This window comes from Solanum dulcamara, chromosome 5, assembly GCF_947179165.1.
Source record: "Solanum dulcamara chromosome 5, daSolDulc1.2, whole genome shotgun sequence".
Lineage (NCBI taxonomy): Eukaryota > Viridiplantae > Streptophyta > Magnoliopsida > Solanales > Solanaceae > Solanum > Solanum dulcamara.
Genome location: NC_077241.1, coordinates 8,052,974 through 8,125,062, shown reverse-complemented (window position 1 = coordinate 8,125,062; position 72,089 = coordinate 8,052,974). Strand labels below are relative to the sequence as shown.

At 32.4% G+C, this 72,089-nt stretch overlaps 2 protein-coding genes, 1 non-coding gene and 1 pseudogene across 3 annotated transcripts; 3 read left to right on the top strand and 1 right to left on the bottom strand.

Annotated features, from left to right (window-relative positions):
* Positions 1-16,579: 16,579 nt before the first annotated feature.
* On the top strand, positions 16,580-18,047 carry LOC129888977 (shewanella-like protein phosphatase 2). The gene has a single exon (XM_055964055.1). It carries the CDS (start codon positions 16,682-16,684, stop codon positions 17,867-17,869), a length of 1,188 nt encoding a protein of 395 aa, XP_055820030.1. The 5' UTR covers positions 16,580-16,681; the 3' UTR covers positions 17,870-18,047.
* A 3,956-nt stretch (positions 18,048-22,003) lies between these two features.
* LOC129890902 (small nucleolar RNA snoR86) lies at positions 22,004-22,128 on the top strand. Its single transcript, XR_008767088.1, has one exon. It is a non-coding gene; the product is annotated as a small nucleolar RNA snoR86 (small nucleolar RNA).
* Positions 22,129-34,927: 12,799 nt separating this feature from the next.
* LOC129888976 (protein IQ-DOMAIN 14-like) lies at positions 34,928-39,976 on the bottom strand. The gene is made up of 6 exons (XM_055964054.1): positions 39,683-39,976; positions 37,760-37,857; positions 36,706-37,161; positions 36,311-36,544; positions 36,018-36,149; positions 34,928-35,787 (listed from the first exon to the last, which is right to left on the bottom strand). The coding sequence occupies exons 2-6, from the start codon at positions 37,832-37,834 to the stop codon at positions 35,068-35,070; spliced, it is 1,617 nt and encodes a 538-aa protein (XP_055820029.1). The 5' UTR covers positions 37,835-37,857; positions 39,683-39,976; the 3' UTR covers positions 34,928-35,067.
* Positions 39,977-68,043: 28,067 nt separating this feature from the next.
* The window catches only part of LOC129890442 (2-isopropylmalate synthase A-like), a 55,178-nt pseudogene continuing 51,132 nt past the window's right edge, over positions 68,044-72,089 (top strand).

Genomic DNA, 72,089 nt, shown 5'->3' with positions numbered 1-72,089 from the left:
CCTGTACTTGTAGCTGGTTGGTACTAATTGCATCTTTTTCCTTCCAAGTTAATTCAATTGGTCATATGAAAAAGTTTGTAGGTTCACTAACATCGGATTTTTCACCTCTTAAAACTTATTGATCTAGTCTCAATTGATTCTATTGGTTCTCCCTCTTTCTCAGTCTTGCTAAATAAGCTTCTTTAGAAACTGTTCTTGACCTTAGATGAGGGTCTTCATCATCTTCCTCAGCTTTTGAAATATAGCTGCTAGAAGCATACTCAAATTCATGTTGATTTTCTTGTATTGATTAGGAGGTTGTTAAATTGATGTCTTCCTCAAAATGTTCCTCTTCATCAATCTGTTCTCTCCTAGGTTATCTATTTTTTTCCTAGCATTGTCCTTAGCAACTTGTTTTTCTACTTAGTAGTTTGTTTTCCTTGCTTAGTAGCTTGTTTTTCATCCTTTGCATTCTTTATTCGTAACACAAATTAAGATGTAAATAAATAGAAGTGGATTATGATTAAGAAGTAATAAATAGATGAAATATAAATATTATATTTTGACAACCTCTTGATATGATTTTGTTCTGCAGAAGTACTACATGTCATTACTTTACCTTTTCTTGATTGCTTCCATTCACCTTGCCTCTTAACTGCTTCATTCTTTTCTCTATTCCTGATAATGAGGGGTGGAAAAATCAAACCCAACTCGCCCAATCTATTTAAGTTTGGTTTGGTTATTGATCCGTCCATTCATTAATTCAGCCTATTTCAATCCAACTCATTTTAACCTATTAAAAATTGGATTGATATGTAACCCAAATTGGCTCATGAGAAATTTAATTAAAATATTTTTAAAAAACTTTTTTTTTTCAATTTGGTATGTTATATATAGCCATAATAAAGAAAAAAATAATTTTATTAGATACCAAAATAGCTTAAAAGAATAAATAAAATAATTAAGTTTAGTAAAAATTGAGTTGGGTTGGATCTTGACCCGTTATATAACTCATTACCTAATTTATTTTGACCCAAATAAATTTGGGTTGGGTTGTGCCTTGATCCAATTATTGTCTTAACCCATTATGACCCGTCCAAACTAGACTCAACCCGCCCAATTTCCACCCCTACTGATAGCCTTAGGTCTGCCAACAAACTTGATCATTTTTGGCGGTACAATGGCTTGTGAAGGGTCAACTTTCCAGAATGGTTCTCCACAATGCCTCCTTACTGTAATACAAAGAAATTTCAATCTTAGATTTCATTTTCTTGTACTCCATGGTCTTGATTACATGTGGACATATAATTCTCGTTAGATCATATGTCCTGCATGTGCAGTTTTTCTCTTAGATTGACAATGTGTCTATCTACAGCTTCAGTGACTTCATAGCCATTGTCTTCATTGTCACTCACCTTACAAACTTTGGATATCTTTAAATGCTCATGATTATACAATAATTCATTTTTGGGACTAAACCCATCATTCTTTCACTTCATCACATAATCATCTTTTTGTGCCAATCTTTTCATTATTTTGACTGTAATGTCTTTCAACATTCCAATAATTGACTTGTATCTTGCTTCAAATATCCAAGCATCGAAGAACTCTATAAAAGTTTTGTCCACAACTTGATTTTTGCATATCGTATCAAAATAAGCTCTGCACATGCTTTGGGAGGATACATGTTCAATATATCCTGTCCAACCTCTTCATCAACTTTCTTAATCTCTTTAGATTGGTCTTCAAACTCCTCTGAAAATGAGGATCATGCAACCCACCACAACAACTTCTTCAGCTCACCTTTACCCTATCTTTTGCATCAATTTGCCTTAGAATGTCTTGCACAATATATTTAATGTGCTTCAGGTAAAACTATCCTTACAACATCAAGCAGACCCTAAATATCAAATGAAAATAACAAAAAACAAATGCAGGAATCAGTTCATTTGTCCACCAGTAGCATTAAATGAATTGCAACTCAGTAGTATAAGTATTTAATAATACCTTTTGCATATCTAATATGTATGTCACTCCTTCACCATTTTGAAGATCAAGCGAATGTTGCAACTGTTGTATGAACTAAGTCCAAGTCATTTTAGTTTTTTTGTCTACCACAGGCCAAGTTAAAGGGTAGAAATAGTTCATATTGTCTTAACCAACAACAATCAATACTTGTCCCTTAGCTTTTCCTTTAAGAAATGCACCATCTAACCCAATAAATGGTCTTAACCCTATCTTGAAATTCAGTTTCAATGCCTTGAAGCAGATATACATCGTAAGAAATTCTCTAACCATTAGATAGTGCCTCCTCAAACAAGATAATCACAATATCAGATCCTGAATTGCACTCCTCAATTCTGTTGCATAAGCCTCTAATTTATTATAAGAGTCTGTAAAACTACCATCTAGAGTCTCTAGTATCTCCCTTTTAACTTTCTTGTACTTGGCTTCACTTATATTTAACTCAAACGCTCTATGTAAATCGGCCTTCATCTCTTTGACCTTGTGCATAGGGTCACTTTGCAATTTCACCTTAAAATATCGAGCTATTGTTGTATAATTAATTAGTTGTCATATGTTGTTCCACATTCTGTATGATCTACTAGTGTTTTGACACTAAATTCAGGAGTGGCTGATCCCTAGAAATCGGACATAGAAATGGACAACCTTCAGGACATTATAAACTATTATGTATTAGAAAATGTTAAGTGTTAAAGATAAGTCAAAAAAAAAGAGTTCACAAGTCACATTATTTAAGTTAAGGGAACACTACTACATAACATATAAGCTAAGTAAAATAGTTAGTTAGTTAGTACTCACATTAGGAAAAAAAATAAGAAATGGACAGTGATATTAAATTAAAAGTATTCACATTACTAACTTAAAGTTAGTCAACAGCATACTAGATAAACACTGTTAAGTATTTAAGTTAAGGAAACACTACTTCATAACAGATAACCTAAGTGAAATAGTTAAGTATTATAACATAAAGCTAATTAGTTAATTAATTAGTACTCACATTAGGAAAAAAAATAAAAAATGAATAGTGGCAGTGATATTAAAGTTAAGTATTAACATTACTAAGTGTTAAGCATTAAAGTTAAGTCAGCAGTCTACAATATTAACTATTAAATATTGAAAAATATTAAGTGTTAAAGATAAGTCAAACAGAGAAAATTTAACAAAGCAGATTATTTAAGTTAGTATAGTTAGTTAGTACTCACATTAGAAAAAAAAAAGTACTTAAGTTAATGAAACACTACTACATAGCAAATAAGCTAAATGAAATAGTTAAGTATTAAAGTATAAGTTAGTTATTACTCATTAGGAAAAATAAATAAAAAATAGATAGTGGCAGTGGTATTAAGGTTAAGTATTAACATTACTAAGATAAGCATTAAAGTTAAGCCAACAGCTTACTTGATTAACTATTAAGTATTTAAAAATGTTAAGTGTTAAAGATAAGTCAAACACAGAAGAGTTAACAAGTCATATTATTTAAGTTAAGAGAACACTACTACAACAGTCTACTAGATTAACTATTAAGTATTAAAAAATATTAAGTGTTAACGATAAGTGGCAGAATGACCTAGAAGACTCTTGTACTTGGCTTCATTTGTCATCTTAACTCTTCTACTCACGACTTTGTCAACTGAACATTTAAAGTTATTAAAACACATTATTTTAAACCCCTTTGACCATTGACTAAATTTATGTGATTTTTTTTATTGAATCAGGTAAAAAGCATGAGTACACGTGTTTAAAAGCAAGTGAAGACAAGTTGGTCGAAGCATCTTCATCTTTAGAAAAAACCCTAGCCGTCACATATTCTCTCCCCCCTCTTAAACAATACTACAAAATAGCCACTGGCCGGAATGGCCGAACCAACCGGAGGACCACCTCCTCCGGTAACCCAAAATACAATCAACAAACTAAGCACACAACCTACAGTATTACATACTGAAAATTTCAAGACCAATACACAAAACCAAACATATGCCAATCTTTTCAAACCCACAAATCTGGATACAGAAACACTCACAATCCCATCAAAGCAAATCTCATACATCAACGGGGAACCATTTATTGCTTGGAAATCCAATGAGATACAACAGATGATAGAAAAGGAGAAACTACAATATGCAGTAGTTGGTAAGTTTTCATATGACAACATTGATATAAAAGAACTAAGAAAGGTAATTCCAATGCAGTGTGGAATTAAAGGAGTACCAATCATAGGACAGCTTGATGAAAGACACATTCTGATCCGTCTAAATTTTCTGGAAGACTATGTCAAAATGATGTCTACCCCTGTGTACTACATAAAAGTACATGACAGATATTGCCAAATGAGATCCTTCATATGGAATCCATGGTTTAATCCAAAGGAAGAAACTTCAAGGGCTGTAGCATGGATAAGCTTTCCTGAACTGCCTCCAAATTTCTTTGTTAAAGAGGTAGTGTTTTCCATAGCAACTGCAGTCGGAAAACCACTAACGGTAGATCTGGCAACAGCAAACAAAACAAGGCCAAGCTGCGCAAAAATCAAAGTCGAAGTTGATTTAGTAGCAACTCTACCAAAAAGGATAAACATTGCTGAAGAAGATGAATCAGGAATAGTAAAATCAAAATGGGTAAGGATAAATTATGATTACTTACCAAAATATTGCAAACACTGCAAACTCCAAGGACATGAGGAAAAGGAATGTAGAATCCTTAATCCTGAATTGGCAAAACAGTCTAGAGAAGCTGCCACAGAAACACAAAACAAAGAAGTCAATCAAGAGAAAAGGGGATGGCAAAATACTGGTAAGCAAGAATGGATGCAAAGGAGGAGCAAATACAAAAAGGATAAATCAGGGATTATAATTGGGGAAGTGAGTCCAGTACAAAAGAGCAAGGAGGTAGCAAATACCAATGCATTTGCAGTACTGGAAGATACTGCAGACAACCATGATAATACAAATAAAGAACAAATGACACAAGAAGAGACTAGAACATGGATAGAAAAGAGCTTCTATACTAATAAAAGCCCAACAAAGGACATAGAAAATAACACAAATGTCACAGAACAACCACAAGAAGACAACAGCAAATCTGGAGAAGAGATCTACAGCAGTCACACAAGAACAAGGATGGAGGATAGCTTACCTGAGGAAATACACAGTCAGTCACCAAACAAGAAAATCCACACAGCATCTACAGCTTCAAAGCTCCAACAACAGGAGGATGAACAAAAGAGTCAAAGCAGAAACCAATATAGTGCAAACAGCAGCAAGACAACAGCCACAAGCAGAGGGGAACAAATAATATCAGATGCACAAGATAACATGGTGAAATTTCAAACTCCAGATTTAAACCAAATAGAGCAAGGAAGGGAACACAATAGCCATAACAAAGAAGTGACTTCACAAGAAAATCACAGCTGGTGGGAAATGGAGAGACATATAGAAGAGCAGCAAGAAGAAAATGATAAAGCAAACAGGGAAAATGAAGAAACAACAACAAAAAAAAGAACAGAACAGGAGAGGGAAAATCAAGAGCTCAGTAAGGGGCAACATGAGCAGGGCATATTAACAATATCAAAAATGATTATGGAAAGAGGTAGCAGAGACCTAGATGAACATACCTTAGAGCACAATTTTGAAGCAGCTGTTAGAGCAGGAGATATCTCACCAAAGTATCTCCAAAAAGGAGGAGGAAAAGAAAAAAGAAAGATATCAAGAGAGACAAGTATCCCACCTGGAGGTGGAGTTCATACTAGAAGGCAGATTAATAAACTTAATAAACCATGATGAATGCTCTTATATGGAATATTAGGTCAGTCAATACCAAGAAAGCTTTTACAAGGTTGATAAAAATGAATCAAAAACATCATTTTGGATTTATTGGTTTAATGGAACCTTTTCAAGAATCAGACAGGATAGAGGAATATAGAAGAAGGCTGGATATGGAGCATGCAGTGGCTAATATATCAGGTAAGATTTGGGCTTTTGTGGATAATATTTTTGACTATCATGTAATGATGGACCATCAGCAACATTTAACCATCAAATTGAGAATTAGAGGAAGTCAAGAGGAGATGCTAATATCACTAGTGTATGCAAAGTGTACTCAAAATGAAAGACTGCAGCTATGGGACTCAATGGAAGATTTATCTTCCTCAGTAAATATTCCATGGATGATTGGGGGTGATTTCAATACAATAACCTCAGAAGATGAGAAACTGGGAGGTCTTCCAGTAACCATCAATGAAATTCTGGATTTCAGAGGGTGCATTCAGAGATGTGAAATAGCAGACTTGGGGTTTAGTGGCAGCAAATTTACCTGGTGGAATGGTCAAAATGGTGAGGATTGCATCTTCAAGAGATTGGATAGATGCTTGGGTAATCAAATGTTACAAACAAAATATGCTAGTATTGATATCAACCATCTGACCAGGAGTGGGTCAGACCATGCTCCTATGTTAATTTCTTATACAGGAGACAATAGAAGAATCAAAAAACCATTTAAGTTTTTGAACTGGTGGGTAAAGCAGGAAGGTTTTATGGAAATAATTAGACAAAACTGGACAGCTGAGTTTATGGCAAACCCTTTCATTCTTTTTCACCATAAATTGAAAAAAGTGAAAGTAGCTTTGACACAATGGAGTAAAACAACTTTCGGGAACATATTTCAGGAAATTGAAACTCTTGAAGAGATTATTAGAGTAAAGGAAAATCAATTTCAAAATTGTCCAACAGCTACTAATAGACAAGAATTGCATAAAGTCCAAGCTGATTTAAACAAATATCTACACTTAGAGGAAGAATTTTGGAAACAAAAAGCTGGAATGCAGTGGTTCCATGATGGGGATAGAAATACAAAATTTTTCCATGCACATGTACAGGGAAGAAGAAAAAAAATGCAAATCAAAAGAATTCAAGGAGAAGATGGGATTTGGATAGAAGAAGAAGGAGGAATAAGTGCTGAAGCCATCAAATACTACACTGCTCAGTTCACAAAAGAAGAAGATCCGAAGGACTATGAAATTCTGAATCACTTACCCAGAATGATCTTTGAGGAGGACAATGTGATGTTTGAAGCAGAGCCAACTGATGAAGAAGTGAAGGCAGTGGTTTTCCAACTAAATAGTGACAGTGCAGGAGGACCAGATGGTTTTACTGGGGTGTTTTATCAAACCTGTTGGGATATCATTAGACAGGATGTCACCAATATGATAAAGGCTTTCTTCAGTGGTGCAGAATTACCCAGGTTTGTCACTCATACTAATTTGGTCTTAATACCAAAGAAAGATATGGTTAATACCTTCTCTGATATGAGACCAATCAGTTTGAGCAATTTTGTGAATAAAATTTTTTCGAGGCTGTTACATGAGAGATTGGCTGCCAAAGTACCTAATATTATATCTCCCAATCAAGCTGGTTTTGTCAAAAATAGAAGTATTGTGGAGAACATACTATTGACTCAAGAAATAGTATCTGATATAAGGCTAAGAACAAAAGAAGCAAATGTTATTATAAAGCTGGATATGGAAAAAGCATATGACAGGGTATCTTGGTTGTTCTTAACTAAGGTACTCAGACACATGGGTTTCTCAGAAAAGAGCATAAACTTGGTCTATAGAATTGTCAGCAATAACTGGTACTCTGTCTTGGTTAATGGGCAACAACAAGGATTCTTCCAATCTACTAGAGGAGTAAAGCAAGGGGACCCTCTATCCCCTACTTTATTCATACTAGCAGCAGAGGTCTTAACAAGGAGCTTAAATGCACTTCATCATGATATGCAGGTTAAAGGTTTTGGCATGCCTAAATGGAGTCCAAAAATAAATCATCTTGCATATGCTGATGACATGATCATCTTTACTTCAGCAGATATGGTCTCTTTGCAAAGAATAATGAGGATTTTGAGAAAATATGAGCAGACTTCTGGCCAAAAGATTAATATGAACAAAAGTGCTGTTTATATGCATAATAAAGTGGCAGGAGACATCAGTATAATAGTGGAGATTGTCACTGGCATGAATAGAAAAGAATTTCCTTTTATGTATTTGGGATGCCCTATCTATCATTGTAGGAGAAAGAAGGAATTCTTTAATACTTTGACTCTTAAGATCATGAATAGATTACAAGGATGGAAGGGTAAAATGTTATCTTTTGGAGGAAGGGCAATACTTATTAAGCATGTACTTCAAAGCATGCCAATGCACATGCTATCAGCTGTTAATCCCCCTATTGGAATCATTAGACAAATTCACAAAATGTTTGCTCAGTTCTTCTGGAGCAACACAATTGGGGGCAGAAGTAGAAACTGGGTAGCTTGGAATAAGATGTGTGTTCCTACTACAGAAGGAGGCCTAGGTGTTAGATCATTACATGATGTGGCAGTAGCACTGTTTTGTAAGCTATGGTGGAACTTTAGGACAAAACCTTCCCTGTGGAGAGACTTTATGACCAACAAATATTGTAAGAAAGAGCATGCTATAGTGGTGCAATGGAAACAAGGGTCACAGACTTGGAAAAGAATGCTAGAAGCCAGGGACCTAATAGAACACCAAATCTGGTGGCAAGTGAGGAAAGGAGATTCACTTTTCTGGCTTGACAATTGGACTGGATTGGGAGCTTTATACTATGTAAATCCAGGAAATACTTATGATGCAAGTATTCAAAATGTTAAAGAAATGATAGTGCAGGGGAGGTGGAATAGAGAAAAACTTAGAGAAGTACTTGCTAAAGATATTGTTGATCATATAATAGACAATATAACCATACCCAAGGAAGAAAGAGACTTTGATAGACCATGGTGGATTCTAGACACAAGTGGAGAATTTACAATTAAATCAACTTGGGAGTTTATTAGGCAAAGGGGACCAAAACTGGACATTTACAGGTTCATGTGGATAAAGGGTTTACCTTTTAAAATTTCCTTCTTCATGTGGAGATGCTGGAAATACAAAATTCCTACAGATGATGTTTTAAAAAAGATGAACACTAGTCTGGTTTCAAAGTGTTGGTGTTGTATAAATCCTAGAGAAGAGACTATACATCATATTTTCTTAACTTCTGAGACAGCTAAAAGGACTTGGTCCTTTTTCTGTAAGGCTGCAGGAATAAGGATGGAGGGGGTACAACTGCAACAGCTAATTGTGAAATGGTGGATGGCACCAGTTACTAACAGACTGAAACAGGTTTATGCTGCAGTGCCATCAATTATAATGTGGGAACTTTGGAAGAGAAGGAATGGTATCAAGCATGGACATAGAAAGATTAATAGTTCAGTTATATATCTAGTCACAGTTTCTATCCAAAGACTAGTGCAATATAGAAATCCCTCAATTAGAACTATCCCCCCTGGATGGAAAAATCTGATCCAAATGCTAGAGGGAGGCAAGGCAAGAGTGAAGGTAACAAAAGTTAGATGGAATCTACCTCCACATGGGTGGTATGCTTGCAACACAGATGGTGCATCCAGAGGCAACCCAGGGAGGAGTGCATATGGCTACTGTGTGAGAGATGCAGAAGGGAACTTAATATATGCTAAGAGTGAGGAAATTGGCTATGCCACCAGTATAGAAGCAGAAATTGTGGCTCTTTTGGAAGCATTGAAGTACTGTAAAGAGCAGGGACTAAATAAAATCATTTTCCAGACAGATTCCCAAGCTATTCAAAAAATTTTGAATGGAGAATGGAAACCTCCATGGAATATTGCAGGTTGGGTAGATGAAGTGGAGGAATACAAGAGAAATTTGGATGTCATTTTCAAACATACCCTAAGGGAAGCAAATAAACTGGCAGATGCTTTAGCAAATTATGCCATAGATGAGGGTCCCCTGCGGGCTTATTTGTTTGAGGAGTTGAATGCACAGATGAGAAGAATCCTAAATAGTGACAAGAGTCAAATTCCGTATCTAAGAATTAAGAAATGTTGAAGGAAAGGGAGGAAAAAGGAAATGGGAAAGTGGAGACACAGAAAAGGAGAATGAGTTGATGTCTTTACTAATCGTTTGTTCATTTTGCAGGTCTACAAACTACACGTAGTTGAATCAAAGGCAAAGAAGGCATCTCACAACTTTCAGAAAACACACAAAAGCAACAAGATCAACAGAGGAGTACAATACACACCAAAAACAAACAACAACAAATGAGAATCAGAGAAAACCACACTGAGTTTCTTCATCATCTTCAACAATAAGGGGAGAAGAGCACAAAGACGGAATAAGAAGGAAGACAAGGAAAGGTCCACCTTTAAAATAAAAATCGAGGCAACAAACACACATGCAGAGCAATCGGATGTGAATCAGAAAGAATCCATCAAATCTAATGGTCTCCTCATCATCGTCAACACTAAGAGGAGAAGAGCACAAATTATTCAAGGCAACAAACACACATACAGAGCAAACAAGCGGGTGTGAATCAGAAGGAAACCATCATAGCAAATTTTTGGCCTCTTCATCATCTTCACAAGAACAGCAGAAATGGCAAGGAACGTCGAAGAAGAAGACGAAAATGGCCATCTCCTGACTATTCAAGGCAACAAACACACATACAGAGCAAACAAGATGGTGTGAATCAGAAGGAAACCATCATAGCAACATATTTTGGCCTCTTCATCATCTTCACAAGAACAGCAAGAATGGCAAAAAGGAGCGAAGAAGCAGATGAAAATGTTCATCTACTGACTATTCAAGGCAACAAACACACATACAGAGCAAACAAACGGGTGAGAATCAGAAGGAAACCAATTTTGGCCTCTTCATCATCTTCAATGGCAAAGAAGATCGAAGAAGAAGAGTAATTAGGGCTCAAAAGGGAAAGTGTGTGTAGGGTAAATGGTACCCAAAATTTATCTTTTACCTCTTTTACAAATGAATAAAAGAAAACAATATTTACCAAAAAAAAAAAAAAAATATTGCCTCTTCTAATTTAAAAAAAAAAAAAAAAAAAAAAGCAAGTGAAGACAATTATTTTAATTTAAAAAAATATTGAAGTTAAAAGAAAAAATATAGCAATTAAAAAAAATTCTCATCGCCAATCTACTGTACGCTTCTTCTTCTTCCTCATAATTTCTGCCCAACCCCCACCACCAACACACACAGTTCTTATATCTCTTCCCATACTCTTACACACAATTCTTCTTCTATCTCTTTCCATATTTTTCCGATCATTCGAAAGTTCTAGTATAATTGGGAAAAATGATATTTATTTAGATTTGAATAAATGAAGAAGGACAAAAAAGGGAGATTCTTGATTGTGAAATAGAGGCAGATTTTAGATAGGTTTTGAAAAACATATGTTTATACTTTCAAAATTCAACGTAATTTTATATAGAGCATTTTGGATGAGTTTTGCTATAATGACCCATCTTTTGATCTTCTGCTTTTTTTGTTTCATCCTCCATTTTAGTCATTTTCTTACCATCATTAAATCACAAAAGTTATAATAAAATACCATAACAAAGCTTTACTTGTCTCTAATTCCTTTACAATACAAAAAAATACAAGGAAAGAAAAATAATAAAGAAGATAAGATAAGATCTAAATAACAAAATAGATGAAAGATCTGGAAAGAGAAGAAAAATTAGAAAGAAATCAAAAAAGAAAGGGCCTTGGAGATGAGTTTGAGATTTCTTTAAAAAATATATATATTGTTTGTAAAAACGAAAAAAGATGTGACAATTTATATCTGATGTGGATAGTGATATGTCATTCACATCAGCGCGATTGAGAGACACACATGATCAGAGAGGTTTAAAATAATGTGTTTTAATAACTTTAAGTATTTAGTTGGCAAAGTCGTGAGAAGAAGGATTCAGGTGACAAACGGAGCGAAGTACAGGAGTCTCCCAGGTTATTCCGCCAACATAAGTCAAACAAAGAAGAGTTAGCAAGTCATATTATTTAAATTAAGGGAACACTGCTACATAACAGATAAGCTAAGTAAAATAGCTAAATATTACAGAATAAATTTAGTTAGTTAGTCATATTAGAAAAAAGAAGAAAAAATGGAAATGGAAATCATGAGTTATGGACCTACCTAGGAAGAGTGACTGGTTTTTAAAAATTTAAGGCAACTTGACAGATTTTTAAGTGGGAATTATAAATTATGGACGTATCTAACTTTAAAGGATGACAATTAGACAAACATGACACAAATAGACAAAACAAGAAGATAAAGAAATTAATAAATCTTTGAAAACGACAATAAACGAGCAATAAATATGAAATATTGAATAAAGAACATTTCTTTAACACAAAGGTGCACAATCTCTAACAAACTCTTTGAAAATGACATAAAGTAAAACCCTGAATATCTGTGAACGAACCCCTAAAAATCACTATAAAATATAAATTCTAGACAAATATTATACATATTTGTGAAAATCGAAACTCAACACCATCGACCTTACACACTACAAATGACAAATATAAATAAAAAATCAACCATAAACAAGACAAAGAAAATGTGAGTTGACTGAGAAACCGTGGTACATATGATCAGAGGTTGAATTTGTTTGACCGGGAGAGATTGAATGAAGAAGAACACCGACAAACGAAGAAAAACACCGACGACCTAGAATTTTGGAGTTCTTTGTATATCAAGAGTGAGTAGAGAGAATTTGAGGGTGATTTGGTTTGGGTATATTATTTAGGGTGTTAGTTAGTGGGTGGGATGGTTATTTGGGTGGGTCTTTTTTTAATTCAATTTTTTTTGGGTTAAATTTACGTCAAAAATCGGGTAGATGTACAAGATGAGGACATGTGTCCACACGTGTCCGTCCGTTAGTGTGAACCATACAAAAGCTCCACTTTTTGGATATTATTGGCTTTGATGTATCAATAATATAACGAAGGATATATGAATATCATTTTTAAAAGTTCGGGGGGTATATTTGTCCTTTTACCCAATTAACTTTATCCTCCATTATGTTTTTATCCTCAAATTATTCAACAATGACATATCTAGTGTAGTCCATAAAGTCGGCTCTAATGAGGGTAAAGTAGTCTCTACATTCACATTTGAGATAGAGAGACTATTTTCGATACATCATCGACTTAAAATAAAAATAGTCTAGAAAATGATATAGTGAAAGTATAAGAGACAATAAATAGTGACAAAAACAATAGATAGTATCAAAATAAGGGAAAATTATGCGGATAAGTAAATATATATTAGTTAATTATTTAAGAGAAAATTACGCGGATAAGCAAACATATATTAGTTAATTTGTTAACATAACTACATTTTAATTGAATTACCACTCGCCACTAACTTACAATCATAATTATGTGGCCCACGTCCAGAATTTGTATAATTCGGTTCCCAATTGTATATATCGAAATTTGCATAATTCAGTTCCTAATTGTATAAATGCAAAATTTTCCTAATTGTATAATTCATAATTTGTATATGATTACCCTAGCTTGTATATAATTATCATGTTGATATATTTGATTTGTACAAGTTCTAAAAAAATTCTAAATATATAAATACAAATTTCGTATATATTTACTCTGTTTGTATATTAACAAGTGAATTATACAAATAAAAATATTCATAGCAAACGAAACTATAGTTATGAAGCGTAATTAGGCAAAATATAGCTAAGAAGTATAATTAAGATACTTATAATAGAGTTCGGAGCTGAAAGAGCAATTTTTTTTGCAAAAATTCCAAAAAGGTGATTAATTTTAGGATGAAACTAAAAGGGCAAAAACGCACCCTGGGTGTGACTTTGCCTTTGTCAGTTGACCTCTGTCAGACAAACGTTAAAGGAAGTCGCATTGCAGGATGCGACTTACAAGTCGCACCACAGCCTGACTTACAAGTCGCATCTTGCCATGCGACTTCCTTTAAATCGTGGGCCCACATGACTCTTCCTACCCTCACCCCCTACACCATCCCCAACCCCCACCCCATTGTCCTTTTAGTTTTATCCTAAAATTAATCACCGTTTAAAATTTTTGCAAAAACAAATTGTCCTTTCGGCTCCAAATTCCCAATATATATATAACATAGTGCCATTTTTATCTGATCACCAATCAATAAATTGATATTAGTGTAAAAATTTGTGAATTAATACAATTTTAATTTGTAATAGCATATTAGTTACCATTTTTATCTAATCACTAATTAATGATAATTGATATTAGTGTAAAGATTTTTACTTTAATGCAATTTTAATCAATAATAGAATATTAGTTACCATATTTATCAGATCACTAATTAATGATATACTTAATAACAAGTGACCAAATTATGTAAATATTTTTTTAAAAGGTGGAGAATATTTAAGGTAGTATAAATTGGTAAAAATGAGTATTTGTTAAAATTTTAAAATGTAATCCCTAAATTATAAAAAGAGTTTTTGGGTTGGGGGCTGGGGTGGGGGTTGGGGATGGTGGGGGTGGGATGAGGGTAGGAAGAGGTGCGTGGGCCCACGATTTAAAGAAAGCCGCATGGCAAGATGCGACTTGTAAGTTGCAGGTTATAGTCACCTCCTGTCATGCGATTTCCTTTAACGTTTGAATGACGGACGTCAACTGACAAAGAAAAAATCGTACCCTAAGGTGCGTTTTTACCCTTTTAGTTTCATCCTAAAATTAATCACCATTTTAGAATTTTTACAAAAAAATTGCCCTTTCGACTCCAGACTCACTTATAATAGCTATTTGTAAAATTTCTCTCAAAATAATACTATAACAAAAATAATACTACAATCAAACTACAACTTGCTATTTAGGTCAACCAAAAGTCAAGTCACCTCACAAACAACAACATATCTAGTGAAATTCTACAGGTGGGGTATGGGGAGGGTAGGATGTACGCAGACCTTATCACTACCTCATAAAAATATAGAGATTGTTTTAAAAAGACCATCGGCTCAAAATTCATAGTCCCAAGTAAGAGAGAAAAATAATATATATAGCATACTGACAAAAAAAAAAGCGATGCAAATTTTACAAGACAAGAACCATAATGATAGCAAAGTAATGTGATAATAAAAGGCAATAACAACACAACTAAAAAGGCACGCCTAGACCTACAACAACCCTAAACCTGACACACGGCAAGAGACCATTCTATCCCAGCCTTCTACCCTAATCCGCGACCTCTACTCCTTTCTATCTAAGGCCATGTCCTCGGTAATATAGAGTAGTGCCATATCTTGTATAATCACCTTTCCCTAATACTTTTTTGGTCTACCCCTATCCATCCGCATAACCCCCAAATCCAACCGCTCACACCTCTTAACTAGGGCATCGACACCCCTCCTTTGCACATGCTCAAACTATCTCAGTCTCGCTTCTCTCATCTTGTCTTCCACAGAAGCCACTCCACCTTCTCCCGAATAACCTCATTCCTAATCTTATGACTCCTAGTGTGTCCACACATCTATCTCGGCATCCTCATCTCTGCAACACGCATCTTCTGGACATAAGAGTTCTTTACTGGCCAACACTCCACTCCATATAACAGCGCCAGTGTAACCATCTTTTTGTAGAATTTGCCTTTAAGTTTAGGTGATACTTTCTTATCACACAAGATTCTACAGGCGAGCCTCCATTTCATCCACGCTGCCCCAATGAGATGTGTGATATCATCGTCGATATCCCCACTACTCTAGATGATGGATCCAAGATATTTAAAGCTTTCTGTCTTGGGATAGGTTGAGTGAAAAGCCTCACTTTCATGCCTTCTTCATCCATCGCAATACTAAATTTGCACTCCAAGTATTCTGTTTTGGTCCTGATCAATCTGAACTCTTTAGACTTCAGCGTTTGTCTCCAAACCTCCAACCTATCATTAACTTTGTCCCAAGTCTCATTAATCAAAACTATATCGTCCACAAATAGCATACATCATGGAACCTCCTCTTGAATAGACCATGTCAACTTATCCATCACCAAGGCAAAAAGAAAAGGACTCAGCATAGATCCATGATGTAGTCCTATCTCAATAGGAAAATGCTCTAAGTCACCTCTCACCATTCTAACCCGAGTCTTGGCTCCAACATACATATCTTTTATCGCCCTAATATACACCATCGGGAAACTTTAGCCTCCAGACACCTCTGGAGAACATCCCTCAGAACTTTGTCATAAGCCTTTTCAAGGTCAATGAACACCATATGAAGATCTCCTTTTCTTTCTCTAAATTTCTCCACTAGTTTCCGCATAAGATGGATTGCTTTAGTAGCCGACCGCCCCGGCATGAATCCGAACTGATTCTTTGAGATTGGCACTCCTCTCTTCACCCTCATCTCCACCACTCTATCCCAAATCTTCATAGTATGGCTTAGCAATTTGATATCCCTATAATTATTACAATTTTGAATATTACCATTGTTCTTGTACAATAAAACAATAGTACTTCACCTCCATTCATCGGGCATCTTAGCATACTTCAAAATAATATTAAACGGCTTAGTCAACCACTCCAAACTTGTCTTATCGGTGCTCTTCCAAAAATCTATTGGAATCTCATCAGGCCCGATCGCTTTCCCTCTCCCCATTTTGCTAATAATACGTCTAACCTCCACAGTCCTAAAACATTTGCAGTACCCAAAGTGTCGAAAACTACCAGACTATGCCAAATCACCCAGCCAAGTCACCTCACCAAACTAGTATTTCTAAAACAAAGCAAAAAAAAGCCTTTCATATTTCCTCCATTACAATTTCTTCACATCAAAAATACAAATGGAGTCACAAGCCAATCTAACATGTCAAAATCTCCCTACCATCTTCTCCTCTTTCGTCGATACATTCGTCGATTTCTCTGTCAGTGGTGGCCTTTTCTTACCGCCGCCAATAACCCCAAAACCCCAAAATCCATTACAAACAATCTTCCCTTCTCCTACCCGTTTAATTGCTATAGGTGATCTCCATGGTGATTTTCAAAAATCGAAAGAATCCTTCAAACTTGCTGGATTAATTGATGACCATGATAAATGGTGTGGTGGGTTCACTACAGTTGTACAAATAGGTGATGTGTTAGACCGTGGTGGAGAAGAGTTGAAGATTCTTTATTTTCTTGAAAAATTGAAAAGGGAAGCTGCAAAGGTAAATGGCAATTTAATTACTATGAATGGTAATCATGAAATTATGAATGTTGATGGTGATTTTAGGTATGTTACTAAAGAGGGTCTTAAAGAATTTCAAGATTGGGCTATGTGGTACTGTGTAGGGAATGATATGAAAAAGTTATGTAATGGGTTGGGAGAAAAAGGGTGTGTTAAAGATCTATTCGAGGGAATACCCTTTGAATTTCGCGGTGTTAAACCGGAGTATTTTGATGGGATTAGAATCCGTATTGCAGCATTAAGGCCAAAGGGGCCTATTTCGGAAAGGTTTTTATCGAGGAATCAAACGGTTGTTGTGGTTGGTGATTCAGTGTTTGTACATGGTGGGCTTTTGCCTAAACATGTGGATTATGGATTCGAGAATGTGAATGAGGAAGTGAGGGATTGGATTTGTGGGTTGAAGGGAAGAGTTTCAAGGGATTTGGTGAGGGGAAAGGATTCTATTGTTTGGTTGAGGAAGTTTTCGAATGAGTTAGCGAAGGATTGTGATTGTTCTACTCTTGAACATGTGCTTGCTACTATTCCTGGAGCGAAGAGAATGATAATGGGACATACAATTCAAGAAAGTGGGATAAATGGAGTTTGTAATAACCAAGCCATAAGGATTGATGTAGGAATGTCAAAGGGATGTACTAATGGATTGCCGGAGGTTTTGGAGATTGATAGGGATAAAGGGTTGAGAATTTTGACATCGAATCCTTTGTATCAAAATGGAAAGGAAGCTTCTTTGGATGCTAAACCTAAGGATGGTCTTGGTTTCCTGCTCCCTGAACTAGGACCAAAGCAAGTCGAGGTGAAGGCATAATTGGATGATTGAACTCACGACGATCTAATCTTTCTTTTGGAATTCTTGGGGATCGTATTTCTCCATTGTTGGTATGATTCTTCTATCACTCGTAGACTAGACCATTGTGGGGTGATAAGAAAAGTATTGTTTTAAACTAGTGTATGGTTCAGTTATTGTGAATTAGATATTAGCTCAATTGAAAAATTGGTCTACGAAATATGTGATTACTCAATTTACTCATTTTTTTCAAATTTGTTCTGTGTTTCTGTATTATCACCGTTTCATTACCATAGATATGGCTATTTGCGACATAGGACCCCATGTGCGCCTGTGAAGTCCTTCTAACCACTCATAAGGCTTAAATGCATTGTTTTTATTACAATCCTTGAGGGCCCAAATTGCCTAATGACAATTTTCATTCTTTTGCTGAGTTGTTGAATCCAAAGTAGAGGACTGTTACCATTAATGACACTCTTTTTTTACTAAAAGGTGGAAGAGTTGACTGATTACTGGCAGGGGTTTAGATATACACACAGAAAAGTCGGCTTCATCTATCTCGAAAAGTCGAGATGGTGCATTGACTCCAACTCTGAAGCAATTGACGTCATTTTGGGGTTGATCAGAATTGGGATCAAACACTCTTTTAAAAGAAGATGAATACAACAACCTTTGAGCCCCAGAATGATATCTTCATGTGCAAAGTTTATTATCTTCTAACTGTGACTTTCTGAGTCTGAACTAAAATTTGTAGCAGGCTCTCAATTATTCACTGTTGGTACTTTATTGAGAATAGCAAAGTAATCCATCTATGTTGAAAACTAGCTGAAACCATTTGCCTAATTTCTCCACCATTATAAAGATGAGAAATTTATATGTAGATTAACATTGTTACTGCTCTTTAAAGAGCTAGCTTGTATGAAATTAATAAGGAAAAAAAGTACATGAAGTCCACATGACAAAAGAAAGGTTCCGTTAGAAAGGGAAGGGAAAGTTAACGGAGGGGTGATATTGGTTACGTTTGGGAAACTTAAAAGGATGTTGCCAGTTAAGTGGGATAGTATAAGTATGTAATGGAATTAGGGTGAAACAATAGGGATGATTGTGGTCAAAAACTCGAAAAGAAGTCTTAAATAACTTAAGATCTCTTTTTATTCTAACACTTTTGTATTTCTCCCGAACCAAATGGATCAAGAATTAGAGACGGACTTCCTCCATCTTTCTCCTTCCCTGCCATTTTGAAGTTAGCTGGAGCTGATCCTGACTGATCAAGATATGTGGAAAAAACTCTCCTTTTTAACAGGTTTTAAACAAGTTCCTCTGTACATTCACCACTGAAGTTAGGAAATTAGGGGAAATTATAAAGTGTAAGAATGATGTTACCTTTCTCAAAAAAAACCAAGAGGTGTAAAAATTTATTCCTAGTGACATTCTTGAACTCACCTTCTGAATATAGTTTGCCAAGTCCATCTTGACTTTTATTTAGAGCTGCACTCTTGTAACACTGCATGGGAGCTTTCTCCATGAGAGCTTCACAGCACCAATAATCTTGCCAAAATCTGCCACTTCACCTTGAAATACTTGTCCTAAGTAATGCTGATGAATATATAAATATGCCATTGACTCGAAGTATCAAATCTACAGCTTGTTATTTGATTTAGCCTTAAGGGTAGTTTATTAATTATTGGTTTTGCTAATTATTTTGATTTGTTTAAATATGATGGTGAAACTATCTATGATAAAAAAATTATAGTAGTAAAACTAATGTTAGTCGTTAGATTGAATAAATTTTTAATATAGTCTAAGGATAGTATTGATGACAAATCTTGTCCAATTTGAACCAAACGTGTTTAAATTGTATTGTCTATCTGGATTTTGATACAAATTAGATAGAAAATACGATAATTCAGTGATTAATCAATGTATTGCTATTCCTGCATTATATCCAAGTATAACTTCAACCTGAAGATCCCATGTTCAATTCCAAGTTACACATTTGGTGTGAGTTGATCTGCTCAAGGCTTAGTAGGCACAATTATCTTGGCAACTTGTGCCTATGAGTCAAGGTGCGCGCATATGTTGACGATGACACTATTGCTATCCAAAAAAAATAATTCAAGAATAACTTGTCCACTAACCAAATGACTCCTAAGAACAAAAATATATCTGGCCTTTGCTGTGCAAGTTACAGATGACTGCTGCGGTTTCCAGTCTATTTCAGGCATGATTATGTGTCGGGTCTTAGATGACATATGTAACTAGGCATATGTGAGCATAGTTAGTGTCAAACACTTGTGTTTGTAGTTATCCCATCCAGAAAGTATCTATTACCAAGTGACATGAAGGATGTTTTTGTAGGATCAAGAATCTTCTGAGTCACAATATTGTAATACTCCTGCTCTTTAAACTGAGTACAACTTAAAATGACAACAATCAAATTAGTCGTTGCCATGAAATTTTAGAAAAATATGATGTAATGGATTACTAGAGTTTTAAAACTATACATTACTTATTTGTCCCAGGATTAGTGAGGTTTATGCTTTACGCAAATGTCCCTTTTTAGGATGTAATTTAGATTTTATCTCTATTTAAAAAAGTTATGCGAATATAGCATTTTTTCGGACTATGAGCTCGTTTGGATGGGCTTTAAGTTGGTCAAAACCAACTTAAAGCCCCTTTTTAGCTTTTGGACGTGTTTGCCTAATGTTAACTTTAAGCCATAAAGTTCTTAAAGTCAGTCAAAAATGAAAAGTTAGGATTTCTAACTTTTTTTTTCTAAGTGCTTAAAGTCATTTTCTTTGACCATGGAAATTACTTTTATATCCCTTATATTTTAACTAAATTCCCAAACTACCCTTTTTATTCTTTTAACCCTAAAATTCACATCATTTTCCTCATTTAAGCACTTTTATCCAAACACTCAACTGCTTATTTATAAAATAACTTTCAGCACTTCAAAGTTCTAAAAGCACTTCATACATAAAAGTTATTTTTTTTAAGCTCATTCAAACGAGCTCTATGTTAGATTCAGTTCTAGTGTTATTAGACTATCGTATAGGGTTTGCAATAATTTATCAATTTTTAGATTGTGGTATGATGTTTTTTAATAAAAATTTTAATTTGTTAGAAAGAGATTTTTAGACCATAATTTAAATATCCATAAATTACAAGAGAAATGAAAAGAGGGTCATTTACAAAACAGTTCCCAGAAAGTGACACTCACGATGGAATTTATTTACGCAGAGAGGCCTAAGATGCCCCTCAACTATTTTAATTGGTATAAAACTACTTTTTGTCACCTTTCGTCCCTCAAATATCCCTAACTTCAATATTTTGGCTCAAAAAATACCTTTATTTCTAATGGGCAACACTCAAAAGGTGGATGGAGGGAATATTGTAGTAGATCTCATAATTTAAGGGCATTTTAGGCCCTTCTCCGTTAAAATGATTTGATATTACTTACACCTTGTTTGGATGGTCATTATCCGTCATATTTTATTGTATTGTTAGTTTAAATACAATGTTTGTTTTGATTTTTACTTTAATTTTATCGTATCGTATCGTTTAAATCCATTGCTAGGTAATAACGAAAAGTCTCATTTTGTATAAAGACCAATTTGATTTGATCGCGTTGTTACCTTCATATTTTTATTCTCATTTTTTCCTTTATATTATTTTAAAATTTTATTTTATCCTTTACCCTACTTTTTTCATAGTAGCTCTATCCCCTTACACTGTTTGTCATATAAGTTTATCATTTCAAATTGTTAATATGCGACATTATGTAAGGACGGAGAACGATATAATCTATCTTCATTAAAACAATACAATATAACACAATACAATACGATACGATACATTATGAAACAATACGCAAGAACCATCCAAACAAAGTGTTAATATATGGGCTCATATATGATCCACATTCCAGTGGGCTCAAAAACTTCCAATTCAGAACTGTAGGCCCATTTTGAACTAGGTTAGGGTTAGTCTTTCAATTCTTCCTGCCTATAAATTCGAGCGTCTTTATCATCTTCTCCAATCATCAACTCTCAGAGCTACATTACTTCTAATTTATCTTCCTGCATTTTATTTTTTTTGAATTTGTTTTGTGTTATACTATTTATTATTATGAAGTGAAAAAGCCAATTAGCAGAGCAAGTGCGTCAAACAAATAATGACGAACACTTGCATTGAAGGTTGGCAATATCAATAAGCGATTCTCCGTGCCTGTCAAATAATCTTCATTTTGATTACGGCCTCGAACAAATCGCTAAATCATCTAAAATTATTGAATTTCTTTTTTGTGTGTTTGTTTCGATAATCAATCTCTTTTCCAGAAAGAAACAATTTTTTTATTTTTGATCTTTTTTTCATACCTACTGACGATTTTATACGGGATTATATTTTTTTGTGTTATAATATCAGAATTATGGATATTGAATTGAGGTTAATGCCCCCAAAAAAAAAAATTGGAAATAAACCTCCATATTTTATTACTATAATATGGAGAGCAATAATCTTCTTAAACAGAATTTGGTATATTTTTTGTGATTGTCATTAATTTAGTAAGAACACAGCCAAATTTTGAGCTAAAAGCAATAAATTGAGCTTAACATGCATAAAAGAATTAAGATTTCTGGCCCTCTTATGAAAGGAATTATGAGCATATGAAACAATAAGCAATACTGCAATAGCATAGTTGAGACATGGTACTTAGTTGAGACATGGTACTTAGAATCACGTGTGGTCAGAAGTACTCTTGGCATAATACATCAAAGCATATCATAAGAAAATTATGCGGAAGTTGGAACATATGCATAAAAAAGGTCTTATTAGAAAGATAACATATTTATTATAACATATTTATTAAGACTAAAATTAATGTCTGAAACAAGCTTTTAACATCTGAACTAAGAGAAATAAGTTTGTCTGGATATAGCCTTCGATTACCGTTGTTTAGTAAAAGAACTAACTAAAACTACTCCATGAAGTCCCAGATTAAGGAAGATTCACCAACTGTTGACTGAGAACTATGCAACCTCATTAGTCATGAGTTTGAGAATGAGTGTCGAAATCTACATCATAAAAGAATGCAGCGCAGAGAAATTATGCGTTAGTACGTGGAATGTGTTAATGTAAGGAAATACTATCATATTCATATAAATAACATTGGACAAATAGTGAAATAGGATTTCTAAAATCATAATCATAATAAAGAAACTAAAAGAAATAGTTGGAGTTCATACATAAAAATCAATTTAAAAGGATATTCTTTCAAAAACATATACATCAAGGTGAGTCTAAATCAGTAGTCCTGCATAATCATATTCATAATATAACATACTTAAAATGAACCATATAAGGTTAACAACATATAGTAAAAAGATGCATAAACTGGAGAGCTTTTTATAATTGACATACACCATGTGAGCTCATGACGTCCAACAGCTAACCTAGTTGGGCGGACTGCCCTATACCTTGCTAGGATATAAAACCATATCATATCTATGTGGATCCACTAGTTTGTGCCTCTTAAGGCCATATGTAGTTGTCAGACAAAGCGGCGTACTCAAGTCCTACGGTGGCACGTAGTTATGAGACTTAGGGATTGCTACTAAAGGTCCACGGATGCTAACGAAAACCTTCATCCTTAAAGTCCACTTGGTGCTAAATAGTCCTCCCAAAATTACATAAATACGTATTAATGCTCATAAAAAACTGTCCATAAATCTGGATCATATGTGAGACTAAGATCAGAAGACATATCATAAATCATAAGTGAGATCAAGCACAAAAATCATATCTTGAATCATAAGTGTTGTGAGACAGTGCTCAAATATCTTTTTCATAAACATATCTTTACTTCTGTGTATATGACTTTAAACATGAGACAATTTACTCGAAATCATGCATAACCTGTATATACTCAAAAATAGCTTTCATAACTTCATAACTAATCTTGACACATGCTTGAAGAATCATAACCATATAATAAAACATATAGTTCATAGTAATTCAGTGAGATGCATGATAAATCTTTCATAATAATTCTAACTTTGCTTAAAAATCGTAGCTTGAAGAAGATTGGGTAAAATTATAGATTTAAACATAATTTATCATATAATCAAAATACTTTAAGCATGAGAGTGGAATGAATACTCTCATTGAAGCCTTACATACCTTAGTGAAAAAGTTTGATGGAGAATCTTGGGAGATGAACCCTAGTCTTGGTGTTTTTTTGAAATTCTTGAGCGTAGAAATTTTGAAGTGAATAAGAGGGTCAAATGATAAAAACTGATTTTCTATGTGTTTAAGACCTTTTGGATAACTCCCCAAGGGTTTTAGGACTAAAATACCCTCTTCAAAACTCAAAATCGGCCAAAATCACCGTTCTGTTGTCATTTGAGTGACGGACCATTGCTTGGGTGACGGGCCGTCACCCAGACCGTCATATCTGGCCCAAAAATCGACTATTCTTCCTAAGCATGACGGCTAATTCTGATGGACCGTCACAGGTCTGACGGCCGTCACTTTTTCCATCAGACACTGACAGCTTTCAGCATCTCTGGTAAAATGGTCATAACTTTTTATTCCGAACTCGGATTGATGCAAACTTGGTGTCTTTGGAAAGAAGACTCAAATAATTTTAATTGAATAGGTCATAGTCCACCTAAATCTTTATATCCTAAGAGATATGATCATTTTAAGTTGATCCTTATATAAACTTATGCAAAAACATAGTCGGTAGGAAAGCTTTGAACTTAATTTAGTGCTAGAGATTCCTTATGACCCTAACTCACATCTAATACACTTCAATTACTTAGTAATGAACCTTAACATACATATACAACTTAGAAATCTTCAGGTTCGGACCTATACACATATGGAGAATAGTTTGAATCTTTGCTTAGAAATTGCGGGGCGTTACAATATCTCCCCCTTGGGATCATTCGTCCTCGAGTGAAGATCAAAGCTAGAATAGACATATGAATAGAGTAAACCAAGATTTATTTGGATACTTGAGTTGTATATAATAGCATAAACTAATTTATACAAACAATGAAGGTCTACCAATCAACAATAAGAAATGTAGAAGCATGAGCTAAGAGCGTATGAAACAACTAGGCGTGAAGGACATAAACAAGGTCGTGAACTTGGCTTCTATTAGTCTCTATAATACTTGGAAAGGTAACTCTTTTATCATTCAAGGGGAAGGAATCATAGGCATAATTTATGTGAGTCACCGAAATAGTTTCATAAAGTATGAACGATATAGATTTGAAAATGGACGACCACACGCCATCTGAAGCATTTTGACATAAGATACGAGTACAATAGGCATGAGGTATGAATAGGTCTACTGTGCCTTAAGCAATATCGTTGACTTTTAAGCTTAGAAACACTTCCCAACCACGCTTATTCTCTTGAATACTACCCTTCATCAGCTGCAATTTATAACCCTTGAGGGTACATGTGACTACTTCTACTCAATTTTGAGTCTAACTACATGTTCAAACCTAAATCAGAGTCACAAGGTGCCACACGTAAGATGAATGTACTAATCTTATGTTTCTATAGGAAATTCCATCTCAAGAATACTACTTCTTACCACTTTATTCAACTAACCTCAAGTTCAAATCAAGAAGCTTCAAGTGCATAATGTATTCATCCGTATGTTTTCAACATACTATTCAAGCCTATCACTATAACCACTTCATGGACTTCAAGGTAAATAACTCATCTAACAGTATTTTTCTTTCCTAATGTCTTTACAAGCGAAAATTTTCAAGGACTACACCAAAAGACATACCAAGACCTTTCTTCTAATTGATACAATAGATCGTTGACCTCCCTCCACTTTTATAACCTTAGGTAGAATAGCCATACCCCATTGTTCCCAGTAAAGGACAACTATCTTCTCACCTAAAATCATCATTCATCTTCTATTAAAACACTATCATAACATAGGAAGAATCACTGAAAGATTAGAATATGAGAATCTGAAATAAGAGAGAGATTATAAAATCATAGCTTATACTTATCATGATTTTGACACTCATAAATGGGGGTCTGAAGAGAAAAATATAGTAGGCATGAGTACGTCATGTACTTGAAGCATAACATACATAGAGAGTCATTCTAAGCATAGAACATGTCATAACCGTCCGTCACTACCATGGCTGAACGTAAGTAAGGTTTAGAATAAAAAAATCATAAGCAGGAGTTATTCAAGAAATTGATCTGAAAATATAGATAGCATATTGTGATTTCACTTATCACAAAAAATGTATCATGAGTTCACAAGACTAAGCATGCTGAGAAATCATGGGTTCATAAATCGTGAGTTGCATATCATAGAGCAAGAAGTCATAAATTTGTGGAGTAATATGGAGGTCGTTGTTTTGAAGCTATTTCTTTTTATTCTAGAATCTGAGAATGAATGTGAACTTGTATGAGGTGCATGAGTATGAGTCATGGGCACGATGTTAACACACAAAAGATAAGTAGAGTGTCTTAATGACTAAGATCTGAGGAATACTCTAGAGTAGAAATGAATTGTTATCTCACCATAACTCTTTTTAAAATGCATCACACTTTGATTCGCAAGACTTGATTTGGTCCTCCTCCCTATCATCTCCCCCTTAGACCAAGAACGACATTCCAAGTCCATGGGCCTATTTCATATTCTCTAAACTCAGCGATAATATATACATGAACACTTAACTTACCCGGACAAACTATAATTGGAAGATACTAGCCCCATTATAGGATATTCTTTTAAGAGCTACCACTCTTAACTTCTTTTAACTTCTATAATCATCATCACATAACATAAACTCTTATTCTAGCAAACATAACCATTTCCCATAGCACCTCATAATCTAATCTTTCTTGTTATTCTACTAACATCACACCTCTAAGTTCATATCCCTCTAAATCAATAGAGAATAAAGCTTCACTAAAAGACACAACACCGTATATCTCTAAATCCTCGATTCAACTTGTAAGAAAACCTAATAAGACATACTATACTTAGATTTCTCCACACCTAGATACTCATATATACTAACTAGGAACACATAACACTTAATAATCTTAGAATATCATGCAACCACATATTACTTTGGTTTATTTCTATCTTCCTAATGCTTAAGGATCTCATTTATCCAATGACTTAGTCACCACTCATTGTATCACCTACGGATCATATATATATATCATGTTTGCACCATGACACTTATTGAAAGTTAATAAACTTAAATTCTTACATACGCTATTTCAAGCCTACTAGATCAATTTCATAAAACTAGCATCACTAACCTAAAACTATTATTTATTTTCCATCCTAGTGATCATTCACATTTCAAACTTAACGTCTAGCACCAAGCATGCATAACAACCCAACTTTACATACTACTCTAGCTTAGCAGCTACTAGATAAAATTTGAGGAACATTAGTCCACTTAAATCTCATACGAATGATAGTCGATCTTAATCTTACCATTTATCTAATTACAATATATTAGCATATCCTTCTTTCCCTCATCACTACTACTTATCCATCCATACGTCTAAATTATATTCATAGCTCTATAAGAATGGTTCCTTTTCAAAATCACAAAGCAACACCTAGATCTATCAATCCCTAACCACTGACTTCTTCTCTACCTTCTACCACGCAAACTACTTTAACATACTACCCCTTAGTGGTTACCACCAGAAGACTTAACACCTCAATTCGAACATAATGGATACATTGCTTTTCTCTCTATGTATAAATATGCTACATTTTGATATTTCATTATCCCCACCTTCTAGCTACTACAATTCTAGATTTACACTCTTAATCTTGGATCATTCTACTACTTATAAATTATGAAATCTCAAAATCACATTATTTTTCGGGTGTTAATACTATTCAAAAATCTAGACACATGCTTTCTCCTTTCATGGATGTTCTATTTAATAAAAGATTACAGAGGAATTTGAATGCATATCATATTTTGGTTCAATAATACAATTCACATAAATAAAAATATAAGATTTTGAATTAAAGGGTTAAAGCACATTAATGGGCTCATCTCGAGCCCTTTGTGAGATATTTGAAATGCTAACGATTCTGTTTGAGAACATTTTATCGATAAGAACTGAGCTTTACTACTTCTATTACCTCGAAGATGAGAAATAGTTAGAGGTTTTAGAGAACCGCACGAATCTGCATATATTTCTTAGAAGATGGCTCTGTTGCACAATCTAGAGTATGAAAGAAGTTAAAGTATTTCCTAAATATCCCGTAGCCTCCTCCCTATAAGTGTGGCGCGCTTCGCACCCATAAAAAAGACTTTACTAGATGCATCTTTTTAGACATCCTAGGACACTTGAACCAAGTGCACTGATACCAAGTTTGTCATGATCCGAAACTATACCCTAGCCAAGACACATTACTTAGAACCACGTGTGGTCCCAAGCTGATCCTTAGCATAATACATTAAAGCATATCATAAGAAAACTATGCAGAAGCTGGAACATATGCATAAACAAGGTCTTATTAGAAAGATAACATATCCATAAAGACTGAAAACTAATGTCTGAAACAAGTCTCTAACATCTGAACTAAAAGAAATAAGTTTGTCGGGACATGACCCCGACTACCATTGCTTATTAAAAGAACTAACTAAAACTATTTCATGAAGTTCCCGAATAAGAAAGACTCACCAACTACTGACTGGGAATTGATGCAACCTCATTAGCCATGTGTTATACCCCGTACTTTTGTATCTTGAAAGACTTTTATACCTTGAGAGGTTTTTGAGTTCCTTGAAAGATTTTTAAGCTTCTTAAGCTTCTTGAAAGGTTCTTAAGCTTCTTAGAAGTTACCATGTGAGACGGATAATCTATAACGCTATCAAATAACTCTAAGGAAAGGAGAATGCAATACCCCATAGTAGAGAAGATTGGAAATAGAGTTATAAGAATTCGGAAGAAGTTGGAGACCGAATAATGAGTCGTAGGACTCGACTTATTTACGTAAGCTACCAACTTGGAAATATTACATACTTAAGCTACTTGAGTACATACCAAGCTTACGTAGTAAGGATTACATAGGTTCGTAAAGTAAGACGAGATTACGAATCCACGAGGGGGAAAAGAGAGTGCCAAGTGGCAGCATGAGAGAGTGACACGTGGCAACAGCTGGAGCAAGGGTGGTGGACCCCCCACACACATACCACGTGGCAGCCCGTGATTGGAGGAAGGGATGTGTTGGCCCAATGAGGGCTTAACACGTGTCACCACTTAGGGCTTGACATGTGTCACCACTTAAGAGATGACATGTGTCCCCTCCTAAAGTGGCCTATATATATATATATATATATATATATATATAATTTATGACTTTAAGTTCATCTTTATCATATAAGTCATCTTATCTCCAAGAAAGTTCTAGACAAAAAGAAGAGAAGAGAAACTTAAGCTAGAGAGAAGAAAGAGCTACGGTTTTGGGAGGAGAAAAAAGTAAGTTCTCCGTTTCCGTTCCATGAATTAATTATATGGGATATACCACAAAGGTATGAAGGTTTTATTAATATAAATGTATGGTTTGGATCAGCCCCAAAACGTTAATAAATAGCCCTGAAGTTTCAGCTACGCTAAAGGAAATTCCGAGGCGAGTTCCGGCAAGTTTTGGCGAGTTTCGGGTAAGGTAAAAAATTTTCTTTCGAACTGGAGTTTATGATGATGTTATGAGGTATATTAAATATATTGAATGAGGTTGTAAGTGGGAAAATTTCATAAGGACGCTTGACGTTAGAAACAAACTAAATTGAAGTCGTTATACTAGATCGAAGTCGAGTAGTGTGTTGTGATTGTGATGCTACTTTTGTAGCTGGTTTGATGGTGTGTTGCAGGGCTAGAAAGTGTTCTAAAAAGGGTGTGGTTGCTTCTGGTTTCAGTCACACGACCCCCCACCCTTTGGTATGGTTAAAGATTTTACAAAATAAAGATTAAAAACTCTATTTTGATATCGTAGTTTTAAGCTAGTGGTTTGGAGTTGTATTGAGTAATGTTGAAGTGATTTACTTGTATATATGCTGCTGGTTTTTATTGTTGGTATGGTTGTTGACATGGTGGCCTATTTGAAATCTCGGGGATGTTGAAGTTATAGGGGAGATGCTGCCCGATTTTCGGTAACTTAGGAACTAGTAATGAACTAGTCGAGGGAAATGGATAAGGAAATGACCTCTATGGAGACTTGGTTGTAGAGTTGGAATTGGAAAGTGAAAGCTCATTAGCCATAGTATTACTTACATGTTAAATAGGTTCAAGAGACGACGAGGCGAACGTATTAGGAGTAATCCGTAAGAGGTATGTAAAGCTAACCGTTCCTTCTTTTGGCATGTCTTTGGCATAAGTATGTAAAGCTAACCGTTCTTTCTCTTGACATGTTTTGATATAAGTATATAAAGCTAATCTTTCTTTTTGGCATGGTTTTTATGAAATAAGTATATGACTTTTATATGATTCCAATGAAGTTCCTATTCGTAGAGTCGCTAGGATGGCCAACTTCTTGGTTTTCCAAAAGATAGTTTATTGTGCCTAGATACGTGCATATGATTCCAAAAGTTTTATTTGGATATAACTCATAGTGATATTCAAAAGGTACTTGATACGACTCTTGTCTTGATTTTGAATAATAGCTTATTTTGTTAACTCTATCGAGTCTCAAAAATAATTTAAAGTGCATTTAGTTTCTCACTACTCCACTCGTGGATGCCTCAATGCTTCTTTCACCGAGCCCGAGTCAGGTTTTGTTATCGTGCGTACTTCTCTACATTGTTCATCGTGCCCCAACGTGAGGAGGAAGGTACGACCTATACATAGGTTTTGTGGAGTTATGATGTACCATGTACACATATGATATGATATGATCTGATATGACTATCTGATATGATATGATCTGTTACGGAGATATTTCCTACTCTAGAGTTATGATGTGTTGTGGAGCTAGTGACGGGGCGGCGACCACGATTTGTTCACCGAGTCCTATAATGGGGCCGGATATGGCATATGTTTTTCTACATACATTATCTGTGGTTATGAAAAACATTTTGATATTCTGGATATTTTGCTCATTTTTGCACCTTTTGTTCTGGTAATGGCTTTACCTAGTACAGTCCATGTTTTACATACTCGGTACATTTTCTGTACTGACCGCCTTTCTTTGGGGGCTGCGTTACATGCCTGCGGGTACATACGCTCAGTTTGCTGATCCGCTCGCTTAGGACATCCACCCTATTGGTTGGCAGTGCTCCTTTGTCCGGAGCCTTATTTTGGTACTAACTTTTCTGTTGTACATTTGTACATGTTGGTTAAGGGTACGAAAGGGCCCTGTCCCGTCATATGACTAGGCTATCGTCCTGTAGAGGTTTGTACACTTGTGATGTGGGTTATGTATATATGTTTTGGGCTTTGTGTTCCGTGATAGCCTTAACGGCCCTCTTGTGCTATATCTATTCTCATGCGCTCTCTAGCGATCCTTTTTTGATTTCTACTTTTGTTTATTCTTCTAACACGCTAAGTGGGGATAAGGGTACGTATGGGTGACCAACTCGGGCACCAGTCATGGCCTACGGAGTTGGATCATGACACCATGAGTCTTAGAATGAGTGTCAAAATCTACATCATCAAAGGATACATCGCAGAGAAAGTATGCGTCAGTACGTAAAATATACTGAGTATGAAAGGAAACACTATCATAATCATATAAATAACATATGGAGAAATAATGAAATAGGATTTCTAAAATCATAATCATAATAAGGAAACTGAAAGAAATAGTTGGAGTCCATGCATAAAAATCAGTTTAAAAGGATATTCTTTCAAAAGCATATACATCAAGGTGAGTCTAAATTGGTAGTCTTATATAATCATATTTATAATATAACATACTTAAAATGAACCATATAAGGTTAACAACATATAGTAAAAAGATGCATAAATTGGAGAGCTTTTTATAACCGACATACACCATGTGAGCTCATGACGTCCAACAGCTAACCTAGTTGGGCGGACTACCCTATACCTTGTCAGGGTATAAAACCATATCATATCTATGTGGATCCACTAGTTTGTGCTTCTCAAGGCCATATATTGTTGTCAGACAAAGCGGCGTACTCAAGTCCTACGGTGGCACGTAGTTATGAGACTTAGGGATTGCTACTAAAGGTCCACGGATGCTAACGAAAACCTTCATCCTTAAAGTCCACTTGGTGCTAAATAGTCCTCCCAAAATTACATAAATACGTATTAATGCTCATAAAAAACTGTCCATAAATCTGGATCATATGTGAGACTAAGATCAGAAGACATATCATAAATCATAAGTGAGATCAAGCACAAAAATCATATCTTGAATCATAAGTGTTGTGAGACAGTGCTCAAATATCTTTTTCATAAACATATCTTTACTTCTATGTATATGACTTTAAACATGAGACAATTTACTCGAAATCATGCATAACCTGTATATACTCAAAAATAGCTTTCATAACTTCATAACTAATCTTGACACATGCTTGAAGAATCATAACCATATAATAAAACATATAGTTCATAGTAATTCAGTGAGATGCATGATAAATCTTTCATAAAAATTCTAACTTCGCTTAAAAATCACAGTTTGAAGAAGATTAGGTAAAATTATAGATTTAAACATAATTCATCATATAATCAAAATACTTTAAGCATGAGAGTGGAATGAATACTCTCATTGAAGCCTTACATACCTTAGTGAAAAAGCTTGATGGAGAATCTTGGAAGATGAACCCTAGCCTTGGTGTTTTCTTGAAATTCTTGAGCATAGAAATTTTGAAGTGAATAAGAGGGTCAAATGATAAAAATTGATTTTCTATGTGTTTAAGACCTTTTGGATAACTCCCCAAGGGTTTTAGGACTAAAATACCCTCTTCAAAACTCAAATTCGGCCAAAATCACTATTCTATTGTCATCTGAGTGACGGACCATTGCTTGGGTGACGGGCCATCACCCAGACCGTCATATCTGGACCAAAAATCGACTATTCTTCCTAAGCATGATGGCTAAGTTTGACGGACCATCACGGGTCTGACGGTCGTCACTTTTTCCATCAGCCACTGACAGCTTTCAGCGTCTCTGGTAAAATGGTCATAACTTTTTATTCCGAACTCGAATTGATGCAAACTTGGTGGCGTTGGAAAGAAGACTCAAATAATTTTAATTGAATAGGTCATGGTCCACCTAAATCTTTATATCCTAAGAGATATGATCATTTTAAGTTGATCCTTATATAAACTTATGCGAAAACATAGTCGGTAGGAAAGCTTTGAACTTGATTTAGTGCTAGAGATTCCTTATGACCCTAACTCACATCTAATACACCTCAATTACTTAGGAATGAACCTTAACATGCATATACAACTTAGAAATCTTCAGGTTCGGGTCTATACTCATACGGAGGATGGTTTGAATCTTTGCTTAGAAATTGCGGGGCGTTACAATTACACACCTATTCTTGTTCAAAGTGTAATTAATACCACATTCGAAAGTAAAAACCAGTCACACAATCTAGAGTGGTGCACACACGCCTGCCAGATCTGTAAAAGCTTACACGTGTAATTTATTTATTTATTCCACTTTTTTCCCAACTATTTTTGCCTCTGTCTTCCCTTTTCTTCCTCCCCAGAATGGTGCCATTTTGTCTTTATGTTCTCTCTTCTTTCTCATCTGAATGACTCCATTTTCGACCATTTCTTTTTATTATAAAGAATACCAAACAATCAAGAATACAAAATCTCACAAAAGATCCACTTTTAGCAAATCAAACCAAAAAGGGCTAGTGAGTGTGTGAATATGCAAATCTATATGAATACCCAAATAGAAAAAAAAATCAATTTCTAGAATCTAATAGGTTGTGAAATTTGGGTTAAAGAAATCCTTTTTTTAGTAAATCACCTTGATATGATTAAGAGCCGGTTTGGATGGACTTATTTTAAGTAACTTATAAATTGAAAACTGCTTATAAGTTAAAAAAATAAGTAGGTGTAGCCCAACTTATTTTTTTTTTGTTTTATAAGTTGCTTTCAACTTATAAACCACTTAACATAAGTTCATCCAAACAAATCTAATTATTTATTAGGGTTTATTTTAAGTATAAAATGACTTTAAGTTGGTCAGTCAAATGCTCAAAAAAGCTAAAAACAGCTCATAAGTAACTTATAAGCCAATCCAAACGGGATCTAATTTTGTTGTGTAAAGTATGAGTCAAAGTAGTGAAAAATCTCTTGATAATGGTGAAATTGAGTGACAAATCATTGATTGTGATAAGAAAAAAAATGAAGAAGAAAAGGTCTGAAGGAGAATAAGAAAAGAAAAGCATGAAGAAGGAGAATAGAGGGGTTGGGGGTTAAAAAAAATTGACTTTATTTTTTATTCAAACGCGCCTATTTTATTTTTATATTTAATTTTATCTCCACGTCAGTTTTGGGGTGGTGTTAATTACAATTTGAACAAAAATAGGTGTGTAATAGATCACTACGATAGTTTAAACATGTAACTGATTTTTTCAGACAAATTCAGGGGTGAATTTATGTCTTTTCCCTTTGTATTTATATTATCATGTTCATATTGCGTGAATATTTCATCACTTGTTTGGTATTCCCTCAAAATATTATGTAGATATAAAATTGTGTGTTTTTTTTTACAAAATATAAATTTGTGGATCAATTTTTATATTTGAAAAATGTGAAATCATGATATGAAATTATCATATCAAGCTTTTTGCAGAATTTAGATTCTCAACTTGCATTTTCATTTCATGATTCAAATCCCGAGATGAAATTGCATGTCTGTCTACTAAAACTCTTTCTTTTGGACCAAAAATATGTAAATAAAATTGGGAGAAATATTAAGACAAATTTATAAAAATGACATCAAACTAATTTGTATGTGAACTATAACCAATTCTTTGAGATCTCAATCACAAATTTCTTTTTCTCAAACCAAAGCATTGGTAGCTAAGTAATGAATCATAGTAAAATCATCTTGTTATGACTTCTTCATTATTATACATCAATTCTATGAATACCAATACAACACTTCATGCACTCATATAACAACAATAGAAGAAAAAAAAAACAATCAAAATGAATTCCACAAGTTAATAGGTAACATACAAAGAACAATCACACAAATCTGTTAAATGGTCTCCTCCCACCAACAACAGCAGGCATCGAAACAGTTGAATCCACACTTATATGATCTGCCATGGATTCATGTTTATCGACTTCTTTCCGAGAAGTAGAATCCTTTCCAGAGCCTTTACTCCACTTAGATGACCAAATATTAGGAGTCAAAGGAAATGAAAATCTTTTCTTTGTGTCATTAGATTGTTTTTCTGGATTTCTCTCCTTAGGATTGCTATTTGCTCTGGCTTTAGCTTTAGCTGATGCAGTTTGTGACATGTAATGTGGTACTGAAAATGGAGGACAACTTGTGAGGCTATCATCGTCCTTTAATGGAAGATCAAAAGGGTAGTTAGAAGCACTAGCTCGAGCTCTCGAGTACTTCTTTAGACTTGAGTTGTTGTTTATTGGTGGTGTTCTACTTGGAGTATGCATCTGTTTTCCCCTTGTTGGAATTGCTGACTTGGTTGACATTGGTGTGACCGATGATTCATTGTTATCGTAATCAGAAATTATCCGTCTGAAAGTAACGTTGTTTAGAGGCGTTGGACTTGGTTTGTGTTCTGAAATCGCCCTTGGTGGTGTTAGTTTGATATCTTTCACAGCAGACGAACTTTTTTTAGCGTTTCCTGAAGGTAGTTGACGTTCTAACCAATTCCACCACCATGGAAAACCATTAGCTCCCACGTCCATAGCTGATTTTGGATCATTTTTCCATAGCTGATAAAAGAGGTAATTTAACAAAGATTAGCCAAAATATACTTAGCAAAGAGCAATAACAACAAACAACTATATATCAAAATCTTGAACACCAGTCGCTAGAGATACGTGGAGGCGGATGGACCATATGTTTGATGATCTCATCATATTTTCAACACGGAGCATAGATATATATGTGAAAAGTTACCAAGATAGAATTTCAAAATCGCAATAGAGAGGTCTTATTGTACCCGGTGAGAATATGCATATGCCATTGCTCTCTCCCTCTTGATGACTGCCTCCACTTTTTTCCGCAACCTTCCTTCTACTTCTTCTTTGGTCAGCAAACTATCATCCCAATTATCATTGTTACCTGCCTCACACTATACCAACATTGTTCACATCAAACATCAAACGAAAAATTTAAACAAATCAACTTGAACCAACAACTATAGTTCTTGAATGATGATTTCCGGAAACAAGAATGGTACAAATTATAAACCACTAAATAGGAATTAAACTCATGAAGATGGTCTAAACATACCAGCTGAGTCCATTTACTGATAGTGCTCTCAACATCCTTGTCGTTCCTGTATGCTTGGTGTTGAAGTGCCTGATTTTCCAACATTTGGATTCTCCTCGACTGAATTTGAGTTTGGACCCTAACAAGAAGTTGCATCTGCTTCATAGCATTTGCTGTTTGCTTTTTTACATTGCTACTTCTCACAACTCCTTGAAGTCTTACTAAACCCCTCAAAGCTCTAAAACTCCTCCTTGCCTGTGAAAACAGAAAACACTCAGATCGGAATGTAACATTGATTAACAATTGATAAACTCTCTGAGAACCAAAGAAAGGACAGTCAGAAAATGTTACATGTCTCCGCTTGACATAAGTGTTAATATCCGAATCTACTGAATTCACAGTATATTAAAACTTACCATGTAACCTCTGTAGGCTGCCTGTATCTTTGTTGCTGAAAGATTGAGAGTTGTCAAAGTTGGTTCTGGTCTATAAGCATAGCTGTTTTCTTTGCGATTACGACTCACATTAGGAGAAGATACCCTTGGAGGATGAACCCTAGGAGATATAGCTCTTGGAGAAGTAACTCTGTGAGAAGGAGCCTTAGGTGAAGTAAGGCGGCGAGAAGAAGCCTTAGGAGAGGCAATTCTTGGAGACGTAGCGCTAGGAGTGGTAAACCTATAAGAAGAAACCCGAGGAGAGACAGCTCCCGCGGGTAAAGTGAATCTTGGAGAAAGTAGTTTAAGTTCATCTGCTTCTCCAAGTATTTTCTCGATACTACTTGGCTCTCTAAAGAGAGGGATAAATGATTTGGTTTCTGCATGCTTCAGTTTTCCGCGACTCTTCTTTTCCTTAGCGCCTTTCTTCTCTGAATCCTGCAACAATCGTCGAATTGAGGTAAGTACTACATGATCCTTCAAGGCATATACACGTTACAGGACATATAATACTGAACTACTAATAAAGATGAGCTTAAATGTAGCGACATGGATAGTGAGATTTCATATAGTCGACTCCAACTTGCTCATGATGAGGCATAGTAGTAGTAGTAATTGTTGCAAATTCCACAGAACAAAAAATTATGTGAATAGTGCTCTCATTTCGTACAACTCGATTTCAAATAGATTTGAGAATTTTAAGTTGACTTTAATTGCTACATCATCTTCATTTTTTCTGTCATTAATTTGTTCACGAATCAACATCATCATTGACAATAAAATTAAAAAATTAAGGTGTTGGAAGATACTATTTAACAAAGGTGGAATATTGTCAGTTTTGGGCCAAGCTCGCAATGTTTATCCCAAAAGGCCGCACACATTATATGTAGTTTCCCTATTAATGTGAAACTTTGTTCGCTCCCAACAAAAGATAACCTCATTTTTTCCTCAAATGAAGTAGTATGATTTTTTGAAGAAAAAAAATAATGGCAGAGACTAGGAAATAGCCCTTGTGAAAGTGTGAAAATAAACTTACATTGGATAATTTCTCCTTGGAGGTGGGTGTAAACACCCTTTTGATGGCAGAAAACCAACTGCCTTTTTTCCCCATACTTCTAGCATTACTCTTTCACCCTAAAAAAATAGTACATTAACTTAATTTAACACATGCAGTTCAAAAGGCAACATTAAATGATATTAAAAGCAAGCATTATACACATAGAATTTGTATTATTTATTTTTTTGATAGGTAGAATTGGATTCTACTTCTTTTCATGTGAGAAAAAAAATACTCTGCATATCCTAAAAGATATTTAGACTGTGGACAAAGAGAGTTCATTCTCTTTATGAGAATTTCCGATTGGTGATACGAGTGGTTGTTGCAGATCCGTTTTTACTATGGAGAAACTCGTAATTTTCCTAGACTAATATTTATCGATTAAAATATTACAATCTATTAGTTGACAGAGTTATCTGGTACCGATTGCTGGTGAGCGGTGGCATTTATCTTATGAAAATAGTCGAAGTGTGCAAAAATTGGCTCGGACACCACGGTCACCACGGTCACAAAAAATAAAATAAAAAATACTAGTACAATCTAAAATTATGTTGAAACAGAATTGGCATGAAATCTACCCTGTGCAATACATAGATCGCACACCTAAATTATAATACTGAAAAGTGTTTGCCAAACATGATACTACTAAGTAAGAAGATGTTTCATTTAGAAAAAAGTTAAATCTACAAATTAAGCAAATTTAGTTGGTATAATATGGTGATAAAATAAATTTCAAATTATTCACCATGAAATTCATTTTTCAAAGAGAGTCAAGGAATGATAAAAATAACTCATGGGAATAAAATAAAATAAATATATTATATAGAAGAAAAACACTGACTAAGATGGGTGATGCAGAGAGAAAAATTTATTAGATTGAACTCAGAATACATTAGATGCTTTTTATGAATGTCAACTAAGTACCATAAGTAAATTGCTTCCGGTTGTTCAATCATTTGATAACCAGAGAAAGAAGGACGTCTATTTAGATTGGTTTCTTAGTAAAAGATAATGCAAGAAGCAAGGGCGTAGCAGTTGCGCGAAAGCCCTTGCGCCTTTAATTACTTGCTAAAAAGGATTAAACTTATATACCCGCAACGCAACGAACGGACTGATATAGAAAAATTAAAAAATCAATATGGCCTCACAATTTTAACATGCACACAAAGAGAAAGTGAGAAATACGGCCACCATACGGAAAACCAAAAAATGAAACTGCCACCCTATGGAAAACCAAAAAATGAAATCACCAAAGATTATGATGAAATGTGTCAATCTTTCCGTCCTTAACATGATTTTGAGCATAGAATACGAAAAACAAAATTGTGATAAGAAGCGTTTTTTTCTTTAATGGACCTTAGGGCTTAGTCGGCAATAAATCTGAATTAAGCAGGCCACTACGGACATTGAACACCGAGTAAGGAACCAAAAGATGGAAGAAACAGACAGAAAAACAACGCCGAAGAGAGTGAATCAGTTTTTAGTACAAAAAACAACAAAAGAGTAAGAAAAATAATTGAATTTCCCACAAACAACAACAACATATCTAGTGAATTTCCCACCAAAAATATTTTTTTAAAAAAAAAAGAAGAAGAAGAAAGATCCAATTATTGGGAAAAACACATCGAACACCGAATATGAGAAACCAAGAAGGAAAATCACCAAAGGTTGTGATAGAATTCGTAGAATCTTTCCATTCTTAACAAGAAGTCGGTTCTTTGAATATGAAAAAAACATTCTAGAGAAGAGAGTGTTCTTCGTGAATCCAAGTTAATCGAGTCCCATAAGAACATTGAACATGAGATGAGAAATAAAAAAAAAAATAGGAGAAAACAGACAAATACATAGAGATGAATTTCCCACCAAAAATCATTTTAAAAAAAGAAAGATGGAATTATGTACCTCAAATGTTGTTGTGAATCTTCCATATCATAAAGCTGCTAATAAAATCCAAAAGCAAATTGCAAATCAAGAAGAACTTAAGCCTTTTTGCCTCTCTACAATTCTCTCTCTTTCTTACTTCACTTTCAGTTTTTTTTGCTATACCATAATATTGGTCTCCTTTTTTAGGATTTTGATTCACCAACTACTATGAATCTTGTTTCAATTTTTTTTAAAAAAAAAATTGTTATATTTTTTTCACCTTTTTTTTTTCTTCTCCTTCTTTACTTTTCACCTTTTTTTGAGTTTTTAAACTTTCTCTTTTGATTTTAATGATGAAAGTATCTGCAAGGAATGACCAAATTTTTATTCAAATTGTCCCTTTTTATTTTTTATTTTAGAATAAGGATAATTTTTCCAATCTTTTTTTAGGTGGGGAAGGAAGTTGGCCACTTTATCACTCAATGGTCTTTTTTGGCGGGCCTCAACTAACTTTACTTGAATTGGAAGACTATTTTATGGTAATCTCTCTTTATTTTATTTAGTGTCTGATATTTATAATGAGATTTAATTAAATTTGAATTTGCGTATTGTAAATCTTATTTCGAAGGCGACACTTTTAATAAGAAGAATTTGAACTCGAAATCTTTGATTAATGGTAGAAGGATCTCAATCATTTTATTACAGTCTAGATATATAACAAAGGTAGTCTCTCTGTTCATTTCACTTTGTGTCTGATATTCACTTTGAAATTCAATTAAATTTGAATTCACATATTTCTATTTTGTGGGTGACACTTCTAATAATAATAAAAAATATTAAACTCAAAATGTCTGATTAATAGTAGAAGGATCTTAATTATTTTATTACGACCTAAGTTGATAACAAAGGTAATCTCTTTATTTATTTCGCTCTGTATCTGATATTCACATTGAAATCTAATTAAATTTGAATGCATGCATTTCTATTTTGAGAGCGACACTTCTAATAAGAATCTTTTAAGAAAAACAAGAATTTAAACTCAAAACGTCTGATTAATTTTAGAAGAATCTCAATTGTTTTATTACTATTAGGTTGATATCAAAGGTAATCCCACTACCTATTAATTGTTTTAAATTAATGATGATAAGTTTGGTTCTATATCCCTGTTTAAAGCCATTCGATTACTATTATTACTTTTCATTATTACGCTTGTGGGAAAATGACACTCATTTAGATTATTAAGTGGTATTATAAGATGAACAAGATTCTTTATCATTAATCAGAATAAATCTTGGGTTTGGATCATTAAAATAGAGAAATTCCTGGTAAGGAACGTCTTTTCTTTAATTAATGAACCTAATATATATAATGAATTTTGAACTAATTAGGGTATAACTATTTCCTTCCTCTTAAATTATTTGTGATTTTTAAAATAGTTATTTTAAATTATTTGTTATTTTATCAATTAAAAAAATTAATTAACGTTTTTTCATTGTATCATTAATACTCCTTCCGTTCACTTTTACTTGTCAAATATTTTTTAATTTGATTTCTACTTTTATTTTTCATTTTTGACAAATCAAGAAAGTGCAACTTTTTTCTATTATATCCTCAATTGATTTACACTGAGTTAATGTCTTTGTAAAATGTAGTGAATAAATATGTTTAGGATCCTATTAATTAATAGGGATAAAATGATAAACTAACTATATCAATTATTATTTTCTTAATAGATTTGTCAAGTCAAAATTTCATAAGTACATTTGAACGGAGGGAGTAGTACTCTTGAAGACTATAAATACCTTAACATAGTAAATATTTAATAGAAAGAGAGAATACATCTTAAAACATAAGTGAGAGTAAAATAATAATAAAATCTACATAATATATTTTTTAGAAATGTGAAAAAAATATAATAAAAAAAATTGAGACGAAGGAAGTACCAAATATTAGATGGTTAAACCTAAAAAAGCAAATACGGATTCGGATAAGAAGAGAAATTAGCATTTAATGATATTTAGTGTAATGATTTCTCTTGTGTTTCAACTTCTACTTTTATTATTCCCATTTCAATTAATTTGAATCCGTTTGATTGATATGGATATTAAAAAAAAGAATTTATATTCAGGAGCGGCTCAAACAAATTAGTAGTCTAAAGTCAAAATTAATTAGAGGTCTTTATATAATTTATTTCTTCTAAAAAAATCAATTGATAATATAACCTATTCTAAATTATCTTTCATGAGACACATTACTCCAAATATGTTAGTTTATTCTAATTACTTTTCATTTTAAAATATTAATTTATAACCTATTATTATTGAAAAATGAAACCCCTCAAATTTGGGGTATAAGACACATGTCTTTTTTATTAACACTGTTGAGTCCCCCCCCCCCCCTTTTATATTATATTGCTATAAAAAACAACATCTTTTTAAAGGCAATAGAAAATTTAAAGTTGAGTTGATTCTAAATATAATAGAATATCATCATTTTTAAAAGAAGCTACATTAAATAAAGGCTATAATTTAATAAATTAATTTTGAAAAAAAAAGGGCTTTTTTAAAAATTTCTTTCATTCGATGTTCGATATGTGTATTGGTGATTGACTAATTCTAATTCATTTTGTGTAGGTTTTTTTTTTTTTGGGGGGGGGGGGGGGATATAATTAGGGAACATTACGCGGATAAGCAAACATGTACTAATTAATTAGCTAACATAACTATAGTTTGAATTAATTATGTTTCGCGGCAAACATATAGCTGTAATTACAATTCGAGTTTTGTATAATTCGCGCGATTTATACAAACGTTGTGCGCGAATCGAATTATATAGCGAAATATACAAACATTGCAAATTGTATAGCGAATTATACAATTGTTGTGCATGAATTGTATAATAAAATATACAAACGTTATACAAAAACTGCGAATTGTATAGCGAATTATCCAAACGTATACAAATGCTGCGCAAATTATACAAACGTTGTTATAACTATAGCTACGAATTGTGATTAACAAACTATAGCTATGAAGAATAATTAAGATATTTTTGAATGGCTATATGCCAAAATTCTTCATATAATTAAATGTGTCCTCTCTTTTAACCATTTAACGTTTTTAATGAAGTGTCCGTACATTTTATTATGTTATTATGTTGTCAATATTTTTTCAAAAAATAATCTTGTTGCTTCCTCTTACTAATTCCAATGAATTAAAGTTTATTAACAATGGTAAAAATCAAAATTGTCCTCTAATTATCAAAAATAGAATTATTTTTTTCCTTCCGTCACCTTTTGCTCTAAAAATATTTTTGCCGTTTAACAACTGAACCATTTCTACCATATCTTTTAACGTTGAATCTTAAACTCTAATTCTTATCTAAATAGATTAATTAACATAGTTGAGGATAATTTTTACCCTTCATCAAATTTTAATCTTTCTCTTTTAAAATTTGTTTTTGTTTTTCTCTTTTCTCCTTCTCTTTTCATCGAGATTCTTTGATTCACCACCGACTCTCATCAAGGGTGTAGCTATATTGATTCAAGAATAATCATTCGAATATCCTTTATTGAAAATTTATATTATACATATAAAAAATAATATTATATATACAAATTAAAAAAATAAAAATATATATTAAAACTTTAAATATTTTTAAATAAAAATTTTAACTTCGCCAATTATATCTCACCATCTCCTCCAATATGCACTATCCAACCTCCAAATAAAAAGGAAAAAATTAATTAATGAAAAGAAATTGCATTAGGTTCATCCACCATAAAAGTTGGTCAACACCCATCATTGTAGATTTGTAGTGATAATCTTTTCTTTAATAATTAATACTGCTTTCACACTAATTTTTTTAAGTAACTTTCAAAAATAATAAAAATTTGAAACATAATTAGATTTCTTAGTTATAATTTGTTTAATTATATTTTATAACTATAGTTTCAGTTGTTATGTTAATTTTCATTTGTATATCTCATTAAATTATACAAATTGGATTTTCCCATTTGTATATTTCGCTGCATAAAATAAATTGGGCTTTTAAAGATTGTATATAAAAATACAAATTTGCTATAGAAATTTGTATATAAACCCCTAAATTCACTTTGTATAGAAATACAAACCTTTAGAGATTTGTATATTAGCCCTCACAGATATGTATATGAGCCCCGAAGTACATAAATACAAAAGAAAATATAAATTTATTTTAGAGATTTGTATATGAGCCCCCTAAATTTACTTCCAAATTTGTATATAAATCCCAAATTTGTATAATAGCAAATTTCATAAACTATAGTCGCGATTCATAATTATGTGAACAAAAACTATATTAAATAATATATTAATAATATTTATTAATTCGCGTAATTTTTTCTTATTAATCTTCAAATCCATATTCAATTAAATCAATTTTTTCTGGTACAAAAAGTGAAATCTTGCATGATTACTATATTCGATTTGCTTATTTTAATTTCGGGTATTAAAAACGACATCGTAAGGCTGCTTCAGGCAGTGTACCATCTTAAGAATTATTTCTTTCGTTCATTTTTGTTTATTCATTAAAATAAAAATAGATAATTTATTTATTTTTAAAATCTATTTTACTCTTATTATTAGGTACTAATCTTAAGAATTATTTCTTTCGTTCACTTTTATTTATTCATTATAATAAAAATAGATAATTTTTTGTTTATTCTTAAAATTTATTTTACTCTTCTTATTAGGTACTATTCATTTATCAACATATTTTTTTCAATATTAAATATTTATTATATTTAAAAGGTAATATCATAAATTTATTGTTTTATTTATTAATTCTCGAGGGATGTTCCAAGTAATTCATGGATGAGTAGAAATGGAGTAGATTTAGAGCTTGTTTGGCATTACTGCTAAACACGACTTACTTTTAGAAATACTTTTTAAAAATAACTTTTTAGAAAAGTGTTTTTGAAAAAAAAGTAATTTGTGTATGGTTAATTTATTTGAAAAGTATTTTTGATAAGCATAATGTATTTGATTAATCTTTTTTAAAAAGTGATTTTGAGAGTCAAATTACGATAAAGGACAAGTATCAATGCACTTTTATAATTAAGATTATTTTATAAAGAGAAATTATTTTAAATATCTATTATAAAATTTTTAACTAAATTTTTATTTTTATTAACTTAAAATATACATATTCAAATTTTCAATTAATATTATACATAGATAAATAAAAAAAATTAAATATTGATATAATATTAACATGATAATTATATAATTAAAAATATCAAGCAAAATAAGAGATATATTGATAAATATGTATATATGGCAATGATATTTTGGTCTGATAATTTTTTGCATTTTTAAGAAGCAAAATTTTTTATTTTTTTTTCAAATTTAGAAAAATTACTTCTGCTTTCATTTTTTTTATTTTATTTTATTAGCCAAACACCTTTATTTTTCAAAGAAAAGTTTTTTTTTTTTAATCATGTTTTATTCCCCCGTGACTACAATACTTGTAAATAAGAGGTACACATGAAAAGGCATTCAAAGTTATTAAAAGGATTCTAAGGGACTAAAAGTGCTATTCAAGAATCATATTTGATATTTAAATTTAAAACGTTTTTGGGGGGATGCTGTCATATGTTGGGTAAACATGGTGGTCCAGTTTCATTAAAAAACAAACTTGAAAGGACCACTGGGAAAAAAGATTGATAATATACATTGTCTCTTGAAGATTTATATATCAACATCAAAAAGAAGATGTGTTTTTGTTTTTGTAGTGGTTACATATAAATAATTGATTTTTAGGTAATGCATTTGAGTGCATAATCCATTTCAATTAAAGAGATCTTACTTGAAAGACATGTGTAATTATCAGCACCATCTCGATCATAAGGCTATTAAAGCAATCGCGTGGGGCTTTAATTTTTTTGGGATCCTCACTTTCTCTTAAAGATGTATGTATATGTATATGTATATATATTATATAAAAAAATTATTTATTGATAAATTTGAAAAAAACTTTTTGAATAAAAAATATAATAATCTTTTACCTAATTCAATATAAGGATTGTTGTAATAATTTAGAATGGAATGGTATTAGTTAATTGTAGTATCGGTTCTTATGTGGCTATCTATTTTGTTGCCTCATTTATATTCTGACGATTATCATGAACCAACGTTATTATTCTTATATTTAACTTTTTTGTTCCTCTTTCACTATTTTTATTCTCTCATTATTGAATCTTCTAAAGTCTCTCAAATGGTCAAACCTTCTACATTATGCAAAATTTATCAAATTTGTTTTTTGGTATCTTATTCGAATTTCAAGCACTAAAACTAATCAACGCTATTTTAATATCGCTATATCAACTTATCAAATTCAGTGCAACATTATTTTAATATCATTATATAAATTTTTCAATTTTTTAAGTCAGGTTTTATTTATTCTAACTTTATATTATATATTTTTCATTGAAAATTTACATTGTTTATATTATTACTTCATAATGTCCACATATACACTACTTCTCCAGACCTCATTTGTAGGATTAGACTAAACATACTATAATTATTCAATTTATATATGTCAACTAAACAAATAAGGCATCTTTATGAAGTTTGGTTTTAAGCCCTCAAACCTGTTAAGACGCCCTGATAATTATCATATATTGGTAGTTCATCATTTTTCTTTGACATGTTTACTCCCTTCGATTTTGTTGCACACTTATTAAGCTTTCATTTGGATATATAATATAAAATTATGATTTTAAATCAACGTTTAAATATGTAATTTGAATTTATAATTTGAAATCATCCTAAATTCTTTAAAAACATAATTTGAAATTTTAAATCATGTTTTTTATTTTTAAAAATGTAAAACTTGACTCATAAGCTTATATATAAAGACCATCATTTTAAATTTTGTAAAAAAAAAACAAAGACTTATGCTCACCGGAAAGAGATTATTCATGCTAACTACCACGTGAAAAAATTATGTTAAAAAATAATCAGTTACTACTATTGCTGACTAATGAATTCTTATAAAATTATGTTTATTGAAACTTTGTAATCGTAAATATTTATTTCTAAAAGATTCATAGAGATATGTGATTTATTAATATGATTATGTAAGTTGTATCAATTTAATTTCAGATTATGATTTCATACCACATATATCTAAATGGATTCAGAAAAATAATAAATACAAAGATACACTCCATTCGTTTACTTTTACTTGTCACATTTTTTGTTTCATAAGAGTCAATTAGATTAATCTTTAAAGTTAAATTGAATTATATTAGTTCAATAGTTTAAGTTAAAAATTCAGATGTTGAAAAACTATATGAAAAATATTATAAGTTGCAATCATTCTACTACTAATATGATGAAAAATGAATCTTAAAATATAGTCAAAATTTATATAGTTTGACTCTTAAAATACGACACATGATAAGTAAAAATGAACTAATAGAGTAATTTACTAAATCATCCTCATTTATTATATGCTTTTTGTGAAATGAACTAGGGATAATACATCAAAATCTCTCAAACTTGATAGCATAATTTACTTTAATAGTTTAACTTTATGGAAATTTAAATAGCCCCTTAATATCTTTCAAATGAATTAAATAAATGCAACACCAATTTTACAATTGGAAGGTGATATACACGCGCGCCACATAAGCGAAATTGACTTTCTATTTCATTTTTACTGTTCATTCATCTTCTTCCTCATTCCATCTTCTTTCATAATCTCCATAGAATACAAAGTAAAAATTATCCTACCTTTTTTTTTAAAATTCAGATCTTTGCTTCATTTCAAACTTCCATTTCTCATATTGAAGAACCCGTTTATTAGATTCTCTTCAAAAAAAAATTGGTACACATAAAGATTTAACCTAAATATTGTTTCCAAATCTCAAAGACATGAACTTCTTTCAATTGTTGCTATCAAATGGTGAATTTCATGATGAATAATTATATTGCTCTCACTTTAATTATTTTTCTATTCAGATCTTAAATCGAACAAATAACTTAAACCCCATACACAAATCAAAAACTATGAAAACACATAAAAATAAATAAATAAATAAATAATGAAAGAAAGTCAAGAAAAAGGGTTGGCCGGTATTTTCTCCATGCTCGCCGGAGTGATGATTTTTTTTCGACGAGATCTGATGATTTCACGAAGGTTAGTCACTTTCAAAATTTTTAGCAGTGATGAAGGAGTAATAAATGGGTTTGGGGTGAAGTTCATCATGGTTGAGCTTCATTGGATTCACGATTACTATCAATACTTTTTTGGAGAGAAAGGGTTTCGGAGGCGGTGGAAATGAAGAAGAGATGAAACGGGTCGGGAAAGAAGACAAAGAGGGTCCCACTTGTTTTTTCTATCCAATTTTTTGTTATTTACTCATGGAGAAAATTTTTATTTGCCACGTCACTATAAAATATTTAATTCATTTGAAAAATATTAACAAAGTATTTAAACGCCCGTATAATTGAAGGCTTAAAGTAAATTTTACTCTTAAAGTTGGAAGAAATTTTGATGTATTATTCCAATGAATTATATTGAAAAGAACTTCTAAAACGTTAAAGATCGTTGAAATTATAGAAAAGTGGAAACCAAAGTGAGACACGTGGCCTTAGCAGCTAGTCATCATCCAGAACCTTCTATAGATTCTCCTTTATGTAAATAAATTCTTAATTTACGTGATATTTTTCGAATTTCAAGATTCAAATAAATTTAGTTTTGATCGTAAATTTTTGAAATATTTTAAAAATATTTTAAATTATCAATTATTGTGACTTATAGTACTTTTTATGTAGTTTACAAATATATAAATTTCATTTTAAAAAATTTAAAGATTTCATGCGTAAAATTTTCGATCAAACTCAAACTGTTTGACTCTCGAAAAACAAAAAGTGTCACATATATTAAGATACGGGGAATAATAGTTCCTTTTATGATTTTATTGATTTATTAAGTGTAACCTATTAGCTTAAACAGGACAACTGGATAGTTTTGTTAGGATTAATTATTCTTTGTATTTCTATAAATACGCATACTGTATTTGTTAGAACTTAGTTATTCTTTGTACTTCTATAAATACGTACCCTATATAGAGAAGAAATACACAGAAAATTTCAGTTCAATCTTTCTTATTTTTGCAATATTTTCTCAAGAGTAGAATTCAAAATAACCGTCCACTTTGATTGAATTTCTAAAGGAATTCTTACTTTGGGACAATATTTTAAATTAAAGCGATAATTAAAATGAGACGGAGAGAAGAGCAATTTCTAATTGTTAAAAAGTTTTGTCCAGGATTAGCTTGAAATTCTTCCTCTTCTTTGTGATATATATACTTCTATTCATTTTAATTTATTTATCTGATTTTGATTTTTTATAAAATTTTAAAAAATAAAGATATATTGAATATATCAAAATATATACTCTTTAATTTTATAATCTTAAACTTATTATACAGAAAAACAAAAACTAATCAGTTGTCAAAAAAGAAAAATAATACTCTTATTGAAACAGATGCCTTTAACGATGAGAGAAGACGATACTAAAAAGAATAACACAAAAATATAAAGAGAAAAACAAGATCAACAAATGATATAATTCTTCTGAGGGAAATTACGGGGGATCATAATAATGAAATCACACATGGGATAATAAGTACAATTTCTTCTTTTAGAAAAAAAAAACCGTTTCTAGACTAAAACATCAATTTCTTTTATGACCAAAGTCTTGAAACACTTACGTTGCAGTTTGTTGGAAAAAGTAAAGACATTCATTTGATAAAGACACAAGTAAATGATTTTGTTGTTTTTAGCTTGTCATTATATACTTCCGTACGTACTTTTTATTTGTAGTATACGAATTTTCCCCAAAAACATTCATTCAAATTTGTAGAGTATTTAGGAAATATTTTATCTATTTACAATTGTTTTAAAATTATTTTTGAAAAAAAGAAGAGAAAAGAAAAGTCATGATCTTCATTCTTTGCCTTGGCTTGTAAGTAAGACTATGATGAAGAATATGATTGATTGCATGATAAGGTATAAGTTAAATACATCGGGTAAATTCGAATATAAGTAAAATGAAATTTACCAGGCCAATTATAGACCTCTTAATTGACATCAAATAATAAAATCTCCTTGTATTTCAGGATTCATAATAACTAATAAGCGAATGTGATAAATGGAGTCAACAAGAATTTTTTTGTTAGGATTTATTTTTAAAAAAAGTTATTCCCGGGAAAGTTACTTATTGAGAATATAATTTAATATTGTCCATAACTCAATTCAAAATAATTTTGCTATTATTGTTAGTGTCTTTTTTAAGTGAATTAAAATAATAACAAAATAATTACATAATAAGTTACCTACTCTAAAAAGTATTCCTGAAATTCTGTTATTGTCACCTACACCTTACTACGTCAAGTTAGAAAATATTTAGAATAATTTTCTGTAAATCATTTTTTTATATAAAAAAACAGAATTAATAACGAACACATTGTTGGAAAAATATATATATTAAGGACACAAATTTATATGAAGAGGAACACTAAGATGAAGGTTTAATAATATGAACAAAGAACACAAAATTATAGGCTTGAAACACGTGCAAAGCGTTTTCCTAAAAACGATATTTGCTCCCTCTCCTCCACGAGATTGTTATGAGATTGTATGAAAATAGTTTTAGTAGATACGTTAAGCCTATGAATTTCTGCACTAAGCAAATAGTGAAGAAATTCTACTGAAGAGCAAGAACTTGAAGACTTGATCTTTTGGAGAAGAAAATATTTCTTTGGAAAATGTTGTAAAGAAAAAGTTTGTTTGTAAATCTGCAGTAGTTGAATTTAAATAGAATTGTTGGTAACCAAAAAATAAAAAGACACAACCTTTCATTTATAAGACACCAACTAAAGAATGAAAAGACACACTCTTTCATTTAAAGGACACCAACTAAATAATGAAAAGATACACTCTTTCATTTAAGAAAATTTATATTTATAATTTAATTTAAACAAAATTCCAACAATTCCCCACTTGTTTAAATATAAATTATGACACAAAGATCAAGTTATGTTCATGCATAGAGTAATGTATCTTTCGATTTGAACATTATTTTAGTATAATGTCACAAGATAAAATTGAAATCTCATGTAGCATTATATCTTTGAACATGTTATTCCTTGTGATAATTTTAGTGACATTACACACATAAACATTTTATTTCTATTTTTACTCAAACACGCTTAGCACTTTTATGGTCATGTGCTATCCAAAATTCATGAACATTTATGAAAGTAACTCCAACTCTCAATCGAAGCGGCACCACTTCTATGTTCATATAGGTGAAGTTCTGTTAGTGTCTTTGTCATATTTGAGACACTTGTTCCTAGAACTGAACCTAATTAAGAGGATTAGAACTCAACCATCTAATCTATGACAACCAGTACTAGTATATCTCTTAATTTAGTACTGAAACATCCACATATTAATAACTTGTTATTACCCTTTAAACCCAAAACTATTAATTTTATAGAGTTCGGTAGGGTTGCCATTATTGGTGGATTTAATTTAAGAGTTTTAACCCAATTGAACTCGAAATTGTTCTCACCAACTCTCTTGTAAGAGGTTTAGTGAATGGATCAACCATATTACTTTTTGACTTTACAAATGTGAAAGAAATAATTTCATCTTTAATTAATTTTCTCACATAATCATGTCGAAGACTTATGTGTCTTGACTTTCCATTATATATATTGCTATATGCTCCAGCTAGAGTGGCTTCACTATCAAAGTAAATTGAAATTGAGCTCACACATTTTGAGATCAATGGAATTTTTAAAAGAAAATTCCCCAACCACTCAACTTCTTTTCCTGCTTCCGCTAATGCAACAAATTCTGATTCTATGATTGAATGTGTTATGCAAGTTTTTTTCTTGGATTTCCAAAAAATTGCACCTCCTTCTAAGGTAAATACCCAATTAGTGACAAATTTATTGTCTCCTAAACTTGATATCAAACTTGCATCGATATATCCTTCTAAAATAGCAGGAAAGTTTGAGTAATGAATACTCAAATCTTTAGTTTTCTTAAAAAACTCAAGAACTCGTTCGATGGCTTTCCAATGATCACTACCAGGATTACTTATAAATTTGCTTAACTTATTAACTGCAAATGCTATGTCTAATCTTGTGCATTGTGTAGTATACATAAGACTTTCAATAACACTTGCATATTCAAGTCGAGCCACAACTCTTCCTTCATTCTTAATTAACTTGATGCTTGAATCAAATGGGATATTAATCTCTTTTATATTTAAATGACTAAATTTATTTAACACCTTTTCAATGTAATGAGATTGAGTCAATACATATTCCCCACTATTTCTTTTAATCTTGATACCCAAAATCGTATCAACATGTCCAAGATCCTTTATCTCGAATGAGGAAGATAAAAACCTCTTCGTTTCTAAAATACAATTAGCATGTCATCAACATATAAACAAACTAATACTAAATAATTACTACAAATTTTCGTATAAACACATTTATCAGCTATATTATGCTTAAAATCAACAGATAAAATTACTCTATCAATTTTTTTATGCCATTTTTAGGAGTCTGTTTTAGTCCATTCAATGACTTAACAAGCTTACAGACTTTATGTTCATTTTTCGATAGAACAAACCCTTCAGGTTGTTCCATATAAACCTCCTCATCGAGATCACCATTTAAGAATGCTGTTTTGACATTCATTTAATGAACATGTAAATCGTAAATAGATGCTAAAGCAAATATAATCCTAATCGAAGTTATTGTTGCTACGGGTGCATATGTATCAAAATAATCAATTCCTTCTTTTTGTCGAAATCCCTTAGCTACTAACCTAGCTTTGTAGGTATGCAAAGTTCCATCAGTATGGTACTTTATTCGAAATACCCACTTACACCCGATAGGTTTAGAAGTTATAGGCAAGTCAACAAATTTCCAACAATCTAAAAATGATATTTGCTCCCTCTCCTCCACGAGATTGCTATGGGATTGTATGAAAATAGTTTTAGTGGATATGATAAGCCTGTGAATTTCTGCACTAAGCAAATAGTGAAGAAATCCTATTGAAAAGCAAGAACTTGAAGACTTGATCTTTTGAAGAAGAAAATATTTCTTTGGAGAATGTTGTAAAAAAAAATATTTTCTGTAAAAAGTTTGTTTGTAAATATGCAGTAGTTGGATTTAAATAGAATTGTTAGTAACCAAAAAATAAAAAGACACAACTTTTCATTTATAAGACACCAACTAAAGAATAAAAAGACACACTCTTTCATTTAAAGGACACCAATTAAATAATAAAAAGATACATTCTTTCATTTTAAAAAACTTATATTAATAATTTAATTTAAACAAAATTCCAACACACATTTCCCACAAAAAAGAGTAAATAGATTAAAAAAACTTAAACTATCATGGTTAATTTGCGAGTGTCATACTCAATCACTTTGAACGTTAAGGATGTATTTGCTTTTTCTTTTTTTTTGTCAGAATTGGTGTGAAGTGTACCACTTGTTTAGCCTATGCTTTGCAAGTACATAGGGTACAACATCTTTATTCAGTATTCGCAAAATTTCTAAACTATAATTATGGACTCATATTAAGATACCACTCAAACTAATATGACACGCTACATGAACATCATGCTTTAAAAGAATTTTCAAAGAGTTTCAAGTGACAACACACATAAAATAAAATGTGTGAATAGGTTGAAATCCTTCTCCCTCAATTCATGGTTATGCAAATTTTATATCCAAATTATTGAGTGTTCATCAAATCCTCTTAAATTCATTGTGCTAGGTGAATTCTTTTTCAAGAACTTTTTAATATCTAGTACATCTTTCAACAAGTTATTCCAAATATTACCTCATATTCAACAAAATGAATTTTAATCTAAAGAGAGTTATAATTTTAAAAAATAACTAAAACCCCTAATAATTTAATTATAAAACTCTAAAAAATGATAAATAATAATTTAGGAATTTTTTAACCTATTCACTAAAAACTAATATCAAAAAACAAAGAGTTGGAGAGAAGTCGGAATGGGTCATTAAATATAAAAATGGAAACTTGAAATTCCAGCCATTTACTCCGAAGAATGATTCTCTGAAAAGTTAGCACTAGATGTGAATGAAGCATCAATGTCATATTTTTTTAATTTATTTTAAAAAATATTTTTTTGGATAACTTTTTCATTTTAACTATTCACATGACATATTTAAAGCCATAAAATTAAATGACATTTTGATACATTCTACATTTCTTCAAATTTATGATCAAAAGATTAAAAAATCATCTTTACTTTTTTTAATTTTGTGTAAAATTATCAAAACATGACAATTAAATTAAAACAGAGGAAGTAATAAATAAAATAAAAAGATCATGAACAATAGAATTTTTTGCCACTTTGAATACTCAAATATTGTAATTCATTGCTTGCTAGGTTGTACCATCATCTCCACACTGTTTTTCAGCACATGAGGCATGTTTATTATTTGGTACCTTTCCCTTTCCCTTTTTGTTCTTAAAATATTTTTTGTTGAACTATGAGATGGAAAGAAGTCCTTATCAATTATCATGACATTTTAAATCTTTTTTTGGTGAGACTTTTTTTTTTTTTTTGCAAATTCATGATAGATTTTATGGCATCTTAAGATTCTCTTGATCTCTAGATATTGCTATAAAAGCAATGTGTCATAATAATGTGGAGGGAATATATAAATGTTTAGTTTAATTTGAAAGTATGAAAAAAAAAGTTGGAAATATCAAATAGGTGGGCCATGATGACCTTGAAAGCTTGTACTTGTGAGAATGCTAGCTTATTGATGAATTAATTAAATTGTACTCAAGTTAGCTTAGGCACTACCAATATTTTGTTGAAAATATTAGGTTGGAAGCACTATTTCCTCCATCCATCTTTATTTATTCATGATATTAAAAATAAATGTTCAATAATATTTATCCAATTTATGAAATTCAGAGATAATTTTAATTTAATTTCTAATTTACCATTATCATTAATTAATAGTCATTTTTCTATTATATTTTTAAGACATTGTATTTATTATATTCAAAGACTGATATGGTAAAATTACACTTCTATTTATAGTATCTTAAGAATTGTGCAAAGTCAATAGTGGACAAGTATTTTTAAACGAAGGGAGTAATAAATATGAACACTTAATGATAAATAATATGCAATTAACAACTGATATTTTCTTTATTTTAATTTATGTGACATTTTTTTAAATCACGAGTTCTATAAAGTTTTATCCAAAATTTAGTATTCACTTAAACTCACTTGAACACTGAGGTTTGCCCCACCTGTACAATTGCGCTTGATAGCGTAATTCACTAAATACTTATCTGCACCTAATAATTAGGTTAAACCATAATGAAAATACATATTACTTCACCACGCCAATATGATTTTTACCTTTGAGGGGTTGTGTTCCACAATAATAAAATAAAAAATATCCAACAACCACCTCACATAATTTCTATTTATTCTTAAAAGTCTAGTGAAAAAAAGAAGAGATAAATGCCATCTAGGTTTTATCCGTGCAAGGAAGTCTAACACAATGGATATCCCACACTTCTTAAGGTCTATTCTATTGTGAGGCCTAATCACATGATAATGCCAAACAGGCTAAATTAATATGAGCACTAAGACACATAGTTTAATGGCACACTATAATTATTTTTAAAGTAATAATTAAACTGTGGTCCGTGAATCATTTTTTTAAATTAATAAATCAAGGAATGAAAATAAAAAATGGAACAACAGCCCAAAACAACATAGACACAACTATACTTTTATTTGCTATGCGATTAATTCTGTATTTCTTGGCATGATGCATATAATAAAAATGTAGATGTCAGTATGTTTAGGCTAAATCTAGCTACTGATTACTTCTATGTTTATCTAGGTTTAGAACTCTTAGTCTTATAAGGCAAGATCTCTTGGGAGTATTAACTCCACTGTATGCTCTCTTTTTGTGTCTGGAGGTTAGGTTGCTATGTCCCCTCTGGTTTTGTATTTTTTGCTAATTTTATTTACATGGTTTAATTTTTTTTTTTTAAAAAGCATATAATAAAAATGAAATACAAACTAATTGATTGTAGTAAATCGTGGAAGATATTTCTCATATTTGATAAACTTTCTTAATTTACTCACTCATTATTCCTGTTGCATACATGACTCTGAATTCAGTTCATTATCTCTCATCTTTCATGAAATTCAAACAACCCATCAGTTCCCTTCGTTTATTTATCTGAAAAATTCAAAATCGTTGATAGATTTGACAAAAGAAATTGGAGCAGTTCATCATCGTACTTCCTTCATACTTTACAAATGAGACTCTTTAGAGAAATAATTGAAAATATACAATCAGCAAATCATAACTGTTATTCAAGCCAAAATTGTTCAGATAAAGACTCAAAATATCGTCGAATTAACATATTTGTAGTCCAATACATAGTAGAATTAGTGTTATTCATTATTTAATAGTGTGGATAGAAATAATTTGTGAATACAAAATTATGAGACGAATACAATTCTAGTATATGATTTCAATTGTATACTAAATGGTTTTTAATTATGATTCCTTGTTAATTTGTATGTTGAATGATTGGAATTCAAAATTGTCCATTATATAAATTTAAATTTGGATACAATTTTGATAATTTGGTGTTACGTATTGAATATTCGTTATATAAATAGTTTGAAATACAAAATAAGATTGAAATACATAAAGTGAATTTGGAAATACAATAAGTTTGAAATACAAAAAGAAATGTATTTATAATGCAAATAAGTTTAGAATACAAATTAGTTCAAATAAGAATGGAATACAAAAAGAGTCTGAAATTTAAAAAAAGTGTATTTAGAATAAAAATAAATTTGGAATAGAAAAAAAATATAGTTATGATACAAATAAGCTTTGAATATAAGTAAGTTGATGATACAAATTACCTCAAATACAAGATACTTCGGCATAAATTGAATGAATAATTTTGAAAAGAAAGATACATAAAAGACTAAAAAAATACAAAACAAAATTAAAAACGGTGAAAAAATCTCAAAAAATACATCAATCGGAAGTTAACTGCTTCAATGAGATTTTGATTGAAAATCTTTTGTATGATTTTTTTTCATTTTGAGAAAAAAAAGGAGAAAAATCTGGAGGGAGAGAGGAGTGGAGGAATATAGAGAGACGAGAATGAATAAAGAGAGAGAGAGTGGGGTTGATGGGGAGTGAAAATATGATGTATTTTAGGATGATAGTTGAAAATATATATTTTTCTATAAAAACAACATATAGTGGGTTTTTGCAATATTTTTAAACTATAGCGATTATCCATAAATATGTTGATAATTTTGCATAGTTCCATAGTTTCCTCTTAGTGAAACTATTTATCCAAATTGGACTCAACCTAAACTATTTACCCTTAATGGACCCAAGATTCAAACTATTTACACGTCTACCCCACTTTTTTTTACACATGTGGTCACCATCACAACTATAAATTAATCCTTTGTGATATTCCACTGATATATTGATACTCTATCGGTATCATATATAATTAAACTCTTTTTTAAAGAAATAAATAGGAAACAATTAAAAGAAAATTCTGAAAGTCACAATCTTATTTATTAAACTCTAAATTAGAATACATATATTTTTATAATTTTTTTCTTTTTGCAATTTTCAAAAGAAATTGTATCTAGGTTATGATTTTTTAAAACTGTTTTTAAATTAAAATATTGAAGAACTGAAATATACATCAATGATACCATTATAATATTTAGATATACCGTAATGATATCATGGATGATTGTGTAATCTCATCGAAGGACTGAAGCAAACCTCAATGAAAATATTGTTCAGTTACTCTTTGATAGCACCAAAATATATTATACTTTGGTGGTACAAGGAGGAAGAAACAGTTCTTTAATGAAGACTCTGCTCATTTACTCTTTGATATCATCAAAGAATATATTCATATACTGTGATGGTATCATAGGAAAAAAAAAGGGTGTGCGCTAACTTCAACGCTCGAATTTAAAATAAAAATGAGAAATGAAAGTAATGAAACATTTTAAAAAAATATTTTACCCTTTTAAGACATAAATGTTCTTTTCCCAAAAGATTTTAATAACAGAATTAGGAAATCATGTTATATAACCAGCCTTAATTGAAGAGAGATAATTGTCATTTCAGTTTTAGAAAGATAATTATAAATGTAGGAGTTTGGTTGACATAAGACATTGCTTCAAAAGTTGGCAACATTAGTAGACTAAACTTTTGACATCATGATTGCATCTAATTCCTAGTACACTGTTACTTCAAAAGTCGGAAAAAAGGTTGCATTCTTTTTAAGTTATGGATTAAAGGAACAAATATAATCAAAAGAAATAACAAGCGGGTTACACGAATTTAAAGTGATTCCTTACCTGTTTTGTTAGTCATATTTTCTTTCTTTTCTTCCTTCCTACTTACGGGCAATGTCAAATAATTATAATCTTTTTAGATAATATAAGATGGACATTAATGTGAAATTAAAGACAAATTAGTGATAGGATAAGAGTAATACTATGTGTATTTAATTAACTTATTAATAAGATATATTGTGTTTGGTAATGATGGAGAATAACGTCTTTTAAAGGATTGTTGATTTTGATAAGATAACTACCCTTACTTATTTAACAAGTTCGTAAAAAATTAAAAAAAAAGGTTTTAGGAGTCACTTCCAAGGTAAATTATTACTCGAAAAAATGAAATAAATCTATGATCCCTTGCTTGTAAGCCCATAATTACCTAAAGAAATGTCGTTGACCTAATTTTGATTGTTTTATTTTTGAACCAAAAAGGCCATCCTTTGAAGTTAAATGTAAGTTAAAGTTCCATAATATTAGCTATGTTTTACCTCATATTTAGATCACTTTATTTGTGTTTAAGTTTATTTTATTCACCTTATGCTTAATATTCACATTTTGTTGTGTACGTAAGACATAATTTTGCAGAAAAGTGAGAGCTTTAGTGCACCGGGCTGTCCTTTAAGCCATGAAAATTAAAAAATTATACTAATAAAAATAGAGAAATGAGGTTCTAGCAAGGATCAAATCCTGAGATTGGCTTGAGCCAGCAGCCGAAGGTGCATTCCTATGCTCTCTATGGAGTTGCATTGTTACTTATATGTATGTTTCTCAAGATATATATAATTATATACACATGATTTTTTCGAAGTTAACGGATGAATGTGCGCCCCTACCTATACATGTGGGTCCACCTCTGGTCCTATGGGATGTTACTCACAAAATTGAGATTTACTTAGTATGAGCATTTAAATTTCTTCCATTTCTATGTGAAGTCGTTCATACCATTTGAACAAATTAAACACAATCTATATATGTTTCTCCTTACATTAATTGAATATTAAAATTTCGAGAAACTTACATAGATATGCGATATTAATAAAATATTTACCAATTAAAGCAGTGACATTTTCGTTGTACTGCACACTTGTAATATATTTGTAATACAGTTTCATTGGATTTGGGCCTATAGACAGGTTCATTGCGAGAAAATATCAACATGAAGTTATTCACATTCAACATTTATTCTTTGAGTATACGTTACACCAGTATTTCACATAAGCAATCACATAAACTTACACACGTATGTACATATCCTATGACTACACATAACCATAGACCAGTAATGGACCCTCTTATAGGCACGCTCATGTTCTAAGGAATTACCAACCATCTCAGCAGGAGTTATTAGTATCAATCAGGAACTAGCCACCTACTTTCTTTTATAGGTGTCACAACCCAAATCGAGCCATGAGTGACATCCACACTAATTTTTTAGTGGAAGAACCAAAACTATATCCCAACTGACATCCTAACACATAATAGGAATTTAAAAAGTAAAAATATAGCTTTTATATAAGTTTTAGGCTGAGTTCCCATAAATTTAGAAATTAACAACAATCATAAAATAATTAAACATGCGGAAGTCAACCCCTCTAGAACCTGAAGTTATTGTACCAAAACTACTACATAACATGTCTAAGAGTAAGGGGATGCAACCTCGAAAACCATAAACTAAACTAAATTATGGAACAGTCTCAGTCTGAAAGAAAGGGACTAAGGCTGAGAAGAATCTACGGTATACTGAAAGAAATGGCTCACCCTTGAATCCTGCAGTCACTGATCTCCTAATTAAGGTTTGTCAGTAGCCGCTGAAAGTCCTGTATTCAACAAAGAAAGAACAAGTGCAGTATCAGTACACCGTGTATACTGGTAGGATCACGCGACCAACCTAGTGAGTAAAACATATATAAGTAACCACAACATAGTAAAGACATACATATACAATCATACATTACCAATTATTATTTCATAACTAATATATAGTTTCACAGTGCTAATTCTCAATACAACAGTCAACAGTGGTTCTCTTATGGAATCCATACCTAAACTATTAGTTTATACCGGTATGATACCCGATCCATTATGTTTCAGTGTGACACCCGATCCAATACGTACCTATGTGGTACCTGATCCAATTATGTGTCATCATGAAACCCTATCCAATATATATTGGATGGTACCCTATCCCACAATCATAATTACAGTCACAGTCACAATCACAGTGAATAATTCACAGCTTGCAAAAAACCAAGTATCCAATTCATTACATGCAACTAATAACCATAGTAATTTCATTAGATTCATCACATTTTTCCTAGTCTCATATATGCAAATAATACTATCCATTGCAGTAACAAGCACATGTGTCACACCTACCTTGAAACCAAGTCTTGGGAACTCTAAAGAGCTAGAGCTTTTCCATTTTGAAGTCTCTTGGCTTGTTCTTAGTCTAAGAACAACAAGAATTACAAGGAATCAACAAATAATGGCCTACAATACTCAAATTATTCAAAATCCTAACCCTTGTCCACTTTCATAATCTCCCTCCCCAACTAAGACTTTTCCCACAATTAATTTCAGGCCAAAATCTTCTCCTAAGAGGATTCCCTCGATTCTAAGGTCTAGGAATTAATTTACAAGTTAGAAGAATGATTAACTTACCTTTAGCACGAGAATTGGTGGAAAACTGAAGGAAAAACATCCTAGGTCGCTTCTGATCTCTCAAAAATGAAGTGGGAGAAACAAAAATAGTTTTGGGACTTTTTTCCATTTAAATTTGCGACTGTCCCGCTATGGTATGACTTACCTGCCATGGCGGCCCTGCCATAGAGGGAATAATATCGCCATGGTGGATTGCGAGGGAACAAAAACTCATAACTCGCATCCCAAATTACCATTTCGCAATACACCCTCGAACCATGACGTTCCATAATCAACCCTGCATGCCAAGATCAATTACGGGAGTTCTACTTGCCTGAATTTGATTTTGTAAAGCCTTACATGCTTATTAATATTTTGGCTATCAACTCAAACCATAAAAATGATAATTAACTATAATTAACTCCTCCATCTATTATCAGATTACTCCAGACATCACCTGACATAGATTTCGTTCAAGTTTGGCCTAAGCTCTAAATTTCCAAGTTACTACTCAGAAGTTTTCTGGCCCAAATTCCTAGCCCATTAGGTTATCCATAACGATAAAACAAGTTGCTACAATAGGAAAGTCATACCCACATAATACACTTCTACCCTAGGCAACAATAAAACAATAATCTTTAACCAATTAAACTTTATGCCCGAAGGCCTAGATGTGAAATCTCTCATCAATCTATGATATATTATACAATGAGAAACATTTTTATAACGACACAGTTAATATAAACTTGTCTATATGGGCGCAAGCAGCTGCTGAAGAATTCCAGCATAATTTTTGATTTCTGGGAGGCAAAACGATGGAGGTAGGCCTGATATCCGTGGTTTGTGGCCCTCCTTGCGCTAAGATTCCTTCTCTCCCTTCCTCTCAATCCTAGGAAATTTTTTGAGGATTTTTAGGGTAACCTCCATCTATTTTATCTCTGAAGGAAAGGAGTAGAATAAAAGAATTGTGCTTCGGAGTTTCTACCTCCATTGATTCTGCTATAGCAGCTTCCACCGTAGTGATACTAAGCCCGCTATGACGGGACAATCTTAACTCGGGATACGCCTAATGTATGAGTTTCCCACCATGTCAGTCCTATTGCTTTTACATGAAGTATCTTTTTACATAATGATGGTTCAGGTCGTTACATATGTATACACTTACTTTTATTTTTATATAAACACATTGGTTATAAATGATACTGGAATGAAAACTATTAGAATCAATAAGTCCAGGGAAAGACAATCCAACCTCTCCTTACGTCGCAACTCAAATGTGGATAGAGCATATCGGGGGGAGAAAAAATAGGGAAGTCTACGGTTTAGTATTAACAAGCTTTGTTCAACATGTTAAGTCAAGATTGAAAGATATTGGGTCTTCACGCCAGGCCGAGGTGATTTATGGTGTTCATTTTGCTTTTATGTTACAACAAATCAAGCATCTTGTATGGGAGTTAGCAAGGTCCCAAGTAAGACAATTGTTTAAAAATAAGAGCATGTGTAAGACTCTCAAATCGCTCAAGGCACATGTAAATAGTATGGTTACAAGTGTTGTGCAGGGTATGGCCCATTCTCCTCCCTACTTGGATGATGAAGAGTATATTGAATGGACTCCTTAGTTGTTAGGATTGTTGTTGAATATCCAACTTTTTAAAACAATTTTATACTTTGAGTTATTTGAACTTTTCATATATTTGAAGCTTTGAACTTTGGTAGACTTGGTGGATCCTTTTGATGATTTTTTTCTATTGAATTTGATGTTTTAATTGATATTTAGTATTTTTATTATGTTATAGTTCTTTTGTAATTGATTGAAAACATTTAGTGTTGTATTGTAGCTGTAGATTAATTGGATTTTATTTGACAGATAGGATGTATGTAACACCCCAAATTATTTTCCGCCAAGACTCGAATCATTCTTCATATGCATATAAACTCGAACTGAATGACTTCTAATTGTATATATGATTTAGGATTAATTTCTAAGTATTTTAAGTGTATTAGATGTGGTTTAGGATCATAAGGGATCTCTAATACCAAGCCAAGTCCAAAGAATTTCTATCGGCTAAGTTTTCAAATGAGTCTATATAAGGGTCAACTTCAAATGATCATATCCTAGAATATATCAAATTGGGTGGTCCAAGACCTATCAAATTAAAGATCTTTGAGTCTTCTTTCCAACACTACTAAGATTGAATTTTTTGGAGTTTGGAGTAAAATGTTATGTCCAGTTAACCAGAGAGGTGTGCGCCAAGTCTGCGTCGCTGACTTGGCCAGTTTTTGCTTCAATTTGAAATTTTGGAAAAAAATGAACTATGTGGGAACAACTCCATGACGCGAATTTATTCAACCCTTGTTCAAATATCTGCCAAGTTTTCATTTTTTGGAGGGTATTTTTGGTCTTTTTCTCACCTTTTCCAACCTTTTCCCACTACATTTTAGGGCTAAAATCCACCCCTTATCAGTATCCTAAGGGTGTTTTCTTCTCATTCACCCCTAGAGCTTTTGAGAGAAGAGATGTGGAAGGAGAAGAAGAGTTAAGATTCAAGATCTTCAAGACGGGTCTTTAATTTTTGGTGAGATAATCTTCATTTCAGGTATGTAAGGCTACTCACAACGTTGGATTGATTTCATTCACGTGCCCTACATCTTCATTGATTCGAGTTGAGTTGAGTTTGAGGTTCCATGAGTAGAGTTCTTGAGTTATCTATAAATTCTATTGAATTTTTGTATATAAATCCATATGTATTGATGATGTCCTTAAGTTGAGTATTTGAGATATAATTCATGTATTCATTCACATGAGCCCAAAATCAGATTTTATTTTTGTCATAATTTGCCTCGAGGTTGAGATTGATGGTTTTTCATTTATAAATAAAAATATTGATTTCAAAATGAGATGATGCATATTTCAATGAGGTTTATGAAATTGAACATAGAGTTAAATGAGGATTTTGGAGCAAGATGTTTGATGATGATGTAAATGATGTTCATTTTAAAAAAAGTGAAATGGTTGATGAAGAGGTAATGTTGATGATGATGTTTTGAGATAAAATGGATTGGAATCTAATGTGACTACGTGATATGATTTGCATAATTCGATTTGATTGGAGTCTTATGAGCATTTTGAGTATAAATGATTGTTTGAGAAGGAGTTTTAAAAATGATTTGTGAATGTTTTTGAATAAATTATTTATGCACTATTTTGAGTTTAGAAAATAATTATTTTCATCTTTGATTTATAAAGAGTTTAAGCATGAGTTGAGTTTGAAAAGTCTCTTAATTATTATTTTGAAAATGAGTATTTTGAGTATAAATGAGTTGAGCATTTTTACATTAAAACGTCTATTTTGAGATTGAGTTGAGGAGTTAAAAATTATATTTTAAATACATTTAATATTTACTGCATTCATTGAGTCGAGATTGTATCAAATTTAAAGAGAAGAGTTTGATGATTGGGATGAGTTTATTTTAAAAGAAGGTCCAATGAGACCAAATTGATTGAGTTTTGAAAAGAGCCCAATGAGACTAAATGAGTTGATTTGAACTAAGTTCAAAAGAGACTAAATGAGCATTTTGAGTATTTTACTCACCTGATAGATATGAGCATATTGAGTCTTAGAAGGAGTATCGAGCACCTAATTGGGTAAGAGTATAGTCCCTACTCGAATTCCATGAACTACGTAGTCAACATAGGAAAGAATTGGACCGTTAAAGTTGGATATTTCCTATTTCATTGTCCTGACATGATAGGAATTAATTGATTGTTGGATCCATGATTGGTTGATTCATTCATACCATGGCAAAGTATTGAATAGATGTGGCAATGATGTCAACTAATTGTACACCACCTACTTATAGGTGGTGGAATTATTGCCGGTTAGAGAAACTCCTAAATTGAGTGGATTGTGCATGATATGATTGATTTGATTGAGATTGTAGATGATTGAGTCGAATTGTAAAATATTGATAAATTCTAATTTGCATATATGTTGAGTCGAGTCCTTTGAGTTTATTATTGAGTTGATTATGCATGAAATGATTGGTTTGATTGGTATTGTAGATGATTGAGTCTATTTGTAAAATATTTCTAAATTCTAATTCACATATCTATTGAGTTGAGTCCTTTGACTTTATTTGTTGATTTGGATTGGATTGGATGATATGTGATTGGATTAAATCAGATTGTATATGATTGGATTGGATTAGATGGTATGCGATTGGATTAAATCAGAGTATATATGATTGGATTAGATTGGATGGTATGTGATTGGATTGAATCAAAGTGTATATGATTGGATTTGATTGAATGGTATGTGATTGGATTGAATCGAATTGTATATGATTGGATTAGATCGGATTGTATATGATTGGATTGGATCGAATTGTATATGATTGGATTGGATCAGACTGTATATGATTGGATTGGATCGAATTGTACATGATTGGATTGAATTGGATTGTACATGATTGGTCTCTGTTTAAACCGTATCCTTACTTTAGACTTACGACACTTTGATTGAGTCTCTCTTACCTTTCCGATTCGAGATATCTGAACTGATATTATTTTATCTTGGTGCATATTTCATTCTACCATATTACTTACTCGTACATTCCACGTACTGATGTCCATTTGGACGACAGGTTTAATAGATCATCAATAGGTGCACTTTTGAGGATCTGTTCACACTCAGCTTATTGGTGAGTCCTCCTCTACATTCGGAGGATACCACTTATGTTATTCTTGCATTGAGTTTAGTCTTTTCATTCTGATTTAAGGTAGCCATGAACTTGTCATTGGAACCAATTAGATAGTAGTGATAGAGGTTTTATAGACTAGATAGTAATGAGTCGATTGAGTATTTTATTTCCTTGAATTGTTCTTGTTAGACTATTTTAATGACATAGATTGGAGTTCGATTTGTTGGCCCATGACCTTTCTTCCTTGAGTTAGATTGTTGATTAGAATTTCCCACTTAATTGCCTCTTTATTTTAAGTCTTCAACTGATTTAATGAATGAACGGATGTGTGATTAGACTAAGTGGTTCGCCTGGGAGCCAATAATGGTTTTTGAGTGCCGTCCACGTCTAGGGTAACCTCCTGGGGAGTGACAATGTAGAAATTATAGTTTATGCATCAGATCTTTTCACAGAAAAATCGATGGACTAACCGATCATGTCTGCCTATGAATTCTTTATATTGAAGAACAAATTGAAGGATATAATCAATTTTCTCATATTTTTAAAATTATTTATTTAATTAAAAATAATTTAACAAAATAAAATAAAATCAAAAAATCAAGATTCTCCCTCAATTTTTTTGTTGGGTGCAAAATCAATATACCGACCTCATGGAATTAAAAAACCAACTGACATTCCTCGATTAAAATAAACACTTTCCATCAATTCTTTGAAACCGAATCATGATAATCGGACATCACATAGTCCATCAATTTACCTAAATATATCGACTCTATCTGTCGCTTTCAACCCTCGTTTTTTGGGCAGTTTCTAGTAGTTTTGTAACACCTCAAAATTTTTTGCCAAGAGGCGAACCATTCTTCATATTGGTATAATCGCGAACTAAATAACTTCTATATGAGTTAGGATTAATTCTTAATTATTTAAAGTGTATTAGATGTGGTTTAGGGATCATAAGAGATCTCTAACACCAAGGCAATTCCAAAGAATTTCTATTGGCTAAATTTTCGTATGAGTCTGTATAAGGGTCAAGTTTAAACGATTATATCTATCAATATATAAGGAGTTAGGTGTCCTATGAACTATTAGATTAAAGGTTTACGAGTCTTCTTTCTAATTCCACCAAGATTGCATAATTTATGCTTTGGAGTAAAAGGTTATGTCTATTTAACCAGATGGGTGAGTGCCAAGTCCGTGAATCTTGATCAAATTAAAATTCTGGAAAAAAATGAACTAAGGGGGAACAAATCCGTGACGCAGACCCATTCTGTCCTAGTTTAATTTTTTCTCCATTTTCAATTTTTGTGAGGGGCTTTTAGATCTTTTTCCCACCTTTCCCAACCTAACCACTACATTTTAGGGTTAAAATCCGCCCCTTATCAGTATCCTAAGGGCATTTTCTTCTCATTCACCCCTAAAGCTTTTGAGAGGAGATTATAGAGGAGAAGAAGATCTAGGGATTAAGATCTTCAAGCTAGATCTTTGATTTTTTGTGAGATAATCTTCATTCCAGATATGTAAGGCTAAACTAAAGCATGAATATTATTTTTCTATGTGCCCCATGATTATGATAGTTTGATTTGTGATGATTTGAGTCCCTATGATTGTGTTTCTTGAAAATTTCCCTTAAATTTAACATATTTTACATAATATTGCCTAATTGATATTTTTCTATAAATTTGTTTCTTGAATAAATAATTTAAACTACTTATTTCATAAATTCTTATAGTATATTGTCTAATATTAGATGTATATGCCTAAGAATTGAGTTTAGAGCCTTGAAATTGTGAATACATGATTGTGATTGAGAAGTGAGCATGAATATGATAGTCTTGATGAAATTTGATAGTCCTTTCCATCTTCATAATTGAACCCAATTGAATGGTCTCAACTGAATGTTGTCATAAATGATTGTCCCAACTACTCTTAAATGATTGGATAATTGATTGGTTTAAAATATTGATTGGATAGAACTGATGAACTGATAAGAGTCCATATGAGACTTATTGATTGGTTGATTAGAATTGATTTTCTTATGAGCACTGAGTGTTGGGAGGAATATAGAGCACCGAATTGGGTTAGAGTAAGCAATAACTCAAATCTAATAACTACGTAGACAACATAGGAGATGATTAAACCATTAAAGTCAAATGTTTTCCCTTTAATTATTCTGAAAATATAGGACTTGATTGATTGATTGGATCCGTGATTGGATGATTCATCCTTTACCTTGGCAAAATATTGGACGGTTGTGGCAACAGTAATGAGCTTGTTATACGATCACTGGCTCATAAATGATTATTGTCAGATAAGAGAAACTCCTAGATAGGTCTTGATAGTACTCTGAGTGGATTGAATTGGATTGTATATGATTGATCTTTGTCTAAGCCTTATTCTTACTTCAGACTTATGACATTCTAATTGAGTTCCTTACTCTTGATTGAGTTACTTGAGTTGATGTTATTATACCCTATGTATGTTTCATTATTCCATATTACATACTCGTACATTTTACGTACTGGCATTCATTTTAGCCTGTATTATTTAATGATGCAGAGACAGATTTTGGAGATCATCAAGAAGTGCGCCGTTGAAGATCTGTTCACATTCCAGCTGATTGGTGAGTCCTCCCTACTTTCAGAGGATGCCACTATTTTATCATTTAGATTTTGAGTTAGACTTTTCTTTTATTTTGATTTTGGTAGCCATGAACCTGTCATTGGCTCTATCTAGATAGTAGAGATATAGGCTTTATAGACTAAATAGTGATGAATTTGTTTTGATATCTTTAACCCTTGATTAGCTGTCTTTCAAACTATGTTTCTAATTTGAATGATTGAGATTACTGATTGAGATAGCGCACTAAGATTTGTTTTTCTCTTAAACTAAGTCTTTCGCTGAATGAATGGATGTATGATCAGGCCAAGTGATTCGCTTGGGAGCTAGTTTCTGAGTGCTGGTTACATCTAGGCTACTATCTTGGGGTGTAACAAACTTTGTATCGGGCACAGAGTTCAAGATTCTTAGGAAGTCAATAAAGCCGTGTCTAGTAGAGTCTTACTTATGGGTGTGTTGTGCACCACACTTATAATCAGGAGGCTATATAAGTAGGAATTGTTTCACTTCTTTCATATTCTGAGTTCGTGCGATAGAGTTTAACTCTATAAAGGTTCCCTTCTAATTCGTGCATTGATCAAATCTGTTTGACTACCCCTCATACTCAAGGTGGTTGGAACAAAAAAAACTCAGATTCTTATTGATAAGTTACTTTCAGATAAATTATTCAGAGGTTAAATACACTGCACCAAGCTTGAGAGGAGCCGATTAGTGTGCACAAGTCTATTGATTTGAAAGAATGCACCCTCATTCATATAAATCGTGCGTTGAGCCAAAGCAAGATGTATTTCCATACTATCTTCTCTAAAACCTTACTTTGGATGTTACCCTCAAGAGAAAGGTTGTGTCTCTAAATGATTAGTGTCACCATTTAATGGAATGTGATTTGAGGCATGCTAAGCTTCGTAGAATGATCCTAGAGCTAAAAAGATAGAGTTAGAGGAGTAGAAACTGAATAGTAAGAGCAGTGGTTGATTGAGGCATGTACCTAGAGTTAGGTACCTATATGGTAAGCAATGGGGTTAGTAGTCAAGTCCCTTTGACTTTGACTAAAGATGTAGTAAGTATTATCTAGCTTTCATGATATGAGGTAGATGAAGAGTTGTTAGTTAGGATGAGTTAGAGTACACTTGAACAATGAGAAGAGTTTTATGTTGAGGTGTCTTTGTGTTATTAAAGACAAAGTTTAGGCATTGAACGGAAGGGAGGGGTAGTCATGAGATGATAGATCTAAGCTAGGCTTTTGATTTTAAAGAGAAAGCCCCATGTTATTTAGAGAGATATGAATATAACTAGGCAATGAGTATACTAAATGGGTAAATAGTACTTAGGTTATGAAAGGAGATGAGGTGATAAATTATAATTAGACAGACATTGAGACGAGGGTCGATTACTTGTCATGAGGTCTTAGTAGGAGAGTGTTTCTTAATTTCATTTAGTAATTGTAAATTGGTATAGTACGCAAGTAGTGTGTGATGTGCGTGTTAGTAATATACCCTAAGTTTGAATTTGAGATGAGTGGTGTGAAGAAAGAGAGGATAATATTATGAATGTGATAGGGCTAGTTTTAAGATTTGATTTAGCAGGCTTGACATGACATATGTGAGATATTAAGATATTAACTTGTGAAGAGTGTGTATTACAAATGGATGTATGTGACCCTAGATGTAAATAGTGAATTAAGGCTAAATCATTTGGTAAGAAGAGGCCTAAGATGTGTATCCGAGGTAGTATAAAGTTATATGGGGCTCTAATTTTATGAGTTTCTTTGGGTGATTAGTTAGTATCCTTTAGATGCTAATGTGGATAATGCTGGATGTGAGTTTGTCTTTCTATGTAGTATCCATAAGAATTGGGTCGAAGAGAGTTGTATATAGATAATGATGAGTCTCCTATTATATTCAAGTTTTCTTCAACTAAGTTCAAATATGTGAACCTAGAAGCTAAGTGTTAGCAGGCTAAAGAGAAAAGGTCGGATCATAAGAGTTAGAAAAAGTAGATGTATACACCAATAAAAGCAGCAAATATAGAAGGATGCCTAAAGGATAGAAGTACGTCAAGGGAAGTATCTTAGAATGAGGCCCCAATAGCAGTTTGGTATCTTCGGGTATAGTGCAGCTAGAGAGTTTAAGTGTTCTTATGAATAGTGATACTCTGTTGTGAGGAGTTGTGTTCTTATAGCTAAGTGTAGAGAATCAGTTCGCAGGCTCAGAGTAGTGACCTTCGAGCTAAGAGGGAGATGATGAGGTAATGAACCAAAGTAAGTCTTGAGTTTCAAGAAGTGATGAGTTGACCAGGATGAGACATTAATATTTTTCCATCTCTTACATTCCTTGTAATTCAGGTGATATGATACCCTATACTTGTCTTGTGTATGAGAGCCATACCCATGACTTAGACCCATGTACTTCCTATCGATTCATGTCTATGTTCCTTCAGCAATCCCGATCTTATTTCTTAAATCTACAAATTCCCAGCCATACGTTACATGAGACATGATATATGCTTTTATGTTTCGAAGTATGCTTAGTTTCATAAACCCATGATAGGCCTTAAAAGTCTAGTGAGAGCATGTTACATTATGACTGTTCTCAGATCAGATTTCTTGAATGAATCATGCTATGATTTGTCGCTCTAAGCCTTTTCAGTGATCCTTTCTTTCCAATCTTAATAGGGATATTGATGATAGTAGCTGAGTGCTGGAAGATGGGAGAGAGTGGGTGTTCCTTGTTGTGATGGTTGTGGTGTGCTTATTCCATTTAATGCTATAAAAGTAGAGAAAGAGTGAGATGGGATCTTATTGTGTGAAATAGATAGATAAGAGTATTTTGGTATACCTCTTGGTAGAAGTTAATGCAATTACCGGTGTGGAGATGCTAAGATTGACATGAGAATTCTTAAGAGATGCTGACTTCAAAGAATCCATAAAGTGGTTAGAATGATAGGCTTGCATGTGTGGTAGTCACTATGTGAGTGATTGTAGTAGGCTATTAATGATTTCTTATTGAGGGTTTCAAGTAAGGGTATTGGAATGGTTATAGAACTAGGCTTGAATGTGGTATTGATAGCATGTGGATGAATGCATGATGCATTAGGCGCTTCTTGATTTGGACTCGAGGTTGGTTGAATGAAATGGAAAGGAGTAGTACTCTTAAGATTAAATCTTCTATAGAGGTAAAGAACATGAAGCTTGTGGTCTAGATTAGCATAATTATATTATGTATAGCACCCTGTGACTTAATTTTAGGTTTGAACACAGTAAGTGCATGCAATTAGAGTTAGACCTTGATAAAAGTAGTCATATGAATCCTTGAGGGAGTTATGAGTTGCAGTCGAGAAAGAGTTGTATGTAGAAAAAAGAGCATTTAAGCTCAAAAGCTATCAGTCATGTCTCTTAATTCATAGTGGTCATACCTTTATATCAGGCTCATAAGCCTTTTTTCCAGAAGTTGTGAGAAATTTTGATGAAAATATAGGAGATTACAGCCCTCCTTTCATTTTTGCTTCAGTATCGATGTTGAAGGTAATTTTTCTATTCCTATCTCTAAGATAGTACCTTCTTGAGTATTTTCATGAGTAATAGAGTGAGTTATTCACGAGCTTGAGTCTTTGAGTTCTTTCATTGCATTTGTTCCTTCCAATGATGATATTAATGGTAATATTTCTTTTTCTTATCTTAGAGTTGATATTCATTCCGAGTTCAAGTATATGATGAGTATTCTTGAGTCCGAGTAATGATGGATTGATTGTTTGAATGATTGAGTATCTGAGTTCTTGATTTGCGCTCGTGCGTTGTATAATTTCCTAGCTTGATAATGATTCGAGGACGAATGATCCCAATGGGGAGATAATGTAACACCCAATTTTTCTTTGCCAAGACCCGAACCATTCTTCATATGCGTATAAACTCGAACTGAATGACTTCTAATTGTATATATGATGTAGGATCAATTCCTAAGTATTTAAAGTGTATTAGATGT

Excerpts from the sequence above, each read along its gene's own strand:
- LOC129888977 (XM_055964055.1), top strand. The coding sequence starts at position 16,682 with ATGGAGTCACAAGCCAATCTAACATGTCAAAATCTCCCTACCATCTTC.
- LOC129888976 (XM_055964054.1), bottom strand. The coding sequence starts at position 37,834 with ATGGGGAAAAAAGGCAGTTGGTTTTCTGCCATCAAAAGGGTGTTTACA. Across the intron at positions 36,150-36,310 it reads TCAGTAAATGGACTCAGCTG|TGTGAGGCAGGTAACAATGA; the intron begins GTATGTTTAGAC and ends ATGTTGGTATAG. Across the intron at positions 35,788-36,017 it reads CATATGCATATTCTCACCGG|CTATGGAAAAATGATCCAAA; the intron begins GTACAATAAGAC and ends CTCTTTTATCAG.